The sequence below is a fragment of the Nicotiana tomentosiformis genome, chromosome 2 (genome assembly GCF_000390325.3).
Source record: "Nicotiana tomentosiformis chromosome 2, ASM39032v3, whole genome shotgun sequence".
NCBI lineage: Eukaryota > Viridiplantae > Streptophyta > Magnoliopsida > Solanales > Solanaceae > Nicotiana > Nicotiana tomentosiformis.
This window is the reverse complement of record NC_090813.1, coordinates 40,486,570-40,558,658: the sequence shown is the minus strand read 5'-3', so window position 1 is coordinate 40,558,658 and position 72,089 is coordinate 40,486,570. Positions and strand designations below refer to the sequence as shown.

At 37.5% G+C, this 72,089-nt stretch overlaps 5 protein-coding genes and 1 non-coding gene across 9 annotated transcripts; 5 read left to right on the top strand and 1 right to left on the bottom strand.

Moving 5' to 3' along the window:
• Positions 1-13,132: 13,132 nt before the first annotated feature.
• LOC117273824 (small nucleolar RNA R71) lies at positions 13,133-13,236 on the bottom strand. Its single transcript, XR_004503855.1, has one exon. It is a non-coding gene; the product is annotated as a small nucleolar RNA R71 (small nucleolar RNA).
• A 14,181-nt stretch (positions 13,237-27,417) lies between these two features.
• Positions 27,418-28,158, top strand: LOC138904660 (uncharacterized). The gene has a single exon (XM_070193166.1). The coding sequence runs from the start codon at positions 27,418-27,420 to the stop codon at positions 28,156-28,158; it is 741 nt and encodes a 246-aa protein (XP_070049267.1).
• A 15,062-nt stretch (positions 28,159-43,220) lies between these two features.
• Positions 43,221-48,147, top strand: LOC104084615 (protein PTST, chloroplastic). Of its 4 annotated transcripts, none has more exons than XM_070195212.1 (9): positions 43,221-43,373; positions 43,646-43,708; positions 44,150-44,414; positions 44,592-44,681; positions 45,321-45,389; positions 45,573-45,804; positions 45,959-46,047; positions 47,559-47,671; positions 47,789-48,147. In XM_070195212.1, coding segments are annotated over exons 1-9 (1,026 nt in total). In that variant the 5' UTR covers positions 43,221-43,371; the 3' UTR covers positions 47,892-48,147. The 4 variants fall into 4 exon arrangements, with proteins under 4 accessions (XP_070051313.1, XP_009586818.1, XP_070051315.1 ...); XM_009588523.4 differs by having other exon boundaries at positions 43,222-43,373; positions 45,699-45,804; XM_070195214.1 differs by having other exon boundaries at positions 43,372-43,498.
• Positions 48,148-50,181: 2,034 nt separating this feature from the next.
• Positions 50,182-51,566, top strand: LOC138906433 (uncharacterized). Its single transcript, XM_070195215.1, has 2 exons — positions 50,182-50,968; positions 51,263-51,566. The coding sequence occupies exons 1-2, from the start codon at positions 50,707-50,709 to the stop codon at positions 51,433-51,435; spliced, it is 435 nt and encodes a 144-aa protein (XP_070051316.1). The 5' UTR covers positions 50,182-50,706; the 3' UTR covers positions 51,436-51,566.
• A 13,039-nt stretch (positions 51,567-64,605) lies between these two features.
• On the top strand, positions 64,606-65,659 carry LOC104084617 (uncharacterized protein At4g22758-like). Its single transcript, XM_009588526.4, has 2 exons — positions 64,606-65,266; positions 65,386-65,659. The coding sequence occupies exons 1-2, from the start codon at positions 64,981-64,983 to the stop codon at positions 65,559-65,561; spliced, it is 462 nt and encodes a 153-aa protein (XP_009586821.1). The 5' UTR covers positions 64,606-64,980; the 3' UTR covers positions 65,562-65,659.
• A 2,307-nt stretch (positions 65,660-67,966) lies between these two features.
• LOC104084618 (uncharacterized) lies at positions 67,967-70,477 on the top strand. Its single transcript, XM_009588527.4, has 2 exons — positions 67,967-68,690; positions 70,065-70,477. The coding sequence occupies exons 1-2, from the start codon at positions 68,465-68,467 to the stop codon at positions 70,238-70,240; spliced, it is 402 nt and encodes a 133-aa protein (XP_009586822.1). The 5' UTR covers positions 67,967-68,464; the 3' UTR covers positions 70,241-70,477.
• Positions 70,478-72,089: the final 1,612 nt, after the last annotated feature.

Here is a 72,089-nt window from a genome sequence, read left to right as displayed (position 1 = left end):
TATAAAATGAAATGTGGGCACGAGGTGCCGTGAATTGTGATATGAGATGGGGATATTGGCACGTGAATTGTCCGTGCAGTTGTTATATAAAAATGTGGGCACGAGGTATTGTGATGAAATGATAATGATATTTGGCTTTGTGATATGAAATGAGGGCACGAGGTGCCGGGCAAATATGATGATTTAATTATGGGCACGAGGTGCCGTGGAAATATGAAAATGGGCTGAGACCCGTATTTTGATAATTTTGAAATGAGTTGTCACATGGTGACTTTTTAATTGAAAGAATTATATTCAAAATATTTATTTGAAATGATTTTACTTAGAAAGTATCATATAAATGAATTGTATTTTGAAAGATATTTATTTGAGGAAATTGTATTTGAAAAGATTTATTGAAAGAATTATATTTGAAAAAAAAATTATTTGAGAGAATTATATTTGAAAGAGAGTTATCTGGAAGAACTATGTGAAAGACATTTATTTGAAGGGCTTGATTTAATTGGGTGTAATTGTGTTTATTAATTGTTGAGTGATATTAATGGTGTTCTTGTTGTCTGTTGTACATATCACAGGTTATTTTGTCCTGCCTTTATTATTATTATTTGTTTCCTATTTTTTTGTATATTATATTGCACAAGTTATTAGACTAGTGAGTGTCTTGACTGTACCTCGTCTCTACTCCATTGAGGTTAGCCTTGATACTTACTGGGCACCGTTGTGGTGTGCTCACTCTACACTTCTGCACATATTTGTGCAGAGGCAGGTATTGAAGATATCGGACTTGAGCAGAGTTAAAGCGCGATCATAAGGATTCAAGGTAGAGCTGCTTGACCGTCGCAGTCCCTTGGAGTCTTTTCATTTCATTGTACTGTTCATTTGTAATCAAACAGTATTGTATATTCGGTCCTCGTGATCATTCCATGTATTCAGTTAGAGTTCGTGACTCAGTACTACCAGTCTTGGGCGGCTGTGTATTGTGATTATTTTCGCTGTTAGATTATTAAAAAAATGGCTTCAAAATGTAATAGAAATCGGCTTACCTAGTCTTAGAGACTAGGTGCCATCACGACGCCTGTGGTGGGATTTTGGGTCGTGACAGTGATGTCGTGTTGTATTTATCATTTCATGGAGAGATTGAGAGTAAAAGCACGAAGGGTGATGCCGTGCCATTATTATTGTTTCACGGTGAGGTTGAGAGTAAAAGCACGATGAGTGATGTCATGCAGTCTTTATTCATTATGTTATCCGTTTTCATTGGTTGGTGATTTACTTGACTGTCTTATGTTGACATTCCCGTTATAGCTATCGTATCATGTTCCCCTTCGCATGTCCCCTCCCACTAGTACGTGTTTAATCTCTATTTGTTGTCATGTTGCATGTATATCTTTGTTTGTACAGGTTTAATTACGTGGGTGTCCTGTCATAGCCTCGTCACTAACTCGTCGAGGTTAGGCTCGACACTTACGGAGTACATTAGGTTGGTTGTATTCATACTACATTCAGCACTTCTTGTGCAGATTTTGGTACTGGTCCCAGCTGTCCGTGAGGTGCATCAACTCGAATTAGCTTATTTGGAAACTCTAGGTAGATCTGCTGGCGTCCGCAGACCTTGAAGTCCCCTTCCTCTTTCCTTATTTACTATTCATTTCATTCGAGACAGTTGTATTTATTTCAGACTATTTTGTAGAACCTCTAGAAGCTCGTGTACTTGTGACTCTAGATCCGGGTTGTACTTAGATAATTGGGTTATTATGCTATTTCGTATTTGTTTTAGTTTCATTTTTGTTTAATTGGTTAAATTGTTCGAAGTGTTTAAAAATTTTCAAAAGAATTACTCTAACGTTAGCTTGCCTGGCGAGTGAAATGTTAGGCACCATCACGGTCCCAAAGGTGGAAATTCCGGGTCGTGACAAGTTTGTATCATAGCACTAGGTTGCCTAGGTCTCACGAGTCACGAGAAGTCTTAGTAGAGTCTGGGGGATCGGTACGGAGACGTCTGTACTTATCTTCCAGAGTCTATGGAGTTTAGGAACAATTTCACTTCTATTCCTCTCTATCGTGCGATTTTATTCTATCATTGATGATTGAACTCTTCTATTCTTTCTCTCTCATAGATGGTGAGGACACGTACTTCCTCTTCAGCTGGACAGTAGCTGGAGCCTCCATTGGCGGCTCCTACGAGGGGCAGAGGTCAAGGCCGAGGTCGCGCCAGAGGCCGAGGTAGAGCTCAGCCTAGAGCTCGAGCAGCAACACCAGCAGTGGAGCCTCAGGTGGATTTTGATGAGGAGGTTCTAGCTCATACCATACCTGTTAGACCGGCTCAGGTCCCGGAGGGGTTCATCGCCACTCCAGTGCTTGAGGACGCTCTAGTCCATTTGATAGGCCTTATGGAGAGTGTGGCCCAGGCCAGTACATTTCCGGTAGCACCAGTCGTCTCTCATACTGGGGGAGGAGCATAGACTCCCGCCACTCATACTTCGGAGCAGATGTCTCCCCAGTTTCAGACTCCAGCAGCCCCTCTAGTTGGGGTAGTTCAACCGGTCGTTGCGACATAGGCCGGTGATAGGCCCGCCATATCTTCGGAGGGCTTACTGAGATTGGACAAGTTTACAAAGCTCTTTCCAGTTCACTTTAGTGGTGCACCTTCTGAAGACCCACATGATTATCTTGACAGCTGCCATAAGGTGCTGCGGAACATGGGTATAGTTGAGACCAATAGGGTCGATTTTGTGGTGTTTCAGATGACGGGTTCCGCCAAGAGGTGGTGGAGAAATTATTTGTTGACCAGACTAGCTTGGTCGCCTGCACTTACTTGGGACCATCTCTCTCATCTATTACTAGAGAAGTTCCTCCCTATCATTCTGAGAGAGGATTACCGCAGGCAGTTTGAGCATCTCAAGTAGGGCAGTGTGACTGTTACTCAGTACGAGACCCGTTTTGCAGATCTAGCTCGTCATCCCCTTATCTTGCTTCCTACTGAGAGAGAGAGGGTGAAGAGATTTATTGACAGACTCACTCACCCTATCAGGCTATAATGGCCAAGGAGACCGGGGGTGAGATTTCCTTTCAGAAGGCTGCAAATATTACTAGGCGGATCGAGATGGTTCTTGCATAGGAGAGGGGGCAGAGGTCTGATAAGAGGCCTCATCATTTCGATGGGTTTAGTGGTGCCTCGTCTGGAGGCAGGGGTACTTTTGGTAAAGGCCATCCTCCCAGTCCATTTTATTCAGCGCTCCAGGCATCTCATGGTGCCTCAGGTAGTCGCGGCCATTATGTGTCTCATCCCGACCAGCTAGCCTACACTTCACCACCAGCTCCTATTAGTGCACCTCTACTCTAGAGTTTTCAGGGTGGATACCTAGGTCGACGGGGTTAGTTCCAAGGTCTGCAGTCACCTCAGCCGAGGGCTTGTTATACTTGTGGTGATCCAAGGCACATTGCTAGATTTTGCCCATGGGCACCGGGCAACACACAGTAGTAGGGTTCTCATTCTATGGTTCCGTCATCGGTTGCTTCACCGCCCGCTCAGCCAGCTAGAGGCAGAGGACATGTAGCCAGAGGTGGAGGTCAGGCTGGTAGAGGTGGAGGCCAGCCAGTTAAAGGTCGTCCCAGAGAAGTGGTTCAGAGTGGTGGGGCCCAGCCCCGGTGTTATGCTTTCCCAGCTAGGCCTGAGGCTGAGTCATCTAATAGTGTCATCACATGTATTGTACCAGTTTTCCATATAGATGATTTAGTGCTATTTGATCCTTTCTCTACTCATTTCTACGTGTCATCCTATTTTGCTTCATATCTGGTTGTGCCACGTGATTCTTTGAGTGCTCTTGTGTATGTGTCCACACCTGTGAGAGATTCTATTGTTGTATATCGTGTCTATCATTCGTGCGTGGTTACTATTGGGAGTCTTGAGACTAGTGTAGATATTCTACTTCTTGATATGGTAGATATTGATGTCATCTTGGGTATGGATTTGCTGTCACCTTATCATGCTATATTGGATTGTCATTCCAAGACGGTGACCTTAGCCTTGCCGGGGTTGCCTCGATTAGAGTGGAGGGGGACTCCTGGCCATTCTACCAGTAGAGTTATCTCTTATGTGAAGGCTCGACATATGGTTGAGAAGAGGTGTCTAGCTTATCTGGCTTACGTCCACGATTCTAGTGTGGAAGTTCCTTCCATGTATTCAATAACAGTTGTTTGTGAGTTCCCAAAGGTGTTTCTTACAGATCTGCCGGGGATGCCACCCGACAGATATATTGACTTTTGTATTGATTTGGCTCCGGGCACTCATCCTATTTCTATTCCGCCATACTGTATGGCCCCACCAGAGTTAAAAGAATTGAAGGAGCAGTTGCAAGATTTGCTTGATAAGGGCTTCATTAGACCTAGTGTCTCGCCCTGGGGCGCACCTGTGTTGTTTGTGAAGAAGAAAGGCGGATCGATGAGAATGTGCATAGATTATCGGCAGTTGAACAAAGTCACCATCAAGAACAAGTATCCATTTCCTAGTATTGATGACTTATTTGATCATCTTCAGGGTGCCAAGGTGTTTTCGAAGATTGATTTAAGGTCTAGCTACAATCAGTTGAAGATCAGGGCATCTGATGTCCCTAAGATAGCTTTTCGAACTCGGTATGGGCATTATGAGTTTCTAGTGATGTCATTTGGGTTGACAAATGCCCCAGCAACATTTATGGATTTGATGAACCGGGTGTTTTGATGGTAGGCTATAATCTCGTGTTTTAGTCGCTTATTGCACTCCAATTTACTGCACTTTACTTGTGTGGAGCTTTAATTAGTAGTATTTTGTAACGACCCGACTTGTCGTTTTAAGAATTAACACCTCGTTCAGTGACTTAAGGTCTCGACAAGCTCCGAAATATGTATTATGACCCGCGGGTGTGGTCGAGTTTGATTTTCGGAAGATTCGGAATTAAATTAAAGGAACAATTCTTATCTAGAAGCTTAAATGAAAAGAGTTGACCGTAGAGTTGACTTTTGAGCAAACGACCCCGCAATGGAATTTCGATGATGGCAATAGCTTCGCATGATGACTTCGGACGTAGGCGTGTATTCGGATTGGGATTTGGAAGTCCGTAGGACAATTCGACGCATTTTGGCGAAAGTTGGAAAATAGAAGATTTTTGGAAAGTCCGACCGAATGTTGAATTTTTGATAACGAGGTCAGATTTCAATTCTGAAAATTGGAATAGCTCCATTACGTTATTTATGACTTGTGTGCAAAATTTGAAGTCATTTCGGATTGATTTAATACGTTTCAGCGCAAAATAAAGAAGTTGAAAGATTTGAAAACTCATTATTCGATTCGATGCGCGATTCGTAATTTTGGCTTTGTTTGACGTGGTTTGAAGCCCTAACTAAGTTCGTATTGTATTTTGGAACATGTTGATATATTTGGTTAAAGTCCCGAGGGCCTCGGGTGGATTCTGGAAGGTTAACGAAGCAAATTGGACTTGAAGGAAGATGCAGGGAAATAACGGCAGCTATTGGAATCGCAGCTGCGGAAATTTTGGGTGCAGGTGCGACCATCGCAGAAGCGAGAAGAAGCTCGCAGAAGCGAGATTGGGAAGGCTGGCAGCTCATCGCAGAAGCGGATAGGTTTGTGCACCTGCGACATCACAGGTGCGATCAGTGAAATGCAGAAGCGGCAAGATCCGCAAATGCGCCTTTGGCCATCACTTCTACGATTGCACAGATGCAAACATTTTTCCACAGAAGCGGTTCTGGGCAGAATCATAAGAACCAAAAATGGCCGTTTTTTCATTTTCGTTTTGGACTTTTGGAGCTCAGATTTGGGCAATTATGCAGGGATTTTTTACAATCTTGGTTGGGGTAAGTGTTCTATATCCTAAAGTGATTATATTTCATGAATCTATGGTTATATTCGTCGTTTAATTCGAGTTTAATGGAGGAAATGAGAATTTTTGTAAAAACTTTTCAAAAAGGAAAATTCAAGATTTGGAGGATGATTTGTTATTGAAATTCGATAAAATTGGTATGGTTGAACTTGTATCGGAATGGGTGTTCGGATTTCGTAAAATTTTTATCGGGTTCCGAGAGGCGGGCCCCACGTTGATTTTTGTTGACTTTTTAGAATAAATTGTTAAGTCAACATTTTATTATCCGAAATTATTTTTGATGAATTTTAATGAAGTTATACAATTAATTTGGATAGATTTGAGCGGTCCGGAGGTTCAATACAAGCAAAAAGGCAATTTTGAAATATCGGCATAACTTCAAAAAGGTAAGTATCTTGCCTAACCTTGAGTGGTGGAAATTCCCCTTAGGCATTGAGTCTTATGTGCAATTTGTGTAATTGAAAACCATGTACGCAAGGTGACGAGTACGTACTTGGTTTATATGTGCAAATTATATTGGTTAAGATCCTTAGATGCCCTTATGTATTAAATTGGAAATTATTGTTGTTATTCAGTAAATGTTAGGCTTACCTAGTCCCTAAGACTAGGTGCCATCACGATACCCAACGGAGGGAAAATTGGGTCGTGACAAGTTGGTATTAGAGCTCTAGGTTCATAGGTACTACGAGTCATAAGCGAGTTTAGTAGAGTCTTGAGGATCGGTACGGAGACGTCTGTACTTATCTTCGAGAGGCTACAAAACTGTTAGGAAATTTCCACTTCTTTCATTCCTGTCGTGCGAAATTTGTTGAATTTGGAAGTTGAGTCTTTGTATCTCTATTCTCTCACTGATGGTGAGGACACGTGCTACCGGATCAGCTGAGCAAGCACCCGTGCATTTTGCTAGGGCCGCAGAAGGTTGAGGCCGAGATAGAGGTCGAGGAAGGGCACATGCCGCGACTAGAGCACCTGTCAGAGTAGCAGTTGAGGAGCCGCCAGTAGCTCCAGTTGGGGGACAGGTACTATAAGCACTTGTTGTTACCCGACCTTCAGGAGAATTTAGCACAGTTCTTGAATATGTTTGGTACATTAACTCAGACAGGATTGATCTCTGTTGCACCAAATATTTCACAGATTGGGGAGTAACTCATACTCCTACCGCCCGTACTCTAGAGCATCAAGTTCATATTGGTCAGGTTTCGAGTATAGTACCGGTACATCCTGTTATTCCGGTTCAGCCTGAGGTCAGGCCAGAGGCATCAGAAGAAGAACAAAAGAGACTTGAGAGATTTAAGAGATATAGTCCACCTACCTTCAGTGGCACATCTATTGAGGATGCCCAGGAATTTCTAGAAATATGTCATAGTATCTGCACTATGGTTATTGTGGAAGTGAGCGGAGTTGCTTTTACTACATTTCAGCTGTCAGGAGCAGCATATCAATGGTGGCATATTTATGAAGAAGGTAAACCAACTGATGCCATACCACCAACTTGGACTTATTTTTCGGAGATGTTTTTTTTTTAAAGAGTTTGTTCCCCATACTCTCCGGGATGCATGGCACATAGAGTTTGAATGGTTGCGTCAGGGCACCATGACGATGTCAGAATATGCTATCAGGTTCAGTGAGTTAGCCGTCACGCACCTATCTTGGTTCCTACAGTTAGAGAGCGAGTCCGCGTATTCATTAAAGGGCTCGATTATGATTTTAAAATATGTATAGCTCAAGAGTTACAGACTGACATTCCATTTCAGCAAGTAGTAGAGACTGCCAGAATGTTAGAACATGTTCAAAAAGAGGAGAGGGAGTCTAAGGAGGCCAAAAGGTCTCGGAACTCTTGAGGATTTAGTAGATTCTACTCTGTAGTTATGACTCATCATGGCGGAGGCTCGGGCAGTCGGTCAGCCTAGTCCGCAATTCAGAGTACTCGTAGTGCTCTCGTTAATACTTTTAGTGCACCACCGGCACAAGATTCTTAAAGTGGTTATTTCATTTATCCAGCACAGACTCAGCACGAGCAACCGCGACCTCAGATAGGTTGTTATGAGTGAGGTGATACTAGGCATATCATGAGAGATTATCCCGTACTTGGGAGAGGCGAATTTCATCAAAACGCTCAGGCTACAAGCTTTATTCCAACTAATATTCTACGTGCACAGTCAGTTAGAGGTGCAGGACAGGCGGGTAGAGGGCGCCCTAGAGGGGGAGGCCCAGCCCGTTGATATATTTGCTATGGTGTGACTGAGGCCACTACACCAGATGGTGTCATTACAGGTACGATCCTGATTTGTTATAAAAGGATATTTTCCTTAATTTGATTCGGTTATTAATATTTAGGCGTGTCCTCCTATTATGCTCCTCCTATGGGTGAGCTTCGTAATTTTGTGACCCACTTATATGTTTATCCCGGTTGGGAGATTTGAAGATGTTAGCCCGTGTCTATCATTTTTATTTTCGTACACTACTGAGGGCTATAAGTCCAAAAGTGACTTTATATTACTCACTACAATGGGTTTTGATGTGATTTCAGAATAATTGATTTCAATTTTATGAATTATATGCCTTATTGGAATGGAGGTTCATTATATGTTGTGAAAAACTATTTACGAAATATGCTGAAAAGAAGAAAGAAAGGAAATTGAAAATTTCAGTTGGTACAATGTGCAAAACACTTGTGATTCGGGGTTGAGGACGAGATCCTCGCATTTTTATATCTGATGTGAAATATTTAAACTGGGCTACAAGCCGTGGTGGAAGTTATATAAGGACGAGGTTCTTGTAGTGAAATGTTTTATGAGTTTAAATTCTTCCTTTATGAAATAAAATTTGTACTATAGTATAAATAGGGAGTCATGCATGTTAGGCTTATTTGATAATTCTTGTATATGTGTTGTGCATATTTAGCTATATTCGTGCTGTAAATATCGAATTTTAGCCTATAAGGTGAGTGCCTAGGTGGCATTAAAGGTGACTCATTAATCCGAGTAAGTAATACTAAGGTATTCATGCCTCGCGTGTTGCCGTCAGTGTTGTGAAAAATATAATGTGAGATTTTGGTTAAGATGAGATTAATTGAGGATGCTAAAATTAATTATAAACAACTATTATGACCAGAGATGTGGTTATGGACATATGTATGATGTGTGCGTAGGCACGATTTGCTACAGCCAGTTAAGACTAATACCGTGTGTTGATGTGGGGAATTTGAAATTTATTGGAGTGTAAGGAATTGGCTTTAAAGCTTATGTGTGAATAAAAGAAATAATCTCCACTGAGATGATGTTGTCAGACCCCTGTTAAATATACGGTGACGTAGAATCACCCATGAGTATATATGAAATAATGCACTCAGTAATTTTAATTTCATCAGAATAATTCTTGGCACGTTCGAGAACGAACGTATGTTTAAGAGGGGGAGAATGTAACGACCCGACTTGTTGTTTTAAGAATTAACACCTCGTTCAGTGACTTAAGGTCTCGAGCAGCTCCGAAATATGTATTATGACCCACGGGTGTGGTCGAGTTTGATTTTCGGAAGATTCAGAATTAAATTAAAGGAACAATTCTTATTTAGAAGCTTAAATGGAAAGAATTGACCAAAGAGTTAACATTTGAGCAAACGACCCCGGAATGGAATTTCAATTATGGAAATAGCTTTGTATGATGATTTCGGACTTAGGCGTGTATTAGAATTTGGATTTGGAAGTCCGTAGGATAATTCGACGCATTTTGGCGAAAGTTGAAAAATAGAAAATTTTTGGAAAGTCGTCCGAATGTTGAATTTTTGATAACGAGGTCGAATTTCAATTTCAAAAATTGGAATAGCTCCATTACGCCATTTATGACTTGTGTGCAAATTTTGAAGTCATTCCAGATTGATTTGATACGTTTCGGCGCAAAATATAGAAGTTGAAAGATTTGAAAACTCATAATTCGATTCGATGCACGATTCATAATTTCGGTGTTGTTTGACGTGATTTAAAGCCTCAACTAAGTCCGTATTATATTTTGGGACATGCTGTTATATTTGGTTAAAGTCCCAAGGGCTTCGGGTGAATTCCGGAAGGTTAATGGAGCAAATTGGACTTGAAGGAAGCTATTGGAAAATGGCAGCAGCTGTTGGAATCGCACCTGCCAAAATTTTGGGCGCAGGTGCGACCATCGCAGAAGTGAGATGAAGCTCGTAGAAGCGAGATTGGGATGGATGGCAGCTCATCGCAGAAGCGGATAGGTTTGCGCACCTGCGACATCGCAAGTGCGATCAGTGGAACGCAGAAGCGACAAGGTCTGCAGATGCGCCTTTGGCCATCGCTTCTGTGATTGCACAGATGCGAAACTTTTTCCGCAGAAGCGGTTCTGGGCAGAATCATAAGGACCAAAAATGGTCATTTCGCCATTTTCGTTTTCGAATTTTGGAGCTCAAATTTAGGCAATTCTAGAGGGATTTTTCAAAAGCTTGGTTGGGGTAAGTGTTCTATATCCTAAAGTGATTATACTTCATGAATCTATGGTTTATTCATCGTTTAATTCAAGTTTAATGTAGGAAATGAGAATTTTTGTAAAGACTTTTCAAAAATGGAAATTCAAGATTTGGAGGACGATTTGTTATTGGAATTCGATAAAATTGGTATGGCTGAACTCGTATCGGAATGGGTGTTCGAATTTCGTGAAATTTTATTGGGTTCCGATAGGCGGGCCCTGCGTTGACTTTTGTTGACTTTTTAGAATAAATTTTTAAGTCGGCGTTTTATTTCCGGAATTTTTTTCAATGAATTTTAATGAAGTTATACAATTAATTTGGATAGATTTGAGTGGTCCGGAGGTTCAATTCAAGCAAGAAGGCGATTTTGGAATATCGGCATAATTTCAAAAAGGTAAGTATCTTGCCTAACCTTGAGTGAGGGAAATTCCCCTTAGGCATTGAGTCTTATGTGCAATTTGTGTAATTAAAAACCATGTACACAAGGTGACGAGTACGTACTTGGTTTATATGTGCAAATTATATCGGTTAAGATCCTTAGACGCCCTTATGTATTAAATTAAAAATTATTGTTGTTATTTAGTAAATGTTAAGCTTACCTAGTCCCTAAGACTAGGCGCCATCACGATACCCAACGGAGGAAAAATTGGGTCGTGACATGTTTTGCACTTATTGTGTGTTTTATGCCGTATAGGAGTGATTCCGAGTTATTTAGATGTTGCGGATCAAATTCGAGCTATTTGGAGCTTTGAAGTCTGAGTAGAAGCCCAAGGGATTAAACCAGGATTGCGTTCGGGGGTCAAGGACCAAGTCCGGATGTCAAAAATTGGAGAAGCGAACTCACTCTAAGAAAAATGCACAGCCGCGCCGCATGGGGCGCGACAGTACAAATTATGCCCAGAAATTGTTTTGTGAAGTGTTCTGGAAATTTCCACAAGCGCGTCGCATGGCGCGGCACGGTAGTGTAAAATTGTTATGAGTAACTTCCCATTTCCGCGAAAAAATGGTAATTTCGTCTGGGTTTTATTGGGGGTGGCTTAAATACACAGGAAAACACCATTTTCAGGACTTTTGACACATTTTCGACCTAAGGGGGCTAAGGAGGCTTGGGAAGAACACAAGCACAAGGATTTCATCATCCCTTCCTCACTCAAGTTCCGGTTTGGATTGAATTTATGTTTTCCTATACTTTAGTTATATTTGTGAAAAACTTCTCCATGTCCATGGAGTAGTTCCTTTTTGGGTTTTGATGGATTTGGTGTATTGATGATTGTTTGTGGATTATAACTCTATTTTTATGTATTTGAATCGTTGTGGAAGATTTAATTGTTGCATCTATATTCACTAGTTCTTGTAATCGAGAGAGGCATAACTTATGATATCTTTGCATTATATTGTTGGTTGAATTCATAGATTCTTCAAAGTAATCGAATGAGACTAGTTGAATCATTGATTAAACCTAGTTCAGAAAATAATCGAAAGAGGTTTTCCTAAAGACCGATCCACTACGCATTCTTGCACATTTTCACAGTGCTTAAATTGGTTCATCTCGTGAGGTTAAGACTTAATCGAAAGAGGAGTTTTTGCTGAACGTTTGAACTAATAACAGAGTGAATTCGAGAGACTCACTTGAATATTATAAGTGAATTATCTAGAGTTAAATCCCAGATAATTATCTTGCACTTATCCTATCAAAACCCCATTTTTTCCCATTGATATCTCCTTTTGCTCAGTCCTTGCTTCAATTGGCATTAGTCAATTAGCTCTAGATTCTTAATTAATTTTAGGATTAACCATATAAATCTAAATTTTTGATCATCTTGGATAGCAATCGAACTACAAACTACGATTATACTATTTAACTCCAATTCCTGTGGATACGATATTATATTATACTATATTCGACTAGCGAGAATATTTAAGTATGTGTTTTGGGCTAGTCAAATTTTGGCGTCGTTGCCGGGGATTGGCAATCAATAGTGATTGAAATAGTTTGTAGTGCTAATTCAGGAATTTATTTTTTATTTTTTTTACTTTTATTTTGTTCTTCACGGGTTTCTCCTCCGTGTGCAGGCAATGGGTTAACTCTGTGGTGTATGACGCGATCTTCTTCTAAAGAAATAATACCTTACAAATCGGAATTGGAAAAATACTTGCGACAACTGAGGAAGGAGAAAGAGTTCACCGTAAAGTACTTGGGGCAACCTTCAACCCAAGAACACATGGCTAATAACGGTGACGACGAGGTAGAGGCAGCTGCAAGAGAGGTAGCGCAGTATAGAGAAGAAGCTGCAAGGATAGCAGTTAGAGCTGCTGAGGAAACTGTTGAAGACAATAGGGGTCGACGATTTAATATAAATCATCCCTTGATTGAAGACCAGTTCGAGAATGCGGTACCCAAGCCTGGTAGAGCATTAGGTGTTTATGCCAGACCAGTCTACAATCAAGATTGTCAAGTGTTAGACCACCTCCAATTGCAGCAAATAATTTTGAGTTGAAGCAAGGTTTGCTTCAAACCATTCAAAACAGCTGCATTTTCAGAGGGAAGATGAACGAATATCCAAACACGCATATGATGGACTTCGAGGAGATTATGAACATCTTTCAATACAATGGGGTGTCACTAGATGTCATGTATTTAAGGACATTCCTCTTTTCACTTAAAGATGATGCGAAGTAGTGGCTTCGAAGGTTGCCAAATGGATCAATTAGAACATGGGAGGAAATGACCAGAAAATTTCTTGATAAATATTTCTCCTCAGCTAAGACGGGCAAGATTAGAAGAGAAATCCATAACTTCTGCCAGAAAGAGAATGAAACTGTTTTTGAAGCATGGGAGAGGTTTAAGGAGATAGTTAGAAGGTGTCAACATAGCGAAATTAAACTCTGGATGCAACCCCAAGATTTTTGGGATGGATTGACACCAGCCTCACGTAGAACATTGAATAATGCAGTTGGAGGCCCTTTTATGAAGAAGACTCCAGAGGAGATAGTTGCAATTCTTGATGAGTTATCTGAAGATGCTAATCAGTGGACCTCTGAGAGTTTGTAAAGAAGAAAATAAATTGGTGTTCACCAAGTTGATGCTACTACATCTGTGCAAGTACATCTTGATGCTATGGCCAAAGAAATAGAAAGCTAACTGTAGCTTCGATGCAAAATGTACACCACGCAGCTTGTGATATATGTAGAAGAGGACACCCTACTCATGAGTGACAAGCCTCAACTGAGGAAGTGAATGCTGTAGGAAACTATAATTTTAATGCAATGGATCAAAGGTGCCCCGAATTTTCATGGAGTTCACCTGGGGGTACTGGAAATGCATGGCAACAAAACAACCCCAGATTCCAGGAACAAGGAGCTCCCGGTTTTCAAAATCAGCAAAGGCATTAGTATCAATCTCCACAGTCGAATCAATCCAGCATGGAAGATCTTATGAAGACCTTCATTATCAAGACAGATGAGAGGCTTGATGCCCATGATGTAGCTATCAAAGATTTGGGTACATCCTTTAGAGGCCTGGAAAAACAGGTTGGTCACTTAGCTACTCTAATGTCTGAGAGAGCCCCAGGAACACTCCCGGCTGATACAGAAAGAAATCCTAAAGAAACAGTATATATTGTAACTTTGAGAAGCGGGCAAATGTTGAAATATCTTACTCCAATCCAAAAAGATATGAGACATAAAAAAAAAGAAAGCGGGAAGCAGCTGAAAAGTGGTGCCGTAAAGAAGAAGGAAGATAACTCGAGAAGGTAGGAACCTTAGATGAGCAAGCATATGCCTGTGCTACCTTTTCTCCAAAAGCTAAGTAGAGAAAAGCTGGACAAGCAGTTCAAGAGATTTATGAATGTGCTGAAACAGGTTCATGTAAACTCACCATTCACAGAAGTGCTCTCATAGATGCCTGCTTATGCTAAATTCTTGGAAGAGATCCTTACGAAGAAGAGGAAAATATAGGAGACCTTAGAGGTCAAGCTCACAGAGCATTACAGCGCGATATTGCAAAATAAACTCCCACAAAAGTGTGGAGATCCAAGGAGTTTTACCATGCCTTGCTCTTTAGGCACTACTAATTTTGATAATTCTCTATGTGATTCTGGTACCTCAATTAATACAATGCCTCTATCTATTTACAGGAAACTGGAGAAGGAAATTGGAGAGATAACGTCTGCACCAATATCTTTGCAGCTGGCAGACCAAATGACTCTAACACCTGAGGGAATAGTTGAAGATGTCTTAGTTCGGGTGGATAAATTTGTATTTCCTGTGGATTTCATAGTGGTTAATATGGAAGAGAACAAGGGTGTCACACTCATCCTAGGAAGTCCATTCTTAGCAATGTGTAGAGTTATATTAGATATACAAGATAGAAAACTCATGCTTAGAGTGTGTGAGGAAACTGTGACTTTCAAGATGGATGTAGCAAAGGGGGCACAAAAGGACAAACCAGCTGCGAGTATTGAACGAAAAGTGAAGGGTGCGAAAGAGAAGGCTGTAGTGAGTGAGAAAGTTAAGGGTGGGGTGTACCCCAAAAAGGCTGAGAAGAAGCTATCTACATGGATGTGTACACTAGTTCGGGCACGAGGGATGGAGCCCAACTTCGACTCAAACCCCAATTAGATGTTCAGGGAAGTTTTCCTTACCTCTTGCTTTTTATTTGTGTATCATAGGGACATGCCATAATTTAAAGTGTGGGGTGGGGATGTATATACGTATAGAATGTATAAATGTATATGTGTGTTTTTGTAATTTAATTGATTGGAAATTTTGACAATTTTGACTTTTCTCGACGATGGATTGCCTCGGTTGTCTTCTTGAGGGATTAAAGTTGAAGAAAATCCCCCTTGGTTTTTATTTATGTTGCGGTTATTTTCCAAGGGTTTTATTTGAACCGGGTGTAGTTAGTTGTATTTTTTTTTAGGAGTAGAAAATCTTGTGCTGTGATTTTAAATGAAAGCAATATTTCTTGACTTTATTATGCCTTGAGAATAGTAAGTGCTTTAGTTGTGACGCTTATGCTCAGTTTTTGACTCTTGTATAAGTAACTTAAATTGTATGATCTTAACTTTGCTTAACTGTTTTGACTAGAGTGTCTTGATGAGTCCGATCATGAGTGAGTTATGTGCCATGTGTGTGTGAGGTTTTTGGTATTCTATGCATTGAATTTTATATCTAGAACTTTCCCCGTGTGTTTGCAAAGCAAAATAGTAGTTTATTCAGTCTTGGAAGTGATATAGGCATTTCTTTGTTAAGCCAGTTATATGTTGTTACCCACCTAATTGTTATGTATCCTAGTTGACCCCTTTGAGCTTGTAATCGTATTTCTTTGGCAACCACATTACAAGCCTTACCCAATTGTTTGAATTGACCATCTATTTGAAACTTCTTACCTCTCACAAGCACTTGAAATTGTTATGAACTTTGTAAAAGTAAAGTATGGGGTGTTGGTTTGGCTTTTGAGTGGAACTATTGGAATAAGGAGAAAGGTGCACTGTTTTGAAAAATAAAATAAAATAAGAGCCACTTGAATTCAAAAAGAAAATGAAAAAAAAAATTAAAAAAATTCATTGATATTGGTAACTCTTAATATATTTGTGCTTAAAGAAGTTGGGAGTTGACGTATACTGATGTGAAGGTGGAGTTATGGTTTGACATATGTATGGAGTTTTAGATGGTTAAATTGTATGTATTAAAGTGCTTAGGGAGGTGTAGTCACGCTTATATCCAAATATATCCTACCCATCCCGCAGCTTACATTACATCCAAATAATATCTTACTTGATCCTTGACTAAATGAGCCCAATTAGTAGAGTAGTACACTACGGGCAAGCTTATGATACATCTTTTGTATCACATGAATGTCATTTCTGAGAGAGTTAATTCTTTCTATCTTGAGTTCCAAATTGTTCTTGAACTTTATTGTGTGTGGAACTATTCTCTATTGATTGTGTGAGGGCACATGACTTGTGAAGGAAAGGTAATGTCTATGGCTTCTATGTTAGAGTAAGTGAGCAGGTTTTTGAATAAAATGAGTGGTGCTTTTGAGTCAAATCTTGAGGCGAGTATGTTACGTTATTGTGCTTAATCTGTTTTAATTATTCTTGGTGTGATGAGTTAGGAGAATTGTTTAAAAAGTTCGTGTCTATGTGAAGTGTAGTTTGATTGCTTGAGGACGAGCAATGGTTTAAGTGTGGGGTGTTGATGGTAGGCTAATCCCATATTTTAGTCTCTTATTGCATTCTAACTCACTGCACCTTACTTGTGTGGAGCTTTAATTAGTAGTTTTTTGCACTTATTATGTGTTTTATGCCGTGTAGGAGTGATTTCTAGTTATTTAGATGTTGTGGAGCAAATTCGAGATATTTGGAGCTTTGAAGTCCGAGTAGAAGCCCAAGGGATTAAACCGGGATCGCGTTCGGGATCGAGGACCAAGTCCGGATGTCAAACATTGAAGAAACGAACTCACTCTAAGAAAAATGCACAGCCGCGCCGCATGGGACGGCACGGCAGTGCAAATTATGCCCAAAAATTATTTTGTGAAGTGTTCTGGAAATTGCCACAAGCGCGCCGCATGGCGCGGCACGTCGTGCGGCGCGGTAGTGTAAAATTGTTAGAGTAACTTCCCATTTCCGCGAAAAAGGGGTAATTTCGTCGGGAGTTTATTGGGGGATGGCTTAAATACACGGGAAAACACCATTATTGGGACTTTTAACACATTTTCGACCTAAGGAGGCTAAGGAGGCTTGGGAAGAACACAAGCACAAGGATTTCATCATTCCTTCCTCACTCAAGATCCGGGTTTAGATTGAATTTATGTTTTCCTATACTTTAGTTATATTTGTGAAGAACTTATCCATGTCTATGGAGTAGCTCCTTTTGGGTTTTGATGGAATTGGTTTTTTGATGATTTTTTGTGGATTATAACTCTATTTTTATGTATTTGAATTGTTTTGGAAGATTTAATTGTTGCATCTATATTCACTAGTTCTTGTAATCGAGAGAGGCATAACTTATGATATCTTTGCATTATATTATTGGTTGAGTTCATAGATTCTTCTAAGTAATCGAAGGAGGCTAGTTGAATCATTGATTAAACCTAGTTAGGAAAATAATCGAAAGAGGTTTTCCTAAACACCGATCCACTACGCATTCTTGCACATTTTCACAGTGATTAAATTGGTTCATCTCGTGAGGTTAAGACTTAATCGAAAGAGGAGTTTTTGTTGAACGTTTGAACTAATAATAAAGTGAATTCGAGAGACTCACTTGAATATTATAAGTGAATTGTCTAGAGTTAAATCCCAGACAATTGTCTTGCACCTATCCTATCAAAACCCCATTTTATCCCATTGATATCTTCCTTTGCTCAGTCCTTGCTTCGATTGTCATTAGTCAATTAGCTATAGATTCTTAATGAATTTTAGTATTAACCATATAAATCTAAATTGTTGATCATCTTGGATAGCAATCGAGCTACAAACTATGATAATACTATTTAACTCTAATCCCTGTGCATAGGATATTATATTATACTATATTCGACTAGCGAGCATATTTAAGTGTGTGTTTTGTGCTCGTCATGTTCAAGCCCTAATTGGATTCCTTCATGATTGTATTTATTGATGACATCCTGATCTACTCCCGCAGTCGAGAGGAGCACAAACGGCATCTTCGGATTGTACTTCACACTCTGAGAGACAGCCAGTTTTCAAAGTGCGAGTTTTGGTTAAACTCAGTCGCCTTTTGGGGGCACCTCGTATCGGTAGAAGGTATAAAGTGGATCCAAAGAAGGTTAAGGCAGTTCTGAACTGGCCTAGACCTACTTCAGCTACAGAGATCCGGAGATTCCTGGGTTTGGCGGGTTACTACCGCCGGTTCATGGATGGGTTTTTTTCTATAGCATCCCCATTGACCAGGTTGACCTTGAAGGAAGACCCGTTCAGATGGTCAAACGAGTGTGAGTTGAGCTTTCTGAAGCTCAAGGCTGCTTTGACACAGTGTAAGCTCAAGGATCTTACATGGTGTATTATGATGCATCTCGTGTTGGGCTCGGTGTAGTATTGATGCAGGATGGCAGGGTGATTGCATATGCATCGCGGCAGCGGATGGTTCATGAGAAGAATTACCATGTTCATGACTTAGAGTTGGGAGACATTGTTCATGCGCTGAAGATTTGGAGGCACTATCTTTACGGCATGTCGTGCGAGGTATTCACGGATCATCAGAGTCTACAGTATTTGTTCAAATAAAAGGATCTCAATTTGAGGCAGAGGAGGTGGTTGGAGCTATTGAAAGATTATGATATCACCATTTTGTATCATCCCGGAAAGGCCAATGTGGTGGCCGATGCCTTGAATAGAAAGGCAGTGAGTATGGGCAGCCTTGCGTATATTCTAGTTGGTGAGAAGTCTCTTGTTACAGATGTTCAAGCTTTGGCCAATCACTTCCTAAGGTTGGACGTTTCAGAGCCCAGTCGTGTTCTAGCTTGTACAGTCATTCGGTCTTCCTTGTATGAGCGCATTAGAGAGCGGCAATATGATGACCCTCATTTGCTTATCCTTAGGGACACAGTGCGGAACGGTGGTGCCAAGCAGGTTACTATTGGAGATGATGGGGTTTTGAGAATGCATGGTCGTATTTGTGTGCCCAATGTGGATGGACTTCGTGAGTTGATTCTTGAGGAGGCCCACAGTTCCCGCTATTCTGTTCATCCGGGTGCTGCCAAGATGTATCAGGACTTACAGCAGCATTATTGGTGGAGAAGGATGAAGAAGTATATAGTTAGGGGTGTTCATAAAAACCCGAAAAATCGAACCAAACCGAAAACCAAACCAAACCGACCAAAATCGATACTTTTAGGTTTGGTTTGGTTTTGGTTTTACATTTTAAAAACCGATCAAAATTGGTTTGGTTTTGATTTTAATTAAAAAAACGAATCAAACCGACTATAAAAGTATCTATTTAAATTTATTATTACACCTATATATATGTATATATTTATATAAAGTTTCTAAAATTTTATGGTACATATTAGTCATTTGTATTTTTAGTCTAGTTCTTTGCTATTATAATAATCTAATTTTTTGCCTTTTAGTTTGATTGGTAGTTTTCTTTTATTAAGTACAAGAAATTATTTTATGTTAAAAATAATCGATTTTTAATTGAGTACTTAAGTTATTCATCACTATTTGAGTCAATTATCATCAATATATCTTGGTAAATGATAGATTTCTCAAAGAGCAATTGGTTTGATAGCGTTACGTTGAAAATGTACTCGCCAGAATATGCGTTTGGTAGTGTATGTCTCATATTTAAGAAAGAACCGACAAAAAACCGACAAAAATTGAATCGATAAAAAACCGACTTAATTGGTTTGGTTTGGTTCCAATATTTGAAAAATCGACTTACTTGGTTTGGTTTCTTTTTAGGGAAAAAATGGCCCAAACCGAACCATGAACACCCCTAGATATAGTTGCATATGTAGCTCGGTGTCTAAATTGTCAGCAAGTTAAGTACGAGCATAAGAGACCTGGTGCTCTGCTTCAGAAGTTAGAGATTCCCGAGTGGAAGGGAGAACGTATCACTATGGATTTTGTTGTAGGACTCCCACGGACTCAGAGGAAGTTCGACGCGGTATAGGTCATTGTGGACAGGCTGACCAGGTCAACACATTTCATTCCTGTGGTAGTTACCTATTCTTCAAAGCGGTTGGTTGAGATCTACATCCGCGAGATCATCCATCTTCACGGTGTGCCTGTGTCTATCATTTCTGATCGAGGTACGTAGTTTACTCGCACTTCTAGAGGGCATTACAACGTGAGTTGGGCACGTAGGTTGAGTTGAGCACAACATTTCATCCCCAGACGGACAGTCCGAGCGCACTATTCAGATATTGGAAGATATGCTTCGCGCCTGTGTTATAGATTTCGGGGGTTCTTTGCATCAGTTCTTGCCAATTGTGGAGTTTTCCTATAACAATAACTACCAGTCGAGCATTCAGATGGCTCCCTATGAGGCATTATACGGGAGGCGGTGCCGATAGTCAGTTGGATGGTTCGAGTTAGGAGAGGCTTGGTTGTTAGGTACAGATTTAGTACAGGATGCCTTGGATAAGGTCAAGATTATTCAGGATCAACTTCGCACAACTCAGTCTAGGCAGAAGAGTTATGCCAACCATCGAGTTCGTGATTTGGCATTCATGGTCGGAGAGAGGGTATTGCTACGGGTTTCACCCATGAAGGGTGTGATGAAGTTTGGGAAGAAGGGCAATTAAGCCCTAGGTATATCGGACCCTTCGAGATTCTTGAGAGAGTGGGTGAGGTGGCTTACAAGCTCGCATTGCCACCTAGTTTATCAGCAGTTCATCTGGTGTTCCATGTATCTATGCTCCAGAAGTATCACGGTGATCCGTCCCATGTGTTAGATTTCATCTCAGTCCAATTGGATAAGGATTTGACTTATGAGGAGGAGCCGATGGCTATTCTATCCCGGCAGGTTCGACAGTTGAGGTCTAAGAGTTATCCTTCAGTTCGAGTGCAATGGAGAGGTCAACAGGTCGTGGCAGCCACTTAGGAGCCCAAGTCAGACATGCAGAGTATATATACACACATTTTTACCTGTCCAAGTACTTTTCTATGTCCGTTCGAGGACGAACGTTTGTTTTAGTTGTGGAGAATGTGATGACCCGATAGGTCATCTAGAGTTTTAACCCTTAATTCTGTGTTCCGAGACCTCAAACAGCTTCCTTTAGCCTTTCTCAATTTACGTGCGCAGTCCGAGTCTTTTTCTAGAAGGCTCTTATATGAAAAATTGATTATAATGTAAATTCATGCCTTAAAAGTCTATTTGAGTTGACTTCGGTCAATGTTTTGAGCAAACGAACCCAGATCTGTGTTTTGACGGTCTCGTTGGGTCCGTGTCGTGATTTGGGACTTGGGCGTATGCCCGGAATCGAATTCGGAGGTCCCTGGCTCGAGTTATCGCAATTTATTGAAAATTTGAAGTTTAAAGGTTTAAATAGTTTATGAATTTGATCGAAGTTTGACTTTATTGCTATCGGGTTCAGATTTTGGTTCCGGGGCTTGGTATAGGTTCATTACTATATTTATGACTTGTCTGCAAAGTTTGGTGCAAAACGAAGTTGATTTGACGTGATTCAGACGTCCAGTTATTAAAATAAGTTTTTTTAAGTTTCATTGTAAATTTTATTCGTTTTGGTGTCTGATTCCTAGTTCTAGGTGTTATTTTGGTGTTTTGATCGCACAAGCGAATTCATATGGTGTTTTTGGACTTGTGTGCATGTTTGGTTTGGAGCCCTGAGGGCTCGGATGAGTTTTGGATAGGCTACGGAGTGAATTTGGACTTAGAATCATAGCTGGTGAAACACTGTTTCGGGTGCGGCCTCAGACCTCGCATTTGCGAGGTCTGGTTTCGCATTAGCAATACATAAGTGTCTCTATCAGATTCACAATTGTGAACAATTACTTCGTAATTTCGAAGTAAGGTTGGGTCAGCAGAGTTCACATTCGCGATGGCAGCAGAATTGTGAAGACTTCACATTTGCGAAGGATTTTTTCGCATTTACGGGGTTCACAATTGCGAACCCCAGGTCGCAATTGCGACATCTACGCCTGGACATAAAAAGGAAAAAACTAGATTTTAGTTCATTCTTTTAAATTTTCAACCCTAAAAACCTTAGAGGCGATTTTCCCAAAAGTTTTTCTTCCTAATTTCTTTGGTAAGTGACCTTAATCTACTTTTTTTAAATTTCCCACTACATTTCATAAGATTTCAACCTTAAATCTAGGATTTTCATGGTAGAAATTGGGGATTTGGGTAGAATTAGGGATTCTTATAAAATTGGAATTTAGACCTCAAATTGAGGTCAGATTTCAAAATAAATTACATAAGGGCTCGGAGGTGAATGGGTAATCGAGTTTTGGTCCGAATTTCGGGTTTGGACCAAGCGGCCCCGGGATTGACTTTTGTTGACTTTTTTCAATAATGACCTAATTTGAACCTCTTTCATTCGTGGGTAGTTCCTAAGGCTTATTTTGAATCGTTTGGTTATAAATTGCAAGATTTGGTTGGTTCGGAGGCTGGTTCGAAAGGCAAGGCTGTGGTTGGACTTTGAGTCAATTATGAAGCGAGGTAAGTATCGTGGTTAACTTTAACTTGAGGGATACTTGTTTGCCTATTTGCTACGTGTTTAAATGTTTGGGTACAACATATATGTGAGGTGACAAGAACTTATGCATTGTCGTTGGGTTAAAGCATGCGGGTGGGACTTGTTTCCTTGTAATTCATTTCCTTCTTTGATTATGATATCCATGCTTAGACTGGTTTATTTCTTAATTGATTGTTCTTTCCGCATTTATGAACTATTAGTGATAATTGAGTACTTTTGAAAGTTGAGGTTTGGTATTTTGGAACCGTTGTTGATGTAAGGCTTGTTCTTGCTTATTCTACATCCCAAATATTATATATTCATTGCTACATGGTAATGGAGAGTGTTAAAGCACGAAGGGTGATGCCGTGCCGATTATTATTTCATTTATTGATTAATACATGGTGAGGAAGAGAGTTAAATCACGAAGGGTGATGTCGTGCTGTATTTATCATTTCATGGAGATATTGAGAGTAAAAGCACGAAGGTTAATGTTGTGCCATTATTATTGTTTCACGGTGATGTTGAGAGTAAAAGCACGATGGGTGATGCCATGAAATCTTTATTCATTATGTTATCCATCTTCATTGGTTGGTGATTTACTTGACTGTCTTATGTTGACATTCCCGTTATAGCTATCGTATCATGTTTCCCTTCACATGTCCCCTCCCACTAGTATGTGTTTAATCTCTATTTGTTGTCATGTTGCACGTATATCTTTGTTTGTACATGTTTAATTACGTGGGTGTCCTATTATAGCCTCGTCACTACCTCATCGAGGTTAGGCTCGACACTTACGGAGTACATTGGGTCAGTTGTACTCATACTACACTCTGCACTTCTTGTGCAGATTTTGGTATTGGTCCCAGCTGTCTGTGAGGTGCATCAGCTCGAATTAGCTTATTTGGAGACTCGAGGTAGATCTTCTGACGTCCGCAGACCTTGAAGCCCCCTTCCTCTTTCCTTATTTACTGTTCATTTCATTCGAGACAGTGGTATTTATTTCAGACTCTATTTGTAGAACCTCTAGAAGCTCGTATACTTGTGTCTCTAAATCCGGGTTGTACTTAGATAATTGGGTTATTATGCTATTTTGTATTTATTTTAGTTTTATTTCTGTTTAATTGGTTAAATTGTTCTAAGTGTTTAAATATTTACAACAGAGTTACTCTAAAGTTGGCTTACCTAGCGAGTGAAATGTTAGGTACCATCACGGTCCCGAAGGTAGAAATTCCTGGTCGTGACACTTACCTAGTTCACTAAAATAACAAAAATTTTGGTTGATATTAAAGTTCTAAATATTAGGAAAACAGCTTAAATTACTATTTGTCTAATATAAAATATATTATTAAAGGTAAGGCGAATGATATTTTGCTAAAACTATTCGTGATTTTAAGATAAAAATAATACAAATATAAATAGATATAGATATAGATAGATTTAAAGAGGACGAATGCAAGATACGGAAAGTTCAAATTGCTAGAAGTAACGACTCTACATATTCCTCCCAAGTAAGCACTTTTTATTTAAACCAGTGTTTTAAAAGGCGTGGGCGTAAGGCGGGGCATTTTACATATGCCTCAGCGAGGCGTAATCCCCGAGGCACGGGGCGTAAGCCCTATAGATATTTAATTTTTAATATTTTATAAAATAATATAATTACAGTAAATATTTATAAACAGGTAAAATTGCATAAAAAATAAAGAAAACTATAAATATGTGGAATATATATATATATATATATATATATATATATATGTGTGTGTGTGTGTGTGTGTGTGTGTGTGTGCGCGCGCGCGCGCGCACTTCATCCCGACAAAAAACTAGTCAAACAATCTATTATACGCTAGTTAGAAGCTCAAGTAACTTGGGTCGAAAAGAATAAAAATTTTCTACATGAAAGAACAAAAAGGATGACTAACCTGCAATTTGAACTTTGAACTTGCTGCTATGAAGGAGAATGGAGTTCTCTTTGTATTTGTAAAAAAAATAAATATTCGTTGCTTTTGGGAGATATTAGCAGACTAGCGGACAAGATAAAGAATTGGGAAAGACCATGAATTGGGGCTTCAATCAATTAAAAAGATCTTAACTTTTAAATTTAATACATTTCATTTCCTTTTTACAACTTTTGAGTAATTACCAAGCTGAATTTTGAGAATTTGGGTATTATATGAAGGACTTATTCAACAAATTTTGTTTTAATTTGAAAAACTCTTTGGGGCTTAGGCCTCACTAAAAAAATGCGCCCCGAACGCCCGGGGCATTTTTGGTGCGCCTCGCCCTAGGGCTCGCCCCGAAAACGCCTTTTAAAATACTGATTTAAACAAGAATTACCTAGGATAATTTCTCATTTTTCTTCTTAGGTACCCAAAAAAAAAAAGGACAAGCAAATATATATCATATAAACCGTTGTCTCATAATATTTTCATTCCATAAAGTTATTTTCCCTATAAAATTTTAATAACCCAAAATATTAAGCTCCAGAATTATTGTTGATGTTGTTGTTATGCAATTTTAAAACGATAAAAAAGATACATAGTTTTGAACAATTGTTATTTTCCGACCACACTAAATTAAAGTTTGAAAGAACCATAGCTACTAAAAGCCAATTCAAACGTGGAAATATCCTTTGGAGTTTGGGCCATGTTTTCGTTTAATTAAGAAGTGGTAAATGATACCTATGATTGTGTATTGGGTAAAATATGTTCATATTTAATGATCGCATGATAAAGCGGCACGTGGAACCAAATGCAGAAGATAGTTAAACCCGAAGGCAATGATCTTGCTTATCATCGGAGAGAATGATACTCATAACGACAAAATTAATGTTGTCATCTAGTAGCATTCAATGAAGAATATTCTACAGTATTAAGTGCATGATCCGTTACAGAAAATATGGCATTCACTGCTCACCGTTACACATCCTTCAATGGCCCTCATAATTGTAACTAAAGAGGAGCTTAATCCTAGGACCTTGCTTCCTAGGTGCAACTATAAATAGTGAGCTCTATTATGATTGTAAGGTACACGAATCTTCTGACAAGCATACACTATATTCTATCAAAAGCTCAATAACACTTTACTTTCTTGCTTATTTGTGTTGTTCTTATTGCTCCCGGTAGCTCTGCGCCCAGAACTAAGATATCTGCCGTCTATTTCGATTTTAAGGCTAAGTCTTATATTTCTGTCTAATTTATCTATTATTTTTTGACAAAATTAATTCACTTTTCTATAAACCATGTATAAATTCAACTGTACTGTTTTACGGGTAAACAGTTTGGCGCCCACCGTGGGGCATAAACAGTCCTGTAATTGAATTGATCCATGCATTTGTTACTAATTTGTTTCATTCTTTTTCTTAGCAATAATAATTAAAAATGGTAGATAATGATGTTAACAACACTCACAACGTTGAGGCCCAAGGAAATCAGTCTCAGCACGAGGGTTCAATATGTGATACCCGCAACAAGGGGAACGAGGCCACGCCGGTCCATAGCGGCGATATCCACAATATGTTTGGGAGGCAACTCCTGATGATGCTAAAGAAGAGCATGTTGTCGAAGCAATCAGGGTCTTGCAAGAATAACAGCAGGACATTATAGGCCACCTCACACGACAGGATAAGGTCATGACTGAACTGAAGCAGGCATTGTCAAGCACTTCCAGAAACGCGAATGGGCAAGTCCTAGTTCTTCCCGATGCTCCCATAAACCAAACAACGCAGAGGGTCAACAACAACACCCCGAGGGACGATGTGAGCTCCTATGGGGCCGGGGGGAACGGATCCGGTCACAACAACGAGAGTGATCCCTTTAAAATTGAATTCATGCGATTTATGAGGGAAGTAAATGCCCGAATGGATCAAATACCGGATGTACCACCAGTGCTAAAAGGTCTGGACTCAAAAGTGTACACATAATTATCGTACAAACCAAGCGCGACACCAGAACTGATCCCGAAGCGGTTTAAAATGCATGATGTGCCGAAGTATGATGTGACTTCAGATCCTCAGGAGCATATCACCACCTATACAATGGAGGTAAAGGAAACGATTTAGCTCCCCACGAGATTGAGTCCGTTTTGTTGAATAAATTTGGGGAGACTCTTACGAAGGGAGCCCTGACATGGTATTCGCTTTTGCCCGAGCAGTCCATAGACTCCTTTGAGATGCTTGCGGATTCTTTCATCAAGGCCCATGTTGGGGCCAGAAAGGTACATGCCTGAAAGGTCGATATATTCAGGATTGCGCAAGGAGAGTCTAAGTTGTTGCGAGAATTTGTAACTAGGTTCTAGAAGGAAAGGATGTTGCTACCAGCCGTTCCGAACGAATGGTAGGCTGAAGCATTCACCAAAGGTCTAAATCCGAGAAGTTTCGATGCTTCGCGGAAGTTGAAAGAAAGTTTTCTTGAGTTCCAAGCAATAACTTGGGCGGATGTTCACTATCGCTACGAGTCAAAAATAAGGATTGAAGATGATCAACTCAGTTCCCTAGCATCGGCTTAGGGTCGGGACCGGGAGAAGAGTAAAGAGAAATCTAAAACGATTTTGATACACATCGACGGTCTTCGAGTAGTAGATTTTTGCCCTATGGACGGGTCGAAGGACGTGGCACATATTTTCGGTCGGCAGACAGATTCGCTATCGATAGGAGAACCGATCGCGGCTAAAATAACACGTCGTTGCAGAGCAAGGAAACATAAGATTCTTCCTACCCCGGGCTTTCTGAATACAATTTCAATGTCAGCATAGTGGAGCTGGTATCGGCCATGAGGAACATTAAAGAAGTACGGTTCCCGGAGCCAATGAGATCTAATCCCGGCCAGAGGGATCCTAATTTTTAGTGCAAATACCATGGGACAAATGGTCAGCGGACTGGGGATTGTCGGCATATGCGTGAAGAGGTGGTGACATTGCTGAAAAACGGCCATCTCAGGGAATTTTTGAGCGACCGGGCTAAAAACAACTACGGTCGCAATCGTGATAATGCAGAGCCTTCAAAAGCAGGAGAAGATCCCCCACGCTTGAAGATCAACATGATTTTTAGGGGGAACAAGATCAACGGGGTTTTATTTTTGGCTGTGAAAAAGATAAAAGTATTAGTCACCCATAGCAAAAGACTTCGTGAAGTTGTTGAAGACGACATCATTTTTCCGAAGGAAGACGCTGATGGACTGCTGCTACCGCATAACGACGCCTTGGTAATTTCTCTAAATGTCTTAGATTTCAAGATTAAACATGTCCTGGTGGATCCAAGAAGTTCGGCCAATATCATCCAATGGAGAGTGTTGGAGCAAGCCAAGCTCACCGGAAGTATCATTCTAGCAACAAAACTCCTCTCCGGGTTCAATCTGGCAAACGTGACAACCCAGAGAGAAATCTTGCTTCCTACGAATGCCGATAGGGTAATGAAGATGACCCTTTTAGAGGTAGTAGACGGCGATATGGGTTACAATATCATTTTGAGGAGACCATGGCTGCACGAAATAAAGGTTGTGTTGTCAACGTATCATCGATTGCTGAAATTTCCGAATCTTGAGGGAGTTAAGCAAATAAGAGGTGACCAACCGGCAGCAAAGGAGATGAATGCAATCTCAGTCTCCAGTAGCAAAGGGAAGGAGCATGCAACATAACAATTACAGGAGTCGGTGCCTGTTCCCGAGCCAAGCGAAGTAAACTAAGGGGAAGGGGCATCAGAATCCTATTAAGTACCAAGGTATTTCTAGGTACCAGAAGAGACGGACGCATCAAATTCCACAGTGGAAGAACTTGATCAAGTAGCATTATTCGAAAAATTCTTGGAGAGGAAATTTCACTTGGGGACAGGACTGCATCCCGAACTCAGGTCTGGATTTATTGAATTTCTTAAATTTAATGTCGATTGTTCGCATGGTCGCATGCGGATATGACATGTATCCCATCGGAAGTGGACGTACACAAGTTAAGCTTGGATCCTAGCATTCCTTCAGTAAGACAGAAAAAACGTCCTATTATCGAGGCTAGAAATAAATTCATCAAAGAAGAAGTAACTCGCCTGCTTGATATCGGTTCAATCCCAGAGGTAAAATATCCCGACTGGCTAGCTAACATAGTAGTAGTCCAAAAAAGATTAATAAATTTCACATGTGCGTAGACCATAAGGACTTAAATAAGGCGTGCCCAAAAGATTCGTCCCCATTGCCAAACATTGATCAAATGATTGATGCAATGACCGGCACGAGTTAATGAGTTTCTTGGATACTTACTCCTGGTACAATCAAATCAAAATGGACCCGAAGGATCAGGAAAAAACTTTGTTCATCACGAATTTTGGCACATATTGTTACAATATGATGCCCTTCGGGCTAAAGAACGCTGGAGCCACTTATCAGTAGCTCGTGAACAAGATGTTTGAAAAGAAAATAGGGAAAGCCATGAAAGTTTACATAGATGATATGCTTGTTAAGCCTTTGAACGCAGGTGATCATCTCAAACACTTGCAAGAAACTTTTGACATATTAAGGAAGCACAACATGAAGCTTAACCCCGAGAAGTGTGCATTTGGGGTCAGCTCTGGTAGGTTCTTGGGATTCCTGGTGTCACAAAGGGGGATCGAGGTTAACTCCGATAAAATCAAGGCCATCGAAGACATCCCGGACCAGCTATCAAGCGTAAAAGAGGTTCAGAGTCTAACCGGGAGATTGGCCGCTTTGAATAGATTCATTTCACGGTCTATGGAGAAATGCCATTATTTCTTCTCACTGCTCATAAAGAAGAATATCTTCGAATGGACCCAGGAATGTCAACAGGCTTTGAGGGATTTGAAAAGGTATTTGTGAAGTTCTTCATTGTTATTGAAACCGAAAGAAGGCGAAAAGTTGTTGGTCTACTTAGCAGTCTCGGAGGTAGCGGTAAGTGCTGTTTTAGTCTGTGAGGACGAAGGTACGCAATCTCCTATCTATTATGTTAGTAAGAGTTTAACGGGAGAAGAAACTCTCTACCCACATCTGGAAAAATCAGCCTTAGCTCTCGTAGTCGCCGCTCAAAAACTAAGGTCTTATTTCTAATTTCATCTGATAGCTGTGGTAACTAGGGGTGTTCATAAAAACCCGAAAAACCGAACCAAACCGACCAAAAAAACCGATACTTTTTAGGTTTGGTTTGGTTTTGGTTTTGAATTTTTAAAACAGATCAAATTTGGTTTGGTTTTGGTTTTAATAAAAAAATAACCGAAAAAACCGAACCAAACTGATTATAGAAGTAGTTATTTAAATTTATTATTACACCAATATATATGTATATTTTTACATAAATTTTCTAAAATTTATGGTACATATTAGTCGTTTGTATTTTTAGACTAGTTCTTTGCTATTATAATAATCTAATTCTTTGCTTTTACATTCTAGTTTGATTGGTATTTTTCTTTGCTAAGTACATGAATTTATTTCATGTTAAAAATAATTAATTTTTAATTGAATAATTAAATTATTCATCACTATTTGATTCAATTATCATCAATATATCTTGGTAAATGATAGATTTCTCAAAGAGTAATTGGTTTGATAGTGTTACATTGAAAATGTAGTCGCCGGAATATGTGTTTTGTAGTTATGTCTCATATTTAAGAAAAAATTCGATAAATAACCCGAAAAAACGAAAAACCGACAAACACCAAATTGATAAAAAAAAATGACTTAATTGGTTTGGTTTGGTTCCAATATTTGAAGAACCGACTTACTTGGTTTGGATTCTTTTTAGGGAAAATCCGATCCAAACCGAACCATGAACACCCCTAGTGGTAACCACCTTTCCCCTGCGGAATATACTTCATAAACCCGAACTTTTGGGTAGGCTAACCAAGTGGGCCATCGAAATGAGTGAATTTGACAGAGAATATAAACCTAGGACTGCGATTAAGTCACAAGGTTCGGCCGACTTTGTGGCCGATTTCAATCCAGAACTGTTAGCTTTGGCAACCAAAGAAGTAGTGATGGTGGACTCTAAGGTCATAGAAATCAAATGCGACTCTCAGTCGGGCGCTACGACCTAAGACCGCACGATATAGTTTCAAAGGAGGTCAATTATACAGAAAATCTTTCCAAGGCCCGTTGGCCCGATGTTTGGGAGCCTCCAAAGCTAACTATGTTATGCAAGAAGTTCACGAAGGGATCTGTGGAAATCCCTGGGGAGCAGATTCCTTAGTACTAAAACTAATAAGGGCAGGATACTATTGGCCCCGGATGGAACAAGACGCCAAAGCTTATGTTCAAAAATGCAATAAATGTCAACGCCATGCACCGTTGGCACATCAACCGCCAGAGCCACTGCACTCAGTTCTGTCACTATGGTTGTTCATGAAGTGGGGAATGCATATCATGGGACCATTGCCAATAGCCCCCAGTAAGGTAAGATTTCTTTTGATTTTAACTGACTATTTTTCTAAGTGGGTTGAAGCATGTCCTTATCAGAAGATCGGCAAACGTAAACTGGTAGATTTATTGTGGGAGAATATAATTTGCAGATTTGGGATACCAAAAAAAATAGCCCGTGACAATGGGCCACAATTTATAGGCGCAAAAATCATAATATTCCTCGAAGATTTGAAAATCAAGAGGATCACATCATCACCTTATCATCCAAGCACAAACGACCAAGCAGAATCAACGAACAAAGTGATCATACAAAATCTTAAAATGAGATTGGAAGTAACTAAAGAAAAATGGCCCTAAGAGCTTCCAGGTGTACTATGGGCGTACCGAACAACATCCAAATCAAGCACGGGGGAGACTCCTTTTTCTCTTGTGTATGGGGCAGAGGCCCTGATCCCAGTAGAAGTAGGCGAACCTACCATGAGGTATTTCCGATCAAACGAAGAAGCAAACAGTGAAGCAATGTTAGTCAATTTGGAGCTACTCGATGAACGCAGGGACTTGGCGCATATAAGGATGGCAACTCAAAAGCAGTGAATATAGAGATAATATAATTGAAGAGCCAACCTCCACTATTTCAAAGTAGGAGACATGGTTTTAAGGAAAATAACTCAGAACACCCGAGAACTCAATCCGGGAAAGCTAGGTCCAACATGGGAAGGTCCCTACCGAGTTTCAGCCGTCACCGGGAAAGGGTCATACAAGTTAGAGAATCAAGATGGAGAAAATTTGCCAAGCAACTGGAACGTGGCACATCTCAAGAGATACTATTGCCGATGACCATCACTTGTACTGAAAGTATGTGCTGCACTCTTTTTTCCTTCATCCAATTTTTGTCCCAATTGGGTTTTTCTGGCAAGGTTTTTAATGAGGCAGCAACGAAAAGCACACTACGAAGGAAGTTTCAACAACATTAATGAGACCTTTTAATGACAAGGCACACAAGCAAAGAACTACTATGGAGAGGTTAGATAGTCTTTTGCTCGATAGCGAGGTTCCTACTGGATAGTTGAGTTTGCTATCAAACAGAGATTACCCGACCATTTACAAGTGCAAGACATTGGGGATTGTTAGATAATCTTTGGCTCGATAGCATAAATTCCTAAGGGGAAGTGAATTTTGTTACCGAGCTGAAGATTATCTAGCAATTCACTAGTGGAATCCTTGAAGGCGTGAAACTCCCAGTGTTCTAATTTGCATTCGAACACTGGGGGGGTGATATGAGGATATGACAACAATGACTTCCACTTCGACCAAAATATGAAACCCGGAAACATAGTTGTATCATCGGGACCAGGAACTGCACGACCAGCCCCGTAGAAACAAGTTGTATAAGTTAGCCACAAGAAATGGTAATTTCTTTTTGCACAACGAATGCTTATGTACTTTTGAAAATGGAAGGAATAAAGTAAAGTCCTTTTATTTCTATCTTGTTTATTGTCTAAATGATGAATTGATTTTATCATTTGAAAGTTAAACAAGTACTTCAAATGTTAGTGTCGTAATGAATAGGAAACGTCCTCTTCAAGAGCACCGTAAATATAAGAGGGCCCTCTCTTATGAAAACCCTCACGTTAAAGGGTTGATTTCGGAAGAACTTATGCCCGGAATCCAAATGCTTTTGGGGAAAAATACACCCAAAGCCTTGCATGATCAGACGCAAACAGTAACACTTGCGCAAAGACACAAAAATCAAACTTGCACAAATGTTCAAACGAAAGTACGTAGAAAGGGAAACTTATACGATACTTGAACAAAAAGGTATTTTTATTTACAATGAATGTGCCAAACAGCACCAATACAAGAGTTTGAAAAGGAAATCAAGGACTAAGCTGTTGTGTCTCCGGAACCAGGGGAAGAGAAGCATCTGTGCCCCCAGGAGAAGTGGGTAGATCCGTCGCCGGTTCGTTATCCTGGCCTTCATCATTTTGGCCTTCAGCATCATCACCTTCTGGTTCCTCTTCGATTCTCGAGAACTCAGAACCGGAATCAGAAGAATCGATAGCATCAGGCCTGGCCTCAAGACCCCTTTTAGCAGCCAACTCCAGTTCACGGGCTTTAGCGATTTCGGCATCAAAGTCAATGACACCTGTTTTAGCCTCTTCCAAGGTTTTTCTCCTCGTGTTGCACATAGCATATGTTTTTTCAGTGAGAGAAGTCGCTCGGTGCTTGAGTTCTTCTTTAAGTTGGTCAAACCTAGGAAGAAAGGTTTTCCCACACGGATCTAGCAGACCGGAGACTGACGTTGAGATCACGGACAGTAAAGCTGAAAAGTCTATCATGCTCAATGGTCTTTTTATGCTTCTCCTCCAATTGAGCATACCTCACCCCGGCAGCAGCAAGCTCTTCAATTTTGGAGTTCAAGGTCGCCTCCAAATTGTTCAATCTTTCAGCAGAGGCAGCCTCACAATCGGATGCAGCAAGAACGACATTACGGATTTCATCACATTTTGCCCTAGATTTTTCAAATTGATCCCTCAATGGGCGACTTTTTGACTAAGGGTCTCACTTCTTGCTCACTTTGTTGCAACCGAGCCTCCAACACAACGGCCTCAGCAGCTTTAGCTTCCAACTTTGAGAGACGAGCAGTAGTTTGGTCCCACTCGGCCAAAAGTTGATCCCGCTCGGAGGTAAGTTCCTCCTTATCTCGAATCAACTTTTGGAGGCCCTCGGATGCAAGGAAGTTGGCCTGCAAAACAAAAAATGCAAATTCAAAATCCTACTATATTAAAGATAGAAGAGACAACGAAAGAAATGAAGAATATACCGTTGCTGCGTTGTGCATAGCATTTTTCAACAAACACTCTCCCGAGAGAGCATGTATCTTTTCCTTATCTTTTTCTAAAGCCTTTTGGCTTCAGATAGTTTGCAAGTTCCACCGGCTAGGACAACAGGTGGTATCCGGTAGAGATTAAGAGAGTAACGTTCCTCCTCCTTTGCTAATCTTCTGAGGGGGCAGCATAATTTTGCCTCAAGTGCCCATGAACTGGGGATTGAGGGAGAGAGACATCCTCTTCTCGAGCAGTTGCAGACGGTGGAGATGATGTAGCAGTTGCTGGTGGCGAAGGAAGAGTTGGCGAAGAAGGAGATGAAGCTGATGGCATTGGTGGATGAGAAGTGGCTCTAGCAAGTGCAGTGCTGGTTGTTGGTTGCTCGTCAACCGAAGACGGAATGGACCCGGTACTCAGCCTCACGGTGCTGGGCATGGCAACTAGGATCCGAAAGCGGTAGTCAGTGTTTTCCACCATATCATACTCCCTCCAGAGTGCCGAGGGAACGTCCTCTGTTGGTGTAACTAACGCAACAGATTGAGCAATCTGTTAAGCTGATGAAGGTCGTCGTCTTCAATGTAGAAAAGCCCCCTCCTCGTTGGCTTCCCCATCATCGTCAATCATTATGGTATCTATGATCGGCCCGGGCGGGGGGCTCATCAGCACAACTTACGGAGACGACTCGGGAGCGGCACTCTTGGCTTTTTTATTTTTTCCCCAGCCGCAAGGGAACGTCTTCTTTTTGGTTGTTTTTTCTCTGGTCGGGGACTCCGAGAAGAAGTGTTCATACCAGAAGCAGTCTTGGAGACACCTGTTTGCGTAAAAGCTTCATGCAGCAACCTCATCGCGTCAGCAGGATTAGCTAAATTGTCTTTCTCGGAGACGACAACTGAGCCCTAGGGTAGACCTGAGTCCAATAGGAGAGAAAGGTTAAACAAATTCCTTATACGAAAAGGTAAGAATGAGGTGAGTTTGATTTACCATGATTTTTGGCCCTCCACCCATATTTAAGGGCTAGTTCTTTCTATGTGCGAGTCTCGGGCGTGGCAACGTCCAAAATTTTCTGGAGCTACTGGTCCAAGCCCTCAACCCTAGGTGGAACCCACCAATCCACTGAAATAAGCGAAAGGAGAAGGGCCAATAACAACATAGAATGATCTTTAACGAAAGAAAAGATAAATGGTGAACTTACGAGTGCGGTTCCACAATTCCAGAAAGGATGAAGCCATAGGCGGAATGATGTCACTGGTGGCGACTGAAACAAACCATTCCATCCACCCACGGTCGGTCATCATCCATGATGGATAGCAGAGCATGAAGGCCACGCTTGCTGAAATTATCATTCCCCCGCGGAAGATCTTGGGGGAATAGATGTTCATTAATCGAGCTAGGGTTAGCTCCTCTCCCGTCTCCTGGCACAAGCGCCGAAGACAGGCGATTGCCCTCCACACCGAAGGACTTACATATGCCAAGCACACCTGGTAGCGGATGCAGAACTCTATGATGATGGAGTCAAGCTCTCCACTCAAAGAGAACGGTCCCAAAGTGAAGGGATACGTATAAAAATACGTAAAACCCTTCCTGGGTAAGGTTATCCGCTCCGCCAGGTCGGGAACGATAATGTCTAAATTCTGACAGTGGCAATCTTTCTTCACAGCAGGAATACTTGAAGGATGGATAGAAGAATTATATATGCTAATGGCCCACATATGAGGGTGCGCAGAAGGATACTTCTCTTCGAAGTCTTTGGTGGTGACAAGACTCTTTGGGATGATGGAGCTCACCGTAGGAGGAGCATCATCATCAGCTTTACCTTTGTTCTTTGAAGAATTAGGGTTCCTGGAAGAAGAGGCTATTTTTTATCAGAAATGAGGGAAAGTTTTTCTCTCAAGAAGAAGGTTAGAGGAAGGTTGAAGACAAAGCACGAGTTGAGTAAAGAGAGTTTGAGAAAGTATAGAAAATTATGAGGTATAAATGAAGAGGTTTGGTGCGTATAAGTAAAGGTATATGCAGCTAAAATCGTGGCCATAATTACCTCGATAACCAGTAAAAGTGAAGCTAAATCGTAGGGTGACGCGTGTTCGAGGCATTAATTACGGAGAGACGTGTGTCTAATCAACCGTCAGAAAATATTTAGAGGGGATCAGAGAACTTCCCGCCAAAAAAGGTACTTCTACCAACTTCCCGATGACACAAAGTTATGCCACCGAAAAGCAGGGGGACTATCTGTATGGGATAAAATATGTTCATATTTAATGATCGCATGAGAAAGCGACACGTGGAACCAAAGGCAGAAGATAGCTAAACCCGTAGGCAATGATCTCGCTTGTCACCGGAGAGAATGATACTCATCTGGTAGCATTCATTAAAGAATATTCTACGGCATTAAGTGCATGATCCGTTATAGAGAATACATCATTCACTGCCCACCGTTACACATCCTTCAATGGCCCTCATAATTGTCATTAAAGAGGAGCTTAATCCTAGGACCTTGCTCCCTAGGTGCAGTTATAAATAGTGAGCTCTATTATCATTGTAAGGTACCCGAATCTTCTGACAAGCATACACTATATTCTATCAAACGCTCAATAACACTTTACTTTCTTGCTTATTTGTGTTGTTCTTATTGCTCCCGGTAGCTCTGCGTTCGGAACCAAGATATATGTTGTCTATTTAGATTTTAAGTCTAAGTCTTATATTTCTGTCTAATTTATCTATTATTTTTAGATCAAATTAATTTACTTATTTATAAACTACATATAAATTCAATTGTACCATTTTACGGGTAAACGAATTGCACTAGAAGTCAAGAGTGAAGTCGTTTGCATAGGGAGACACCCCATGAGCAAAAGATTAGGAAATCCACCAATTAAGAGTATGTTCAAATGGCACATCTGGTGGCTGTGTTGTGGACTCATGGCAACTTTTGCTGACCAACATTATTCTGTTAATTTATTGAGCGATCAATTACATTAGTATAATTATCAAAATAATCTTATTAATGAGACATGTCTCATTAAGGTTTAAATCTTACCAGCCAGGTTACAGTTTAATTATTTAGGACACTAGCATTTCTTGTCTTGGACCTCCTTATAAAGGAATTAAAAATTGATAAGCACATCACAAGTAATAAAAGGTTAAATTTATTTAAGGGTGTCAAATGGGCGGGTTGGGCTGATTTTGGGTGGGTCAAAATAGATTGAGTTAATAATTGGGCGAGTCATTTGGGCTAAGATGAGCCGGGTCAAAATGGACCAAAAATTGGGTCATAGCCCAACCCGCCCAACTCTTATCAAACTTTACTTAATATATGTTATTTTCTTATGAATTGTATAATTACTAAATAAGATTTTTTTTACTTTTGTTATGGTCATATATAAATATAAAAAAAAATTATTTTAAAAATATTTTAGCAAAGTTACTCATGGGTCAATTTGGGATAAAATACAGCTCAACTTTAAATGGGTTGAGATGTGTTGGGTCAAGATGGGTTGAGTTCAATAAAGGGGAACTTTCATAAATGACTATCTTTTAAGGAGCTTTTAACAATGCGTAGCTACATTTTATGTATTTATGTTTCGTAGTTAGTTTTGGACAATATGATGTATTTGAGTGTATTTGAATACACTCTTAAACTGTATTATTTTTTGAGTGTATTTGAATACACTGTTCAGTTGTATCCAACCTTATTTGATGTGGCAAGGTTGAACATATTCGATGGTATTTGAATGTATTTACACTAAAAAAAATGACGAAATGAAGAATACAGTCAAATCCGGTCAAATCTCCGACGAAAATACAAAATACACTATATTTAAAAAGAAAAAATACAATCAAACCCAATCGAATCTCCGGTGGAATATAAAATACCACTGTATTCACACTAAAAATTTGAAGAATACATTCAAATCCTTTTTAAAAAATAACTGTATTTAATTTAAAAAAATAAAGAATATAGTCAAATCTCCATCGATAATACAAAATACACTGTATTTAAAAATGGAGAATATAATCAAACCCTGTCGGATCTCCGGCGAAAATCCAAAATACACTTTAAATCTCTAAAACAAAATATAAAATATATTGTATTTATACAATGATTTTCCGACGTGAAAGGCAGTAGAAAAGAAAGAGACAACATCTTTTTCCATCGTGAAAAATAGTGGTGGAGAAATAAGTCTCAGGTCAAACGAATACACTCATATGTAAGATACAAAGAAGGAGAAGAAGCCATGAATTTCGACATCTCCATTAGATTCAGATCTGGTAACGCCTCCGATCTCTCTCTTCTATTATTTTCGTCGCGTGTAAAATGGATTGATCGCAACTTCGTGATTTTAGATCTGGATCTGACGGCGGGTGATGATAGTGTTTAAGGGTAATTCGCGGTGAAGGGGTATACGACAGAGGGTGGTGATGTGTGGGGAAGAGAAAAAGAGGCGGTTGTTTAGCTGGGCTCCGTAAAACTCCGCTGGAGAAGACGGTCGGCGGCGACTTCTTTGCTGCCAAGGGAGAAGAGAGAAGGAAAAGGAGAGAGAGTTGGGGGGGGGGGGGAAGAGAGGGTTGAGAAAAAAGATTACACAGTGGAATAACTCGGTGTATTTGGTATTAGCTATGATGGGTAAATTGAAAATTCATTATAGCTATGAAAAATAATTAAATTAAAAGGTGGCTATATCCATTAATAACTCTTAGATTTAGCTATGGCAGGTAAATTTTCCTTCAATAAATGGGCAGGTCAATAACCAGCCCAATCTTGGGCGGGTCATTTGGGCTTGGGCCAAATTTAACAGCCCTTACATAACTGTCACCGTTTAAAATAAATATAACAAATTCTTAGTATGAAATCCAATATTACAGTTGTGGCAGAAAAATATTTATATTTGTAGCACACAGTTCCATTAAAATAGAAATATTAATTATTAATCCCTAAACATAAGTAATTTGAATGGAAAATCAATACATATTTCTTAAGTTTTTCTCTTCCTTCTTTCTTCCTTTCTTAACATAAAGATCTTACTTCGATAATAATATATGTTAATATATACAAAACGTATATATAAAAAATATACATTGAATTAAAGAATATAAAATATACAAAAAAATATATATAAAAAATACATCTTCAATTAAGATGACACTTAGACATGTGAAATATACATAAAATAATATATCTTAAATTTAATTAAGATGGCATATAAATATATAAAAAAATATACATAAAAAATATATCCTGAATTAAAATGGCACTTGACATAAAAAATATTTTTGAAATATACATAAAAATACATCTTAAAATAAGATGACACTTCACAAATAAATATACAACAATTATATACATAAAAATATATTTTGAATTAAAGTGATACTTGATATACAAAGTATAAAAGACGTATAAATCAATACATCTTGAATTTAGATGGCATTCACATATGTATAAGATTTTTAAAAATGGAGTGAAGAAGATGAATGTTGGAAACGGAAAATAGAGATGGACAAACAAAGTATTTCCTGTGATTAGTGAGTCGGTTAATTTATTAAATATTGAGCTTAATTTTTATAATATGCTAATAATAAAAAAAATGCTCTTTATGGAATAAACAATAAATGATGCTATTTTTTTAAATAATAATTAAAAAATAATCAAGCGTGTAAAAAACACAAACTTGTTCTTGTAATGTAACGTCAGGTAGCGCCACTTGGATCTTAGAACTGAGATTACAGATATTTCAAAGGCCAAAAGTAAAAATATAAGGGTATTATATTTTTCCAATTGGTTCACTACTCCAGACTAATTTGATCATTAAAGATGTAAAGTTGGTAGAAATAAAGAATAATCACCTCGCTTTTCAAAATGCTACGGAAGAATATAAATTTAATACTAGTTTAAACTCTGAGATGATGGTCAACTACTCCTAATTCATATACTTGCTGTATCTTTTCTTCCCAAGATGATTGATTCTTTTTAATTATTATTTAAATAAATAGCATCATTAATTGTTTATTCCATAAAGAACACTTTTTTTATTATTATTAGTATTTTATAAAAATTAAGCTCAACATTTAATAAGTTAACTGGCTCACTAATCACAGGAAGGACTTTTTTTGTCCATCTCCATTCTCCCTTTCCAACATTCATCTTCTTCACTCCATTTTTGAAAATCTGATGCATATGTAAATGGCACATGAATTCAAGATGTATTGATTTATACGTCTTTTATACTTTGTATATCAAGTATTACTTTAATTCAAAATGTATTTTTATGTATATAATTGTTTATTTATTTGTGAAGTGCCATCTTATTTTAAGATGTATTTTTATGTATATTTCAAATATATTTTATATGTCAAGTGCCATTTTAATTCAGGATTTTTTTTATGTATATTTTTTATATATTTATATGCCATCTTAATTAAATTTAAGATATATTTTTTTTTTTATGTATATTTCACATATCTAAGTGTCATCTTAATTGAAGTTGTATTTTTTATGTATATTTTTTTGTATATTTTATATGCTTTAATTCAATGTATATTTTTTATATATACGTTTTGTATATATTAACATATATTATTTTCGAAGTAAGATCTTTATGTTAAGAAAGGAAGAAAGAAGGAAGAGAAAAACTTAAGAAAGATGTATTGATTTTTCATTCAAATTGCTTATGTTTAGGGATTAATAATTAATATTCCTATTTTAATTGAACCGTGTGTTACATATATAAATATTTTTCTACCACAATTGTAATATTGGATTTCATGCTAAGAATTTGTTATATTTATTTTAAACGGTGACAGTTATGTAAAGTTCCCGTCTGAAAAATAAATTCAAGTTAAGATGTTAATATGAAAGTGTATTTCACGAAATATTTTACAAATTCTCAAATTCCATTCACAAATTTTAACTTTTATAAATTCTTTTTTTTTCTTCGAAAATTACATTTTTCCAAACAGAACTGAACTTAAACTCCCCCCCCCCCTCCCCACGCCGCAACTTTAACTTCAAATAATTTTTTTTTCCAACTCTTCAAACCACGTCCAAACTCCAAAAGGCAATAATCTCTTTGGTTTGTTTGGTAGGGTGAATAAGAATAGTATTAAGTATGGTATATTAGTAATGCTAAAAGGAGTAATATTGAGATTGGTTATGTTAAGATAAGATTATTTCTTGTCTGACCGGTTGATTTGGTGTATGATCACGTCCAACTCTAGTCCTGAAAAGGATAAGCGGTCGCTGCAAATATAATCCGGTCTAAGAGTTCGGAGTCAAATCCCACAGAGAACTAAGGTTTAGCTACAACTGTTCACTATCACTAATAAGACAAGCTCGAACAATTCCTAAATTATAAATATTGATATTCTTATGTCTAACTAATTAACTAACAAATAAAAGGAGTGAATTAACAACTAAAGATACTAACGGTTGGAGACAAGATTAATGAGGTTTTAGAGTTATAATTTTTTCAATTATCGAAATCCTTCCCGCTACGTCTTCTATAATTTCGCCTAATTATTTTCTACCGATCGTGAGTACTTCGGGTATCGTAATTCTCTTTCGAGCAACTACTACAATTTACTAGACACATTCTCTCGAACTACGCTAGTTCGCACTAACTCATCGCTCACTATGATCGCACCAATATTTCGTTATTTCTAATTCCGCCCACCTCGGCTCTGAAACTAATGTTTTTAAGTTTCTTCCAGCCCTAGTGTACTTATCCGCTGGCATTGAAGGAGAGGAATTATAAGGTTTGCTTGCACAGTAAGGATTGCTGCTTAGTCCAATCCAAGAGCAAACAAGGGACGCCTCATTAAGCAAGAACCCGAGCTAAGAGTAGGGCAGTTCAATTAAGGTATAGAGAAAGCTCCAAACAGCTATCATTGATCAACCTTATTCAGGCACATCAATCAAAGATCTTGCTTACCGGATAACTTTTCCGGTGAAGGAGAGAAAGTTTGACAAGCTAAGAAAGTCTCGTTAAAAGCAGAAACTCAGACTGTGACGACTATTTTCACTAGTTTCAAAGGCTTGATTGACCCTTAGGATTGAATCTGGCTAGGGGGTGCCCTCGTAAAGACTAAAATCTCGTTACGCCGAAAATAGTAGAGGTGCGACAGCGCTTTGGTAGTGAGTGAAAACTTACTTTCTGTCTGGTTAGTAGGAATTTCTTGCTTGCTAAGGGATTAGTCCAAGTTAGACCGAGAAGTAAGAGTTTGTAATTGAAGTCGGGGGGGGGGCTGAATAGAGAAATTCTAGGAAGGAGGGGCTGAATAGATAAATTCTCTTCCCACGTAGCGCTAAGAAGCAAGTTCCGACAGCCTATGATGAAATAGCACAAAAAAAGGACTACGCGAATAATAGTGTTAATAATTCGTGAAGCTAATTTTGAGCTAGATAGTGGATTGATGTTCACTGTAGCACTATCTGACCTTGAGGGTTAAGTTAGTGTACCATGAACTCCATCCCACATATTTTGGATGCCACAGCTAAACCCTCCGTATTGATTTCTCACATATGTTAGGAGTGATGTTGTCCAACAACTACCTAAATGCATACCCTCTCTCAAGCAATACACACTAAATAGGCACGGTCAATTGATGACCATTCAATCAACAACAGTAAACATGTAGTTGAACAAGTAGAGAAATTCAACGGTTCAATTATATAAAAACATAACAAGAATTTATCCTACAAAAGGTTTCATCAAAACCCTAGATAACAAATTATCTATTCATAATAGTATGCAAAACTACAATACTAGAATTCATAACCAATAATGAAAATAGGAAGAAGAAATTGAAAAACTCGTAGAAGAATTCTCCGCCTTACTCCTAGCGTGTTCTTGCCTCCTTAGGTCGAATACCCCCTTCAAAACTGAGTTTAAGGACTATTTATATAGGATAGGGTTTGCATGGGGCGAAATAATACAAGCCAAATTCGGAACAACCTTTTTAGGTTAGCTCGTTCACTCTCCCGTGCGCACACGAGAGTAAACGAGTGAAGTTCTTCTCATTTTCATTTACTTCTAGGTTTCTCGTGCACTTCCATGCCTTTTTGCCTTGATCCACTATTTTGTTCAAGCTCCCCTCAGCTAGCTCGTTCACTCTCTTGTGCGCACGTGAAAGTGAACGAGTAAAGTTCTTTTGCCTCTTGGTCATGAATCAACTTCTTTTGCTCATCTTTCGTCCAACTTGCTCCTACACATAAGAATGCACGTAATTAATATAATTCATTATAAAAACTCATGTAACATCTCGCAATCATACAAGTTATAAGATGGAAGTACACCCAAAAATATGCATTTTAGCCGTTATAAGTGTACTAGGGCAGTTCTGTCTTTATACATGCTTATCCATATATTAAAAACTATGATTGCTAATATCATGATTTGCTTGTACTGAGTATGAATATTAATTATACATAAGTTTGAAAAATACAATAAGAAATTAATAATACCAAAAACTAATATATACTAGTATATTATTTTCCCTAATACGAAACAACCCCTGAAGTTTTGACCGCGAACTGGCATCAACATGGTGAAAGAAAAAAGGGCTGAATAATATGACCCGAACACGTGTAATGCAAATTGCTATGCTGCTCTCTCCCAATAGGATCTGACCCCTGCATTTGCGATTGGGAGTTTCAGCAGCTTCATCACTTGCAATGTAAGTGCTCTACTCAACTCTCCTATCTTCAAAATTTTGCCAAGAAATAAGCTGAAATCCATTTTGCTGTAAATTAGGATACTGATACTACTATAGTCGTTTGTTGTAGCTCATCAAATGTACTAGTGGGTAAACTATATTTTTGGAGTTGGAAATTTTGTTTATTACATTTGCCCTTTTGCTATCAAGCTAATTTATCTATACCCTTTTCCCTTGATTGATAAATTTAGTCTCTGAATCTTCAAATTGTTGCTTTTGGTGTTGGCCTACAGGAAGTCCTTAAATATGGAGTGTAACCTGCTAATTAACTCAGTTGGGTCAACCAACTTACCTAGGTGACTTCTTCCACTTCTCTGTCCCTTGAACTTAGGGTTTTCTTTATGTGATTTGGAGATTTTATTTTATACTGCTATCTGTTGCAATGTGGGATCTTGATATGCCTTCTCTGTCAATCTTTTTTGAGTTTAAGTTGTATGCATTGACAGTCTAAAAATACTTAAACATATAGGTGATTTATAAGGTCATAACAGATCTAAGTGATAAGCCTGGTAAGAATAGTAACTAACTTGTTATTACAGGTTAAATTATACTGATAGCTAATATATTTTTACATTGTTAGTGCATGCTGCTTAAATCCATCTTTTATGCTTGTGTTATTTTATTACTATTTTGCGTTTCCTTTTATCCTTTAATCTCGTTTTGTTTTATTCTGATCAAATAATTTTGATCACTAAAATGCTGATATGTGGAATTTGGCTTTTATTGAAACTTATAAGGTTCACAGTGGAATATATCAATGGAGTTCGAGGAAATATGGCTTCATACAAAACAAGAATTGGTTTTCATAGGATGCATAAATCATTTCTAGTCCCTACTTGGAAATACAATATCCCAGGTACCTCTTGGAAAATATTTTGTGCCCCTGAAAAGTTGGAGCAGCAATTTTCAGTGGTAGTATCAACGAAAAGAGCAGAGGTTGGTGAGTCTGATCCTGAGGCTTCACCTGAAAAAATCCCTGCAAAACCTTTGAGTAGCGATGAGGTAATCCAAGAGCAATGACACTGTTACATACCTGTTATTGAAAACAAAAGCTTGTACAAAAAGCAAATCAAAATTTTCTTATTCCACCTCGTTGGATGTTGTATGATTCTTCCTTTGATGTTGCCGTAAGTATATAGAGCAGATTTTAACTATGTTGACTCTCTGCTATCTTAACAGTTGAAGTTACTGCTTGCCGATGCTGAAAGATTAAAGCTTCTCAAGAAATTGAGTGAAGCCAATCAATATAATCGGTTGCTTAAGCGAGAGGTACATATTTTGTTGGTTTCCAATGCTATCTCGATTTTATTATGAGACTGATAATGTGGATGATTCTCCATTTGAGTTTCTTCCACCCATAATATTAGTGCTATGTGAGATAAAACTTGCCTTTGTCAACCAGGAGAGAACAGTAAATTTAGAATATTTCATCCTCTTGTGAGCAATGAGTATTAGGAGGAAAACAAACCATGAGAGGAAAATATTTTTGCATTCCCTTTCGACTTCCAAATCCATCTCACATGAAAAGGAATAAGAGGGAAACTTTTTCATATTCATGTTAATTCTTGTCTAGTCCTCATAATGCCGATGCGGTATTTCTTATGGTTTCACCAAGTGCATTCTATTCCATTTTGGCTTGTTAGATTAGAGTAGTAGCCTACCTCTGATTTGCAAGTATTTGATTGAACGCCTAAGTTACTTAGAATCAGATGAAGATATAGTTAGCCTCTTAGTTCTGCAGAAGTATAGTCTTAATGAGATCTGTTTCTTAGATTCCTTGATACAACTCATAGATTTAGTTGTGTAAAGTTAATGGTTAAGGCTACAGAAAAATGTTGGAATCAAATGCTTTGCACGGAACCTGAATTTTTTTCTTCTTCTTATGCTTAATGTGCTATATCACTGCAGTTGCAAGTTAAAAAGGATCTGCTGGTTAATTTTAAAAGTGAACTTGCAGTCATCGAACTTGAGATTCAGGTTTGCTTCTGCTATTACCGGTGTTATTGTAATTTTATTGCTTCAGATCTAGTTGTACCTTGTTAGCATTTGGTGCATTTGCATACATGTTATAACAAACCTATGGTCCCTTGTGATGTGAAGATTTGTGCCGTAATTAACTAGAATTTGATTTATGCTAAAAGAAATTTCCACACTTTGAAGATGACAAACAAGAAGAGAAAAGTTAAATGGTTGATAATCCAATATTTGTGTGGGACTTCAACTCTAGCAACCGGCATTAGCAGCTTACGGAGTATACATGTAGAATATATTTCAATTGACTTGCAGGCTTTGGTTAGATTGGCCGAGGAAATCGCTAAATCTGATATCCCAGTTGGTTCCAGAAAAATTAAGGGAAGATATATCCAGTCGCACCTGTTTTCACGTTTGGGAGGTATTATTACCTTACTGTATGCTTCCTTAAACTGAAATCCAGACTCTTTTCAATGCCAGCTAGTGCAAACGTTGTTAGATTTTAGATAGATGTTTATGGATGAGTTTAACCTGGCATTTCCATGATCGCCATCTTGATACTTTCTGTTCTGAAGCCATACAAGAAAAATTGGCGGCGCAAATAAAGGATGTGGAAGCTGCACAAGCCAAAGAGGTTCCTTTATCCTGGGTTGGGGTAGCAGAGGTGAGTTCTTGAGGAAGTTGCTTCTGTATCTGCTAACCAGTTTGGAACTGTGGAATTCCTTAATTTTTGTCTAGTTTTTTATGCATTTGGTGGCTGATACCTAGACAATTAAAAGCTGTACACTTGTAACAGACATGCGACCCTCCACTAGCTTAAGATTCCCTTTTCATTGTGAAAATTGAAAACCTTGAAGCTGTTTCAGTTAGTTCGTGTAACTATCTCGGTTAGGCCCATTTAGATTTAACTGGAAAGAGTAATATATTATTTCCCCCCGGTTTTTCTTGGATTGCTCCATGTCTGTGCTTTTTTCTTTCCTTTCGAAGAAGGTAAGGTAACTCATCTGTGATTTTTATGATCTTTTTATCTTAACCTGAAACAGATATCATGTTTCCAAGTACGTCAAAAAACCAAGCCTTCATCTCACTTTTCCATTTAAAGTATTTCACCTTGGTTAAATTGGAAAGCTTTGTTGATTGCTTACTTGTCTTGAGAACACAATAAGTCATGTATTCTCTTTGGATTTTCTTTTAGATTTAAGTGGCATCTGGACTTTTTAGCATGATTTGGCCAGATTCCTTATAACCTTTTTCTCGCTTAGTCTAACTGTAAGCATTTTTTAAGAAACCAAGCCTTTCAAGCAGGGCTTGAAAAATCTAGGTGATCCTATCTGATGATAAGCAAGAAAGACAGAGAAAAGGTTTAATGCTTCTTTGTGGTGGGGGATCCAAATGCTGTTTCATAATCATTGGATTAACTTTCACCAAACTGGATGAAATTTCTTGACTAAGAAAATCGAAAATTTAAGTCACTAGTGGGAATCAACTCTACTTAGAGTGGTGATTCCTGTATTTTCTTAAATCTTTTGTTTCACGTTGACAAGTTAGATTTTTCTCATTCTTTGAAAATGAGAATGTGTATCATATGTGCTAGTTCGAGAAAGTTCATTGCATTATTGGCATATCTTGTGGGATCAACTTTAAGGTAATGCCTATGTATTGTAGGAGCAGAGGAAATTTGGTATCATTTGTGAAATATGACCGTAGTCCTCTGATAAACTTACTGAGCACTAGGTGAAACAAATGGAAAGTTCTGCATAAGGCTTTTGGTCATTTATTTCAACCCAATGAGTTGATAGCTAGGGTACTATCCCTATGGGGGTGAGTCCACACCAGATGTGTACTAGTCTATTAGAACATGGTTGTGCATGTGTGGCACACCCCCCTGTATGACATTTCGGCAACTGCATCATTTATACTTTGATTAGCAATGACAAACAAAATGGAGGTAGCACTTGAAATCAATGGTCCATAGAGTTCTAAATCCGCTGGCCGGAGTATTAAAGTTCTGATTTGTGCAAGTTCTTGGTTCCTGCCAGATCCCTTTTATGTAAAAGAACTTCTGATCCAGAAGTTGGCACTGAGTTGTCTACTATACCTTAAATGTTTTTCATTGGGTACACACTTTGGCCGATTAAAGAAGGCTTTAAAACCATGAATTTTGATTGTCTTTAGAGTGTACAAGTAATGGGTTCCTTTGATGGTTGGAGTCAAGGAGAGCACTTATCGCCCGAGTACAATGGATCTTATATGCATTTTTCAACTACATTGTTTCTAAGACCGGGAAGGTACGTTTCTGTTCTGCCACTGAGTATTTCTGTCCTTCTCACTCTCTCCAAACACCTTCCACCCCTTTCAGGAAAATCAAGTGTATATGTACTTAAAAGATATTTTCGTGTTGTTAGGTACGAAATCAAGTTCTTGGTAGATGGAGAGTGGCATCTATCCCCAGAACTCCCAATTACTGGAGAGGGGTTAACTAAGAACAATTTATTGATTGTGGAATAGCTCCTGTAGCTAGCATACAATGTATATATGCGGAAAATCTGCTCTGGGCTGAAAGAACCTATTAATCGTGGAATGGCTCGTGTTTATCAGCATGCCATGCCCTATCTGCTGAAGGTCAGTGCTCTAGGTGTGAAATGCTATGCAGTTTTCAAGCCATCCAATTTATTTATGTAATGAACTTTTGGTAAAATATCATAAATGTTTAGTAAGCATTTAAACAATGTTCTTGTAGATATGATAAGATGACTATTCACTAGCTTTTAAGTCTTACTCTCCTCCGTTCACTTTTACTTGTCCAATATTCTAAAAATAGATTTTCACGTTTACTTGTCACTTTTAGCATATCAAGAGAAGACAATTTCTTTTTTTCTGTTATACCCACAACATTAATTACTCATTTCAAATCATTTTCTCAAAACCATTAAAAATATGTATCAATTAATACGGGTATCATGGTAAATTATGCACTTTATTTATTATTTCTTAAGGGATGTGCAAAGTCAATAGCGGACAAGTAAAAGTGCACGGAGGGAGTACTAAATTACTAATGTATAAACTTCAGCCATTAAATGTGCTCATTTATGTTGTTCCGTCTCTTGAATTTTAAATAAGGGGTGAATTGATTCAAAAGCTAGCTCATGAAGCAGGATTGGTCAAGGCCATGTAAAGAGACAACATCTCATTCGCTCAATTAATATGGGGCACTTAATACTCTCATGGCTCATGCACGTTCAGGACAAAAAATATAACATGGGGGTCATCATCGGATAAACCAAGAATAAGAATGAGTCATTTTGATTCCGTGTGAAGAAGATGGGTTGAGTCTAACTCAATCCTTAAAGCTAGTTCATGAGGTTTGGATTTCCCAAGAAAATATAAAGAAATAACTCGTTCTCTCAACTATTGTGGAACACTTAACGGCCTTAAAAGTTACTACTATTCAGTTATAATTCATGGCATTTTGGACTCGATTAATTTAAGCTTTGGTGATCAAGTCATGCCTACTTTTTTTTGGGGGGGTGGGTTGGGGGGGGGGGGGAATAAGGGTGGGTGGGTGGTGGTTGGAGCAGGGAGTTGGATATTGGTTAGCCAAAGGTCAAAGATGTGCTAATGAGTTAGCGATGGATGGACAAAGTTCTTGAAATCTAATTATGAATTACAATTCCCATACCAAATAATCAAAGTGTTGAAGGTATATAATGGACCTCCTAAAGTACACGAGGGCAATCAAAATTATTTTTAAAGATTTTGGACTTCCACCATTGCTATAAAGTCTGAACTGAATGTTCAAATTCTTTTACACAGCCACAACAAATTCTTAAAACAATTTCTCAATGCTTTTAAGGTTAGACTTATTTCATATAATGGCATATCTTAATGTTTTTTCTATACCGAACCCATATTCCTAAATTGCTACCGTCTAATGTTAAGTTCACGAAGTTGAATAAACTTAAATACCAGTTAGGAATCATGATGGATGAAGTACTTGGCCATCCGTACTGAAACATTGCAATTAATCCCATTATTTATGTTGTCATTGACTTAAACACTAATGAATGTAAGGGATTCTTTTCAATTCTTATTCTTATGAGGAATTTAAAACAAAACAAAAAATTATTTTCCCCTACCAATAATGTCCCATTGTTTAAGCAACTAAGTTTTGATTGACATCTAGCCTATAGATGCACACTTAGTACTCTAACTATAAGAAGAAATTACGTTTGCTTGTCTCACTTTAAGTTGATTGAATCCATTATGGATTAAATAAATTCAAAATAAATCATAGTTTTGTTTTCCACTGATTCTTTATTTATTCTTCAGAGCGTTGAACCTGAGAATTCAAAAATCAGAGCCGCGACTATAAGATAAACCTCAACCTCCCCAATATATAGCTATTAGCCTATTATTACGATTGCAAAGGGCAGTTGGCTCGTCCTTAAAACAACAGAAAGAGCATAGCTCGTCAACACTCATAGTTTATCTGCAACTTATTTCATGACTGGTAGTTGTTAAAGTATATATTAGTAATTCTTTTCGGACGTTTGTCAAGTTTGTAAAAGAGTTTTTATATTTATATTTTTTAAAGAAGAGAATTTAATTGAATGCCTAGGAACCATGTAACTCCGCCAATGAGTCCAGAGTTCATATATTTATTCTCTGTGTTTGCTAGTAATACCTTCTCTCTTTATTCTTCTATTTTAAAACATTAATTTGGTTGGAATACATGAACTTGTCATATGCTGTCTAGTAGTAATATTTTTATAATAGAAGCAGAGGCTTTGAATTTGCCCAAAAAAAAGAGCAAGAATCCGAAGTCTATTTCAAGAAGCACAGCCTTTCCTTTTTTCTCTCCCAAAACTAAAGTTGCGTATTTTTTTTTTAATCCCCTCTTCTTTTGATTCCCCTTTGTTAGAGCTTTTCCTCTTTTGGTGACTCGAACCAACGACCCTAAGATTGTAAGTGGGAAGTGCTGACCATCTAAGCAATCTCCTCTTGTCAAAAAGTTGCATAGTTGAAGTTAACTTTTCCCTCTTTCACACCTCTACGCCTTAACTTTTCCTCATTTGCAGAAGCCTTAGCAAGAGAACCTCACGGATTGAATGTTTGATACCATCAAAATTTTGATGCCCTCTGTTCTTTACTTCTCGTTTTTCCTCTCCTTTGGCTCTGTTAAAGAAGCCTGGTACTATCACTGCATTGGCCTTGACCCTTGAGATTTTAATATAAATTTGTCCCATCTTTTTTCCTTATTCCAATTACTGCATCAGCTAGCTGTTTCTTGATAATATAAAACTAAAAACGAAAGGATATATAGATGGAGGTAAAGTTGACGAAATCATTTTCTGAGAAGATATCCATGCAAAAACCAATAAAGAAGGTGAAAGTTACTAGGTTCTTGATCACAGTCAATGTCTTGGGAAGTGCTGGACCGCTAAGGTTTGTTGTGAGTGAGAATGATAAGGTTGCTAGTGTCGTTGACACTGCTTTGAAACAATATGCTCGCGAGGGCCGACTTCCAATTCTGAGTTCTAATATCAATGATTTCTTTCTTTACTCAGCTACTGATGGAATTGATGGTACGTAGAGCAGTAGTAATATTTTTTAGAACTTACCCTCTTAACAAGTCAGGTAGAATGAATGGCTAGATTCCCCTATCACCTTTCCTTTCAGTGATATATTTGCCTTGTCAATTATGAAGTAGATGCCATTTATTAAGTTCAAGGGAAGTCTTTCCTTCCCGAGAGAAAACCTGGTCTTCCGATTGTCTCAGTACAATAAGTAGATTAAAATTTTTGCTCTTAAGACGTGTTCGACCATTTTTATGCATCTCTGAACATCGATAACGTTTTCTTACTCAACTGATTTTTCAGCTCTGGGACCATTGGACTCAATAGGATCGCTAAGAGTGAGAAATTTCATCCTATGCAAGAGGCAAAAACATGTAATGACAAAAGAAAGGGCACATGGCATTGCTCAGAATGGAAAAGGAGGTTGGATAGCTTGGCTCATTAAGTCCTTTAACTTCAGGATTCATTCTCATTGAAGTACTTTATTCTGTTGTTTTCAATTGTGTGTTCGTCAAGACTAAAATAAGCTGATTCTGTGCTCTCAAGCAATTGCCTTTGTGATGAATATATGATTATTATTTTAATAATTAATGTATGTATGTATGTATGTATGCATCAATTCCTTAGGTAACTCAAATGGTTATGAGAATCAACTTCCTTGGAACAAAACCCCATGCCTAATTAAGATATTTTAAATTCAAACCAAATTCACGAACAGTAATAATAGTAAAAGTTTCCAGCTATTCTGCTTGAGGAATAAAAACCTATTTTTTTCTAAAAGCAAAGGTTTCAAAAGAAAGCATGAATATGGAACTGATGATTTATTCCTGAAGGGAAAAAGTCAGATTGCCCCTTTACTATACGAAAATGATCAACAATGCCCTTTGTTAATATCCGTGCAAAAATACTCCGATCGATACCCATACAACTACGAATTTGGAAGTGATGATTTATTCGAAAGGGAAAAGGGTCAAATTTGTCTTTTTGCTATACGGAAATGATCAACATTACCCTTCTTTATACTAACCATACAAAATACTCCAACCGATACCCAAATAGCCACTTGACATACCACCTTAGTGTCCCAACTAGGGCTATTCATTTGGATCGGATATCCGAACCGATTCGTTCAATTTCGGATTTCGAATTTCAGATATTTGGATCAGATTTCGTATTGTGTTTATTAAAATTTTGAATATTCGGATCGCATTTGGATTGATATAATTATAACCCGATCCGATCCGAAATCCGAAATTGTTAGGACATGTATAAATATTAAAGTCAGTACTTCCTTTACATCTACTTCCAAGTTATTACCTTTATAATTGCTGGATTTAGTTATACTGGCACCATATTACTCTCATAATTGTATAAACATGAATTTAGTATAGCCTCTTTTACAAAGAAAATATACATATGAGTTTGCAACTTTGAGGCATAATAATCCGATCCAAAATCCGAAAATCCGATCCGATCCGATCCAAACTTTAAAATTCGATCCGATCCGATATTAATTCGGATCGGATTCGGATTGTATTTTGTAGAATCCGAAATTCAAAATTTAAATCCGAAATGTGCTAAATCCAATCCGATCCATGCACAGCCCTACTCCCAACCCACATGCGTTTGACAAATTAATTGGAGTGGACTATTACTCCATTATCTTTATTTACTTTGAGTGCTAGCATTGCAGGAATAAAGTTCACTCGTAGGGTAAAGTATGAGGCTAATAATTATGTTTTAAAAGTTTTATTTTTATACTAAATGAGGTCTGTCCGTACTGAGCACGAGCCCAACACTTTAAATTTTCTTCACTTGTGTCAGATCCTGCTAATATAGATACTGTTATAGGATATGTGAAAAATAACTCAGTTGAAACACACAAAAGCAAAGCATAAAATAATCCTTAGCAAATAGCAAGTAAGGTGATCAACAATGAAAGCAAATAACGGTTAGTCATAAAAACCTACTACCAACAGAAAGTGAAACTGTGTGCAAATACTACTGTTATGAATACTCTAGACTACCTATTCTACCATCCTAATCCTCGACCTCTATACCTTTCTATCAAGGGTCAAGTCTTCGGTCAGCTGAAGCTGCGCCATATCTTGCCTAATAACCTCTCCCCACCTCTTCTTTAGCCTTCCTCTACCTCTCCGTAGGCCCTCTAATGTCAACCTCCCACACCTCCTCACCGGGGCGTCTGTGCTTTTCCTCCTCACATGACCAAACTACCTAAGCCACACTTTCTGCATCTTATCCTCAATAGGGGCCACACCCACCTTATCGCGAATAACCTCATTTCTGATCCTATCTAACCTGGTGTGCCCGCACATCCATCTCAACATCCTCATCTCTGCTACCTTCATCTTCTGGACATGAGCGATCTTGACTGGCCAACACTCAACCCCATACAACAACGTTGGTCTGACCACCACTCTGTAGAACTTACCCTTAAGTTTCAGTGGCACCTTCTTGTCACACAAAATACCAGAAGCGAGTCTCTATTTCATCTATCCCGCCCCAATACGATGTGTGACATATTCATCAATTCCCCCATCCCCCTGAATAATATACCCAAGGTACTTAAAACTACCTCTCCTAGGGATGACCTATGAGTCCAGCCTCACCTCTCCTTCCCCTCCCCGAGTCTTACCACTGAACTTACACTCCAAGTATTCTGTCTTGGTCCTGCTCAACTTGAAATATCTAGATTCCAGGGTCTGCCTCCAAACCTCTAATTGCGCGTTCACACCGTCTCACGTCTCGTCAATCAATACAATATCATCTGCAAATAGCATGCACCACGATACCTCCCCTTGGATGTGGCGCGTCAGTACGCCCATCATCAGAGCAAACAAAAAAGGGTTGAGTGCCGACCCCTGATGCAACCCCATCATAACCGAAAAATGATCCGAGTCCCCACCCACCATCCTCAATCGGGTCTTTACTCCATCATACATGCCCTTAATCAACCTAACGTAGGCAACAAGTACATCTCTAGCCTCCAAATATCTTCACAAAATTTCCCTCGGAACTTTATCGTACGCCATTTTCTAAGTCGATGAACAACATATGCAAGTCCTTCTTTCTCTCCCTATACCGCTCCATCAATCTCCTAACAAGGTGGATGGCTTCTATTGTCGAACGCCTTGACATAAACCCAAATTGGTTCTCGAAAATAGACACACTCCTCCTCACCCTTAGATTTACCACTCTCTCCCAGACTTTCATAGTATGACTAACCAACTTGATACCCCGATAGTTATTGCAATTTTGGATATCACCCTTGTTCTTGTATACAGAAACTATCGTGCTCCACTTTCACTCTTCGGGCATCTTCTTCGTTCTAAAAATTATATTAAATAACTTAGTGAGCTACTCCAAGCCTGCCTTGCCTGCACTCTTCCAAAACTCCACCGGGATTTTATCCGGCCTGGTCTCTTTGCCCCTGCTCATCTTACGCATAGCTCCCTCAACTCATCTGCTCTAATACGCCTACAATACCCCAAAGTCACAATGACTCCCGGAGAGTTCCAAATCACCCAATGCAATGCTCTTGTCTCCCTCCTCGTTCAAGAGACTATGAAAGTAGGTCTGCCATCTCTGACGGATAAGCTCCTCATCTAACAAAACTCTTCCTTCTTCGTTCTTGATGCACTTCACTTGGTCCAAGTCAAGTACCTTCCTTTCTCACGCCTTGGCTAACCTGAACAACCTCTTATCCCTACCTCGGCCCTCGAGTTCCTCATACAAACGACTAAAAGCTGCAGTCTTGGCCGCAGTAACTACCAGCTTTGCCTCTTTACAAACTCCACAGATTAAATTGTAGGTAGTATTATTTACAAACTAAAAGTCAATGAGCCAAAAGTTTTACTTAGCCAGGTGAAAGTTCAGTAGTACACTGTTGCAAAGAAGCGCTCCTCAAAGAAAAGACATCGACAAAAACAGATTTAGGTGATGCCTTCAGGACTTTCATTATCTAACTTCCATGTCCTTTCATCCAGGAATATGTTTTTTTCCATGTAATCCCTCAAAAAGATATGGAAGTCATGCTCTAATTTTTTAAAGATTTAGGTTATTAGCTTTGCAACTAATAGGTAATAAAATTTCTTTCTTATTGTGTGGTTCTTCTTTCAAGCAGGCATGATCAATCATTAAAGTATTGGAAAAGAATGTAATATAATCGATACAAAATTCTATACGCAATTCAATCCACGAGATCCCAAGCCAATCCATTTTCATAAAAGATCCAAAATTCTAATATCTTAGAGTTGTGCCGAAAAAATTCTAATTTCTTATAACTCTGTTCCCGGTAGTTTTACCCTTTTTTTTTGATGAAGTAAGATAATTTCATTAAATGGCATCAAAAAGATGCATAGCAAAAAATATACAACAAAAGTGTGGCTGCTCATATACAAAAAACTTACTGAATAACTAAGGAGTAGACACAATCCAAAAAAAATTCAAAGCTAGTTACATGGCCTGGTTGAACCAACTAAATAAATTGATTAGACAAGTTTTACCCTCTTGACATGATGGTTATTTGTATTGTTCTATTTCTTCAGGTGAAACAAGTTATTTGAGGTGGGTTGATGAGATTTATTATAGGAAGTTACAGTGAGCACATGACCTGAACAAAAAGCAGAGGAAGTGTAGACTTTTAATCGGAGAAATAGGAAAATTTGACAAAGAGATGATCTTTGGATTACTGAAATACTCTAAACATGGGTTTAGAGTGAGGTATTTAGCAAAAAAATAAGCCAGTATCATTTGGCAGTTAGATCTCGCCAAACCCGTCATTCACAACACAAAGACTTTCTTATGATTGATCTGTTGAAAATGTAAGTGAAAAAGAAACACATTAGAAAGTTCAACTCCAAAAGCATTTTCTATTTGGTTCTTTCAAGAGCCATAAAAGACAATAGTTCTATCCTCAAGGCTAAAACAATATCTTGGTGTGCATTGTGCATGAAGATCACGAGATATTATATTTCAAATATTTAAACTTATAAGATTTGGTTCACACTCTGAGGTTCATTCATCTGATAAAATGAAGTTATTGTGATGTATTAGTATGACGATTAAGAATTTTGCTTTTGATTTGATAAATCACCAACTGCGTGTAACTCTTAAATTAACCAAAAATATTTATCTCCCTTGAGGTGTAGAAGCTACAAGTACCTTAAGGTTTGATGCCTGTAATCCTGGAAAAGATTTCAATACAAAGCAGCATGTACCGAGACATGAATATCAGACCAAAATGACAAATTAGGGACAAGACTAAAATGAATCAATGTTGGTAGTTTCAACAGTTTTGACAACGTTCTAGAATTCAACTAAAGCGGAGAATTATGAACCAAAAGAACATAAAATAAAGGAACATATCAAGATGGTTAACTACCTTGACTTCATAAACTAGTTGAAGCGCAATAATCTGGTAGGCTTCTTCTCAGTGACTCGACAATAAGACATTGCTCCACTTTAGCCTTTTCACAAATGTTGTTAGAGACAACATTTATGAATCATTAACAACAAACAAAGCCAGCTCTTACTAGTTCTAATAACTAACCTCAATTACATGGAGAATCATTAACAGTCACAAGACTAATTGTCTCATAATAGTGATGCACAGTATAGTTCTAAATGGTATACAAACACAGATATAAAAAAAAAAAAAAGTATTATTTTCTTTAAAGGTGTGCATCAATAATAAGAAGGAATATTCCACTGCTTTTCTACGGTCTATTTAATTTTAAAAGAATTGTCAGCACTCGAAAAATAACAGGCGAAAGTCACAAAGGATTATTAGATAGATTCTTTTTTCTATAATTATTTGCGTAAAAGTAACTTCCCTATAGTTCAAAATAATATAAAGTAAAGGAGTCATTCAAAATAATATAAAGTTTGCGTAAAAACTCGATATATGCCTTGTAAATCAACTTCAAGGAAACGATAGGTATGTGTGAAATTCTCACTCTATATGTACATTTTTTCCTGAAAAGCAAGAAGAGATTCAATTTAATTCTCTTGGCAAAAATTAATAATAATACCAATTTACAATAATCAATCACAAATTTATAGCTTACAGAGCAAGAGGAAAGGTGAAAAACTTTGCCACCCATATCATAAAATTTTCATATCAGAAGAGATCACCAACCCCAAAACTATAATTCATGATTTACTCAGCTCTCAGAAATTTGCAATCTCTATCAAATTGTCTACTGAAAAGTTAAACTAATTAAGTAATGGAAAAAGTTTTCAATGAAAACTTCCTCAGTTGTGTTTTTTAAAGAAAACATCAATCGCACAGAGGTAAAATTCAGACTTACATGTAACTGCAAATACTTCATAATCAATTGACTGTGAATGCATACAATCAGAGTTCTCAACCGAGATTTAGAATAAGCTCCATCCAACTTCTCAACCGAGACTTAGAGTAAGCACCATCAGGAACTCTATAAGATTGGAAGTAAAACTTTCCGAGGTTGGTGCATCATGTTGAGCATGAAGATGCATTGTGAACCCAAATTCTTTCTTATCGTTTAAAAAAAATGGAGATTAAGCAACATTGACTCCTCTTTCAACCTAGATGATCACTCTTTGGTAAAAGAATACTGAAGTTGAAGTAACACCAATTAAAATGCACTCACTCAAAAAGAACTAATGTTACAATAAGAAGTAGAATATTTTATAAACATGCTCATTTATAATTATAAAATTTTCAATCAATCGATAGCAATGATACAACTTCTACTAAAGATAGTAACATAGAAGAGTGAATGGAAGAATTGACGGGAGATGAAAATAGAAAGTTACCTTTTTAATTATTGAAAACGAAAAAGTGAACCATCAGATTGGTATAACAAAATTAGAAGGGACATTTTTTCGAAATTCAAAAAGAAGTCAAAAGCAAATGAAATTACTACTATAATCTATTTGTTCATGGTAATCTATCTCGATCTTCCAACTACATTTTATGCATAGCAAACCTTCCAAAGCTCTACCCCTTTCACTATAACATACATCATCCACGAATTCCAGGAATGAAATTCAGAAGTCTAAAGAGAAATTGGAAGAAATTGGGGAAAAAGTTGAGAAAAATCATACCTGAAATTAGAACAACCCAGCTGAAAAGATATAAAGAATTGAAATAAAATAGTCTTTGAAAATCTAAAGAAAAATAAAGAAATCATGCAAAAGTAACATTTTAAGGATGAAAGAGAGAAATAAAAGGAAGGAGATGAACAAGAACACAGTAGAAAAACAACTATGAATTTCAGCCATGAAATGGAGAAATTTGAAAAGAATTGGAAGAAGATTAAGAGAATCAAAGATTAGTCCTTAAAGTGTCAAGAGTGAAAGAATCGAGTAAAATGACAATTTTACCTTTGGTCGATCAACTTCTCTTTTCTATATAAAAGAAATTTAGCTTGTAAAAGAGAAAGTGAAATAAGTCAATAAAATTGTGGCATTTCAAAGTTTTCAAAGATAAGGAAAATCGAGACCAAGAGCGCGGCTCAATAAAATTGTGACGGTAAAATCAAATTTTAATAAGAGGCCTTAAACTTTATGATATAGTATTCTTATAAGACATTAAACATTTAACTTAAGATAGCAATATTATTACTTATATTGGTAATAGTTAATCAAGTTAATAAGATGTAACCACGTGTTTGTAATATATTATCTAGGATTTTATTGTAAAACTTTTATTCACTAACATGAAGATTTGAATAATTTAATTTGAAGTTATAGAATATTTCTATTGTTCAGAAGTAGACAATCTTTCTTCTTTTTTTTTTTTTTCTTAAAATAAAGATTTTGTACTTGTTTTTACTGACTTCAATATTATCTAAGAAGAAATGTTACTCCATTATACAACGAATAACTTTAAGGAAGTGTCAATATTTAAAGAAGTGAATAAATAAACAAAGTAGGATAAATGATGAGAGAGATGGAAAGCTGAGAAAAGCAAAAATAACATGCCAACACGTCCAAAATTTGCAAATCGCAGAGGCAGAGTAATTTTTTAGAATTTTGATTTAACTAGATGAAGTTGAAATGAGTTTTTCCCTATGTTTAAACCTGTAGATATAAATTTCTATAGAAAATATGAAGGGACTTTCACACAAATAGCCGTCCGTATTCTTTGTTTACTTTTTTTAGTCATATACATAGATTATATATTGATTATACACAATTGTACACATATAATACATAAATTATACTTTCACTGGCTATTTTTTGTTTAAATAGTTGGATGAACGACTATTTGGGATAATTTTTCAAATGTGAAAGAAGTCAAACCAAGCATTTGCAAGACAATGAGCCTAGGGTTGGGATTCGATCCCGCAACCTCCACTTGAGCGATAGAACACCTGACCAACATAACCAATGTATCGGTTAGACTTCATATTATATTATTATAGTAATTTTTCTTCTTTTTTTTTTGCATATTATTGGTACATATAGTAAATTTTTCCGATGAAACGGAGTCGGACGACATCTGTCACGATTCAGATTTCCATTCTCGGGGCTGTGATGACGCCTAACGACTACTTGCTAGGCAAGCCAACGTTAGATAATCAATTTAACATCTTAACAGTTTAAAACAGAGTAATAACAATTATTAACGATAAATAAAACTGTAATAATGTTGTAGTTCTATTTAATTGGATAAAAATAATGTATGAAACTTGTAGATAAGTTATAAATAAGTTGTATACTATATAATTAGTTGTATATAAAATTTATTTTTAGTTTATATATTATTGTAGTTGTATCAAATTTGTATCAAATTTATCCTAAATTTTATTTTTAATTTGTACGCTATTGTACCATACAAATTTATCATTGTCGAGGTATGCTACATTGGCGGAGATGGAGGCATTGAACATTTTACTTAAATTTCGAGTTTCACGGAGGCGTGCGTCCAGGATTCAATATTCAACTCTCCACGCTTTTGGGTGGAGAGAGGTGACATAGAATAGGAAAAGAGGAGAGGAGAAAAAGAAAAAGGTATAACCGAATTCCCTAATTTAAAGCACCAATAATTGATTGTATATAGGCAGTAGAAAATAGAGAAAGATGAGAGGAGAGAAAAAAAAAAAGTGTAACTGAATTCCCTAATTTAAGGCACTAATAATATAGTGTATATAAATTGTAAGGAAAACACAGTTAGATCGGGCAATATATAAATCTAGAAATTTTTTGATAAATAAGTTTCAAATATTGTATAGAAATGAAAAAATCCCTAAAATAAAATATGTGTCATGACCCAATTCCGTACTAGGTCGAGATTGCACCTAACGCCGTTGTTAGGCAAGCCCACAAGCGAAATTACTATTTATTTATCCCTTTTTAATATATTTTTAATTACACTTAATTTCATGCAACTATGATACGTCTTTTTAAACAAAAATATCAACATAATAAGTACATAGTCTGTTGTGATAAAAATGACAAGTACAACAATACATAAGTGCTACAAATCCCAAAACCCGCCGTCACAAGTAATGAGCAATTTAGAGAATATACAACACTACTAAAACTAATGTCCGAAAGTGATAGACAGAAATAGTAAATAAGATGGAAGGAGACTCTGGTGCTGCGGATCGTAGCAAGGCAATCAACTCACCCCTAAGTCTCTATAATGACTGGCTACGCACTCGCGTGACCACCGGTGGAACCTGTCTCAGTACCTGCACATCAGTGCAGAAATGTAGCATGAGTACGAAGAATAACGCGTACCCAATAATTATCTAGTCTAACCTCGAAGAAATAGTGACAAGGGGTCGACTTGACACTTACTAGAGGTCAATAATAATAATGAAAGTGCATAAAGTAGATATGATGAGCATACAACAGGTATCAATGAGACAAATAAAAACAACCACAATAAATACAACAGGAATCCGTAACACATCACCAACACCTCATAATTGGCCGTGAAGACCCTAACACAATTATATCCAAACTGGAACCCGTTTCGATTATTTAGCACGAAGTTGCGGAGGCGAACGACCTAATCCCATAAGAATAGTGGTACTCGGTACTGCTAAGGCGAACGTTCCGATCCCATATGAATAGTGTTCCATCATACTGCCGAGGCGAACGGCCCGATCCCATAAGAGTGGTGTTACCATACTGCCAAGGCGAACGACCTGATCACATAAGAGTGATGTTACTATACTGCCGAGGCGAACGACCCGATCCCATTAGAGTAGAGAAGTTTACCTCGCTCGCGGAAGTACTTGCGGCGCGAAAGGACCTGGAATTTTCATAGTTATTAAGTACTCCTCAATTTTTTAATTAAGAAGGCTAAGTCGATAATTGCAACTTTAAAATCCCTAGTCTCAGCTCTATTCAAGACAATTAATACGCACGATAAATACAACAGTACAATTAAAGGCATGATGTGGATCTAAGTCTACCAGACATATTATAGAATATAGCTACGCACGGACTCTCGTCACCTAATGCGTACGTAGCTCCCCACACAAGTAATACATAATAAGATATACCTAAGGGGATGAGTTCCCTCTTACAAGGTTAGGCAAGAGACTTACCTCGTTTCCAAGCTCACTTCCGATCCACTAATCTGCTCTAAAAATCCAAAGTCGATGCCGAACAATCCGAATCTAATCAAGTACTATATAATTTAATCAATATATACTCAAAAGTTCATAATTTAGCTATTAGAGTAATTATCCAACCAAAATTGAAAGATTCTCAAAATTCGCCCCTGGGACCCACGTGCCTCGATTTCGAAAATTTTTAAAGATAAATATTACCCATAGCCTCATGAACTCAAATATATAATGTTTACTTAATTCCATAACCAATTTCGTGGTCAAATTCTATTTTTACCAAAACCCTAGGTTCTTCACAAATCCCATAATTTTTCACAATCTTTCCATATTTAATGTACCTAAAATCCGTATAATTAACTTGAAAATGGATGGAAGTTACTTACCTTAGGATCTTGATGAGAATCCCCCTCAAATATGCTCTCAAAATCTCCCAAGACTAAATGAAAATGTGCGAAAAAAGGTCTAAGTCTTGCAATAAAAGCCCTCACTGCACCAGCGATTTTTGCACCTACAACCAAAATAGTCGCACCTGCGGCTTCGCTTTTACGGAAAAATCCTTGCAGATGCGATCCTTGCCCAGACTGCCTCTCTTCGCTTCTGCAGACGGGTTTTCGCTTCTGCGGAGAAGCTGTCGCACCTGCGACCCAAGCCTGGCTGGCCTCCCCTTCGCATCTGCGGCCCATTCCTCGCAGAAGCGAGTTTGCTTATGCAGAACTCCTTCGCTTTTGCAGATCACTGGACACCCATTCTCAGGCCGCTTCTGCGATCACATGCTCTCTTCTGCGAGCTCGCACCCGTGACCAAATCCACGCAGGTGCGAACACACCAGATCAGAAGCACCAGCAGTCCCCTATGCCAAATTCCGAGTCTGATTCTAATTTGTTTTGCATCCGGGGCCCCCGGGACCTTGTTCAATTACACTCACACATCCAACAACATAATACGGACCCGCTCGCACGATCAAAATACCAAAATAACATCTAGAAGTACAAATTGGACGCTAAAACGCATGAATCAAATTATGACACTCAAAAACTTCTAAAAACACTTCCGCGCGTCCGATTCTTATCAAATCAACTCGTATTAACGCCAAATTTTGTGTGCAAGTCATAAATCACCATACAGAACTATTTCTAGGCTCAAAATCCCAAACGGACCTCGATAACACCGAAGTCTACTTCAAACCAAACTTAAAGAACTTGGAAAACCTTCGATGTGCCAACTTTCAATACTAGGTGCCGAAATACTCCCGGGTCATCCGAAACCCGATCCGAATACACGTCCAAGTCTAAAATCATCATACGAACATATTGGGACAGTCAGATCCCGGTTCCGAGGTCGTTTACTCAAAATGTTGGCTCAGGTCAAACTTGACCATTATAGGCTACTAATAAGGAACTAAGTGTTCCGATTTCACCCCGAACCCTTCCAAACCTAAATCAACCATCTCCGCAGGTCATAAAATAGTAAAAGCACATATAGAGAATCTTAAGTAGGGAAACATGAATCTAGAAAGCAAAACAACCGATCGAATCGTTACAACATCCAGGTGACTAACATGGAGTTATAATTAAGTACTAATTGGCCGTCCATACTGATGCATTGCAATAGTTTCCCATTATTTTAGTTGTAAATAGTACTGATTGTAAGGATTCTTTTCAATTTCTCAGAGGAATCTAAAAAGAAATATAATTTTTTTTCTCATACCAAAGATTGTCCAACTTGTTTAAGTTCACATCTAGCCCATTGCGTTCTTAGTATTCCATACATGGCTGAAGTACACAAATAGCCCTCAAAAGTGGATGATGGTGTTGAATTTTTGTTCTCTCGTTACATGGGCGGAACTTTTAAGTTTAACAAGTTTTATCTCTTGCTTGCTAAGCAACACTTTTAACTTTTGATTTTGAAATTTTAGCCATAGGACAAGCGGTGGTCAAAAATTAAAGACTGCCCCAAAAAGTATCATATTTCTGCCATTTCTTGCCGTACATTAAACTTGATAATCCAAAAATCAAAGCCACGACTTTAATATAAACCTCAACCTCCCCAATATTATAGTAGCTACTATTACGATCACAAAGGGGTTTATGGCTCTGTCCTAAACAACTATCGAAAGGGCACAGGCCAGAGCTCATCAAGAATTATAGTTTATGTATAGCTTACTTCATGCCTGGTAGTTGTTAACAGTTTATATTTATTCTTTCTCGGACACTTGTCAACTTGGTAAAATTGTTTTAGTATTTTTTATAGAATAATTCAGTTACATCTAACGAATTAAATATATCCTTGTTCTTGTGAATAAAGCATTAAATAATCCTTTGTTATTGCTTCTCATGAATTTGGATTTTGGCTGAGGTAATTAGCACTCCAGATAATGGCAGAGCCAAGGGATTTAAAAAAAATGCAGAAATGTCACACATACGATTTAAACTTACCACATAATAAAACAAGTCTTGAACCATCTTTTCCACTATATTAGAAACTTTTTTCATGTCAAGAGAATTAAAAATTTATAAGTAGGTAAAGAAAATTAGTTTTACCTTATTTATACAGTATAATTTTCTGGCTTAAATAGACTTAATTGAACCCCTTCAAACCATGTGGCTCGGCCAGAGAGTCCACACTTCTCCGTGTATTTATTCTCTGTGATTGGTATATAGTATATACTAGTACAATAATAGCTTTTCTCTTTATTCTTCAATTTTAAACATTAATTTGGTTGGAATACATGAACTTGTCATAAGCTGTCTAGTATTAATAGTGTACATAAAGCAACTCTTGAACTATCTTTCTTCCCTATATTAGAAGCTTCCTTATGTTAAAGGCGATTTAACAATATAATTAAAAACAATTCTCATATCTTATTTGCACAGTATAATTTTCTGCTAGAAATGAATTCAATTGAACCCATCTCCCCTGAGTCCACGTTCTCCCGGGTATTTATTCTCAAATGTTTGTTAGTAATAGGTTTTTTTTCTTTATTCTTAAATAGTAAACATTAAGTTGGTAGGAATACATGAACTTGTCAAATGATGTCTAGTATTAATATTGTATACATAACAGAAGAAGAGGTGTAGCATTTGCCCAGAAAACAGAGAAAGAATCCAGTGTCCATTTCAAGAAGCACATCTTTCCTTTTTTCTCTCTCAAAAGTTCCGTAGTTGAAGCTTATTTTTCCCTTCAGGCGCTTTTTTTCTTAATTTGCAGAAGCCTGTGAGCAAAAGCACATCTCTGCTTGAATGGTTGATACCATCAAAAGTTTGATGCCCACTGTTCTTTACTACTCGTTTCTCCTCTCCTTTGGCTCTGTTAAAGAAGCCTGGTACTATCGTTGTATTGGCCTTGACCCTTGAGATAGATTTTCATATAAAACTATCCCGTTGTCTTCCTTGTGTCCAATAACTGCAGTGTTATTGATAGATTTAAATGGAGAGAAAGTTGATGAAATCATTTTCTGAGAAGATATGCATGCAGAAGGCAATAAAGAAAGGGGAGGAGAATAAGAAGGTGAAGAATAATAGTACTAGGTTGTTGATTACAGTAAATGTGTTGGGAAGTGCTGGGCCGTTAAGGTTTGTAGTGAGTGAGAATGATAAGGTTGCTGTGGTCGTTAACACTGCTCTCAAACAATATGCTCGTGAGGGCCGACTTCCGATTCTGAGTTCTAACGTCAACGATTTCTTTCTTTACACAACCAATGCTGGAATTGATGGTACTTTACAAGGACACTTGAATCTTAATTTCTCCTTTTTTATAAGAAAAATTATGCCTTTACCTTTTAAAACATTTCAGGGTATTGTTAACCTTTGTTTTTCTGAACTGATATTTCAGCTCTGGGACCATTGGACTCGATAGGATTAGTAGGAGTGAGAAATTTCATCCTTTGCAAGAAGCAAAAACAGCCACTGATGACAGAAGGAAGGGCAAATGGGATTGCTCAGAATGGGAAAAAGGGTTGGAAGGCTTGGCTGACTAAGTCCTTTAGCTTCAAGATTCATTCACATTGAATCAATTTCTTGTGCCTTAGTTAATTGTGGTTTCGTCAAGCGTATAAGTGTATTAATAAATGATGTATATATATGCATCAATTCCTGGTACTGACCAATTCACTCTTAATGTGCCATATGTGGCTGGATTAGTCATGTCAATGGGTTACAGATACCATATGGTTAAAAACATCCTTAAGTATTTATGAGAATCAACTTTTTTGGAACAAAAATTCATCAGATCCGGACCCAGAACTTCAACATTGATTGCGGCACAGTATTCTGCTCAACCGGTGCTCCCGAAAAAACTTTTTTAGTGTTTAGGGCGCCAAATGATTTAAATTAATCATTTTCAAAGTATACACATACATAGGCGGAGCCAGGATTTCAAGCTTATGGGTTCAAGATTCTAATCGTTTGATGTTACTGGGTTCTAAATTAATAATTTATACATATCCAATGAAATTTTTAAGATAAATACAGGGTTCAAACCAAAGCTACTGAGTTCGGCCGAACCCGCTCCCGATACTCTAGTTTCGCCCCTGAACACATATACATATAGATATACATATATAAGATTTCTGCTGAAATTTAACTTGGGAATCAGTGACCCTCCATATTATACATATGTCCGCCCCTACCTAAGATATCCCAAAAATCAAAGCATATTCAAGAAGAGTGATGTGGGGATGGTGGGAAATCATAGAGGTTTCCAGCGATTTTGCTTGAGCAATAAAGGTTAAAATCTTTCTAGAAGCAAAAGCTTCAAATCTTTATACTAGCTACTTTATGAGTTGTTCTGAGTGTACTAAAACCATCCCTCTATAAATACTTTCTGGTTGTTCAAAGCTCTATAAAATTAGAGGTCATGCACCTTTTATGATCTGCTGTTCTTAGTTTTCTTCTTTGTTAGGCTATCTTACTGCCACTGTCAAATCTTTGCAGCTTTTCATTAGGAAGAAAGAAAGAAAAAGAAAAAAGTAGTCTCAACCCCGACAAATAATGGGACTTCTTTGACCAGTGTATAATATCCATTCTATTTACCAGTCTAAGGATAGGTATAGATGAGAGCTACTAAAATGATTTATAAAGATTTTGGACTTCCACTCGTCGCTTTAGTATTTTGAGTTAAATGTTAGTATTTGATTAATTTTTCAAAATAATTTCTGAATGTTTACTAATGTTGACTTATTCCATATAATGGCATATCTGAATTTTGTTTTCTATGCCAGCCCCTTATTTTAAAGTTCTATAATCTAATGTTAAGGTCACCAAGTTAATTAAACTTAAATACCAGTGACGAATCTTGATGCAGTGAAGTATTTGGCCGATCGAGCGTAGTGAAGCATTGCAATTATTCCCATTATTTGAGTTGTGTTTGACTTAATTAAACAGTAGTGAATGTATTCATTTCAATTTTTAAGAGGAATCTGAAAAGGAATATTTTTATTTTTCCTTACCAATAATGTCCCATTGTTTAAGTTATGATGGACGACTAGCCTACACATGGATTCTTAGGACTCTACTAAAATTAAAAAAGAAACCAAGTTTGCTTATGTAACTTAATTTTGTTTACTCCATTATGGTTTAAATAAATCTTAATAAATCGTAGTTGTGTTTTCCACTTAATTCTTTATTTATTCTACGAGAGCATTAAACTTGAGAATTCAAGAATTAAAACCACGCGACTCGTGCCACTCGTTATATGTATAACATACTTCATGCCTGGTATTTGTTAAGTTTATATAATTCGTTTTGGGATGTTTGTCAACTTTGTAGAAATGTTTTATGTTTGTGTAGAATAAATTCAGTAATATCTAAACGATTTATATATCCTTGTTCCAGTGAAAAAAACATTTTATTGTTCTTATTTTACCTTTAAATAAAAAACTATTTATCTGTTTGCTATTTGCTTCACATAAGTTCCACTGAGATAATTAGCAGTCCAGACTTCTCCATATCTTTAAATATTCTCTGTGTACCTTATACCTTTTCTCTTTATTCTTCAATTGTAAACATCAATTTGATTGGAATACATGAACTTGTGATGAGCTGTCTACCAGATGCGGATCCACGATTTGAAGTTTATGAGTTTCTATTATAATTTCAAATTAATATACAATAATAATTGAGTTCACATTTATATATTTATAGATATTTAATAAATTTTTTAATAAAAATATAAAATCTTCTCAAAAGTTACTGGGTTTTCGAAAACCCAGTAATTATACTCTACATCAGCCACTGCTGTCTACTAGTATTTGTACATGCATTGATAACGTACAGTATTTTTGTATTATTAGGTTGAGTTGACATAGGGTACTTACTCTTCAAACAAGCCGAATATAAAGTAATAACTCGCTATAATCAATTAAATTGCGTACCCATCTTGCATAAATTCTTTACACTAACTAATAGGAGTAATGTATTTTATCTAAATCCTTTATACTAGTAGTATATAATAGAAGAAGAGGCATTGCATTTTCCCAAAAAGCAGAGCAAGAATCCAGAGTCACATTTCAAGAAGCACAACCTTTCCTTTTTATTTCTTCCTCTGCCAGAAGTTGCGTAGTTGACGCTAACTTTTCCAACTATTCCCTATTTCATATATACCTCCGCGCCTTTTTTTCTTCATTTGCAGAAGCCTGTGCAAGAGCACTTCACGGCTTGAATGGTTCATACCATCAAAATTTTGATGCCCGCTGTTCTTTACTACTCGTTTTTTCTGTCTTTTGGCTCTGTTAAAGAAGCCTGGTACTATCGCTGTATTGGCCTTGACCCTTGAGATCAATATTCATAGAAACTTATAATCCCATCTTTTTCCTTATTATGTTCAATAACTGCAGCTCTGTAGCTTGACTTAAATCACCTAGCTGCTTCTTGAAAATCTAAAAATTTCTTAACTATATAACAAGCAAGGAGAGATGGAGAAGAAATCGTTGCAGAAGCCAATAAAGAATACTAGGTTCTTGATCACGATCAATGTCTTGGGAAGTGCTGGACCGTTAAGATTTGTAGTGAGTGAGAATGATAAGGTTGCTGGAGTTGTTGAAACTGCTCTGAACCAATATGCTCGTGAGGGCCGACTTCCAATTCTGGGCTCTGAAGTCAATGATTTCTTCTTTTACTCAGCCAGTGCTGGACTTGATGGTACACAATATATATCTTAATCTTTGGGTTTTCTTTTCCTTTTTTAATCTTATCAATTGTGTTCACACTGCGGAGTAGGGTGACAAACTAGCGGGTCGAAAACGGGTAGTGAAAAAATAGATAAATTATCCGATCGGGTTAACCAGCGGATAATATGGATATCCATATTATCTATGCCTTCTTGAATATGATCACTTTTGAGGGAATTCCTAGTCTCCCAAACTTGAGTAGCCCACAATTTAAGTCTTTACAAATATAAAAGTTAAACACATTAGTTATCCATTGGTCATTTATTTTCTAAATAGATAATATGGTTCTTATCCATATTTCATCCGTTTTTTAAATTCATTATGGATAACTATTTTTTTTTATTCATTTTGCCGCCACTATTGTGGAGTCGTAAACGGAACCGCAGGACTACATAATTGGTGACTTCGGTAATGTATTCATTGTACTTATGGAATTTATTCTCCTAGTTAGTATGTTGTTTTTGATGGGTGAGTGATGGAATTGTTTTCGGAATTACAAAGTCAAACAAAATTTAAGTTCAGCAAAACTTGAACGTCCACAAGAAAATACTGTGAGTTAATTCTTAGAACAGAAAAGAAGAGGATTTAGAGAATCTGAGGCAAAAGACATGCAATACATTTAGGTAACTCATGTCTTGTAAAATAAGAATATGTTGTGAGTTTTTATAGAACAGAAAGAAAAAACAGTGGGTGCAAAAGACATGTATTACCTATAGATGTCTGTTAAGACATAGCTATCTTAACAGAAACAACGTAACCCTTTAATTTCTAGCTAACTGCATTTAAAAGTTTGCTTTCAGATTCAAACTTTAAAGTAACAAATATTTAAACGTTTAAATAAATTAAATGAGGGACCACTTGCATTTATTTCCTCATACATTGTTCTTCTCTTCCACACAAGACACAACTCCAACCTCTAGTCTACCGGTTGATGATGGTGTAGAAATGAGATCTTATTGTGCGTATTAGATTTTCGTTTTTGCGTTTACTTACTATATGTTAAGTACTCAATAGTACTTCTAACATTTGTGGGCATTGATCATGGTTGATGATTTGCTTTAGTTACTGTTGTGTTTTTTAGCATAATAAGTTAGCTTTGTTATAGGATATATCTACTTTTTAAAATTTAAAATTGTTAGATTTTTTAGGTTTGTTGAGATATTTTAAGATTTTTAAATTCTTCTTATGTAAAATTTTCTGCAGATTATGTTCTCAAGTTGGTTATTTAAAGCCCTACATGTTTAATAAAAAATTAAGAGACATTTTCAATTAATATTTTTAATATTTTTGGTGTCCCATCTTTTAAAAAACCAACAATCACGTTCTCTGTGAACTGATATTTCAGGTTTGGGACCATTGGACTCGATAGGATCAGCAGGAGTGAGGAATTTCATCCTCTGTAAGAAGCAAAAGAAGCTACTGATGACAGAAGGAAGGGCAAATGCGATTGCCCAGAATGGAAAAAGAGGTTGGAAGGCTTGGCTGACTAAGTCCTTTAACTTCAAGATTCATTCCCATTGAATCACTTTCTCGTGCCTTAGTTAATTGTGGTTTCGTCAAACCTATAATAATATTATAGTGTGTGCTTTCGTCAAACCCAATGTAATGTATATTAATATATTATATGCATCAATTCCTTAGGTAACTCAAATATATATATATATGAGAATGAACATCCATGGTTGCCATTGTAATGAATATTTTCTTTTTTCTTGGGCCTATCTGTAGACAGAGTTGAATATAATCCAAATTTAGGGATATTGAGTTTGGTTGTGATCGATTACATGCGTACTTTAAAATTCTTTTTGCATGTGATTGTTGGAAAGTAAGGTGAAAAATATTGACGATAATATTTTATTGCCAACAATATATACATAGTTAGAACTGAAAGAAGCCCGAAGAACAGGATATGCTAAAAATATCTTTTAATCAAAGCATATTCAAATGAAATCTGGGATGGTGGGAACTCATAGAGGTTACTAGGTTCCAACGATTTTGCTTGAGGAATAAAGTTTAAAATTTATCTTAAAGCAGGGGCTTCAAAAGAAAGCGTAAATTTGGAGCTGATGTGATTATTCGAAAGGGAACATAATTAGATCTTAGCATCATTTAGTTAGTGGTCTTTTTAGCATCATAACAGAATCTTCAAGCTTCAATCTCTATCTGCATATATTACTTCTTTATCTGAGTGTATCAAAACCATCCCTACGTGAAATAGTTTCTGGTTGTTTAAATCTATATAAAGTTAGAGGTTCTGGATATATACTTATAGAATATTCTTTTTTAATCTGGCTTTCTTAATTTTCTTCTTTCTTAGGCTAGATTACTGGCACTGCTCCAATCTTTGCACCTTTTCATTTGATAAAAGTGTTAGGGATATATTAGATATGCCCTGAATTCAATCTCATATTTGATGATTTGAACATATTTTTGTGAATGTTATTTTATATAAAAATATATGGCATTTGATATTCATTTATCATAATTATTATTAATTGCTTGATTAATTTAATAAAGTCCTTGATTAAATTGAGACTTATTTCCATCATGATAATGAGAGAAAAGTCTCTTACAATTTAACCTAAATTTTATTTTTGATCGTAGGATTATTAATTTGGACATTAGTAATCCGGTTAGATCAATATTTATGTGATCGTCTTTATGGGATAAAGATTAGTTGATCTCATTAATTAAATAACATAAATAGATGATGCATATAGAGATATGATCATTGAACCGATTCATTGGATAATGCCTAATGGTTAGAATTACCATAAACTGTCAATAGGATATTCTCTTGAAGAATGTGATGTAAGAGTTTTCTTTAACCTGATATTATCATAGTAATTGACAAGTTATTTATTGTACTTTGAAACTAGACACCTATGGCCCCGGGGCGATAGTTGAAAGGATATTGGGTACGATTAAATACTTGTAGAATTAGTGATTGATCAAGATAGAATTTGTCAACTCTTGGTAATGAGTTTAAGCTTCATGCTGTCATAAATTATAACTGGCAAAATTAAGACCTTGGCCAGGGCGATTGAATGAAAGAAGAAAAGAGTTTCTTAGATCATTCAATGGTCGATTATTTTTGACATGAACACATAGTCGGTCGCCTATTAGGATTTAACAGTTGAACCATATTCTAGGGTGACCCAGAGCTATAAGGACAGAAGGAATTAATACATTATTCTTCTACAGATTCTTGAGAGTAAATTATATACTTCATGTTATCCAGTCGTTAAGGAGCATTGCTAGACGCCATCCTTGATTAGTATATTGATGTAATCAATTTACTACCGGCTTAGTATTGAACCTGTGGGGTCGCACACTAACGAGTGTTCTGATCTTTTGCTAAAGGATTAAT

What these genes read in the sequence shown, in the direction of transcription:
- LOC104084617 (XM_009588526.4), top strand. Translation starts at nt 64,981, where the DNA reads ATGGAGAGAAAGTTGATGAAATCATTTTCTGAGAAGATATGCATGCAG. An exon ending in AACCAATGCTGGAATTGATG is followed by an intron (nt 65,267 to 65,385) that starts GTACTTTACAAG and finishes CTGATATTTCAG; the next exon opens with CTCTGGGACCATTGGACTCG.
- LOC138906433 (XM_070195215.1), top strand. Translation starts at nt 50,707, where the DNA reads ATGGAGGTAAAGTTGACGAAATCATTTTCTGAGAAGATATCCATGCAA. An exon ending in AGCTACTGATGGAATTGATG is followed by an intron (nt 50,969 to 51,262) that starts GTACGTAGAGCA and finishes CTGATTTTTCAG; the next exon opens with CTCTGGGACCATTGGACTCA.
- LOC104084615 (XM_070195212.1), top strand. An exon ending in AACCTTTGAGTAGCGATGAG is followed by an intron (nt 44,415 to 44,591) that starts GTAATCCAAGAG and finishes CTATCTTAACAG; the next exon opens with TTGAAGTTACTGCTTGCCGA. An exon ending in CCTGGGTTGGGGTAGCAGAG is followed by an intron (nt 46,048 to 47,558) that starts GTGAGTTCTTGA and finishes GATTGTCTTTAG; the next exon opens with AGTGTACAAGTAATGGGTTC.
- LOC138904660 (XM_070193166.1), top strand. Translation starts at nt 27,418, where the DNA reads ATGCGTGAAGAGGTGGTGACATTGCTGAAAAACGGCCATCTCAGGGAA.
- LOC104084618 (XM_009588527.4), top strand. Translation starts at nt 68,465, where the DNA reads ATGGAGAAGAAATCGTTGCAGAAGCCAATAAAGAATACTAGGTTCTTG. An exon ending in AGCCAGTGCTGGACTTGATG is followed by an intron (nt 68,691 to 70,064) that starts GTACACAATATA and finishes CTGATATTTCAG; the next exon opens with GTTTGGGACCATTGGACTCG.